At 41.9% G+C, this 72089-nt stretch overlaps 1 protein-coding gene across 1 annotated transcript; it reads right to left on the bottom strand.

Moving 5' to 3' along the window:
• Positions 1-43414: 43414 nt before the first annotated feature.
• On the bottom strand, positions 43415-64830 carry INSIG1 (insulin induced gene 1). The gene is made up of 6 exons (XM_086941479.1): positions 64553-64830; positions 60856-61225; positions 56683-56807; positions 50081-50247; positions 46893-46992; positions 43415-45282 (listed from the first exon to the last, which is right to left on the bottom strand). Exons 2-6 carry the CDS (start codon positions 61187-61189, stop codon positions 45253-45255), a joined length of 756 nt encoding a protein of 251 aa, XP_086797605.1. The 5' UTR covers positions 61190-61225; positions 64553-64830; the 3' UTR covers positions 43415-45252.
• Between the last annotated feature and the right edge of the window lie 7259 nt (positions 64831-72089).

Below are 72089 nucleotides of genomic sequence, written 5' to 3'. Positions count from 1 at the left end.
CCTGTCCTTGGACAAACTTCATGAGCACATTATGCACGACTTATCCAACAGTAACTTCAGACAAAATTGTCGACGTGGTAAAACTTTCCACTTCTCGTGTGTGCAAGGCTCTTCTCAGGACAGGTTTCAAAAACGCCATCTTTTGTAGGCCTAAAAGCCTCTCACGGAAACTAGTATTCAAACAACCATAAAACAGTAATTAATTACAGAATTGAGACCCATTCTGCTACCCACCCCTCTTCTAATTATTAACCGGGTTAATTATGTTACCTAGCCAAAGCACAAATAGCAGCATTTATATTAACCTTCTTCTTTTAGGCCATAAGGATCCTCCACAAGCTTTTGCCACAGAAAAGACATGACAAAACATGTTGCACACGAATATAGCACATGCCATTAATTTAAACAGCCGCATTTAATACTGACAAAGACAATAGACAAGGTTAGTTTATCATTTTTCCACACACTTGCGAATGCAACATAGAAGCACATTAGTCCCACATGTAATGTCTGCAATTTTAAACTAAGTCGGTTAAATATTTTAACACATGCTATTAGTACTGTTACATTTATTATGGAAGTTTAACTTTGCGAGTTTGAACGAAATTTCATTCAACATCTCGCTCCATCAGCTCCCTCATCTGGTGATTTCATAATCACCAAACCACACTCAAACATTTCAGCAAAAATGTTATCTTTATTGACCATGTTTTGAACATTGACTGTATTAGTATTTCTAAACCTTTGATTCAGCAGTTTGTCTACAACTCTCATATTGAGCTCTATGAAACTCTTCCAGGTCTAATTCCTTCTCTCGTTCTTCTCTGAGCATATAAATTCTTTTCTTTTCCCTCACATATTTCTTTCTCTTGTGTATCATGCAACTAATTTTTAGCAAAAGTGTCACTATAACTATAACTATTACAGGATAAAGTATTTTACCAATGATTGAACTACCAATCTCATGAAACCAGTTTCTGATTGATGCAAATCTTTTCAAACGTTCCGAAAAATTATCTTCTTCTAGGGGTTCTATCTCTGAGTGTATTTCTGTAATATTTCTGATAAATATCTCTATGTTCTGGCTCTTATCTGGAATATATGTACAGCAATGCTGGACATGTAAAATTCCACAAACTCCTCCCTCTTTTGCAAGCAGAATGTCTAGAGCAAGACGGTTCTGCATAACCATTGAGAGCATAGCAATGAGCTCAGTATCAACTAATTGAAATCCACTTGCAGTATCTGTTGACAATCTGTCCACAATTGCAGACACTTTTCTGATTTTATTTGCATTTAGGATTATTCCCATCATAGGTATAATTGCACCAAATATATCTCCCAGTATTTCTGAAAAACTTTCCCTCTTGTACCTATTCAGGTGTTTGCCAATTTCAAATGAGCCTTTTGAATTTCTATCTATGTGAAAAATCTTTGGAAAAACTAAACCAATATAACATGTCCCATACCAGTGGTCAGGAAGACTGAAGTAAGGTTTATTCCCACAAACAGAAAAAATCCAGAAAAAATTGGATCTTTTCCTCCTTTAAATCCCCACCCTCCTAAGATACGATAGGTATCTTCACATTGACCAGCACCCACGAAATAGTTATCAAATTGAGTGTTATTTCTCCTTATGCACAATTTTCCACTAACAGGCATATCTATGTGTGTAGCGACATTTTCATTTCTGACATTAAGCTTTTCATCCTCACTCTGCCAAAACTTAGATTTGGTTTATTTCAGCATCTCGTTTCTTTTATAAATCGCTCTTCTCTCTTCAACCATGTTTAAGAGAGACTTTTCTTCCGTTCTCAATTTGCATGTTAAATTGTTTCTAAAAGCGTACTCGTATGTAAGTTCATTAGTCACTATGAAAAATTCCCTCATCTGTTTAGCATGTTTTAGTTTATTTAAGCTATTGTCAATCTATAAATTTGCAAAGATCTCATCATAATCAGAGTAATAATACTCTAGGTGTCCAGTTTTATAAAATAAACTAGCTATCACACTACAAGTAATGCCATAAGTAAGAGGAAGCATATTATACGTCACCCCTTCCGAAACAGAAGAAGGTAGTTTCACACAGATGTAGCAGTCTTTCACATTCATTACCTTAATGTATTCAGATAAAAGTCTAGAAAAGGTATTACTAGAAAAATCACCATCAGATCTATCTTGGTGGATCTCTGGCTTGTGTTCAATGACTCTATTAGTCTTACCCACTACATCATGAATAACTTGTTTGGCCTCAACTTTACTAGTCATATTAGCTTTGTACATTTCTTTGTCAATTCCAAAAGGGAAAATGACAGCTAAAATTAACCAAACCAAAATTATTAGAATCACACAAATAGAAGACATTTTGCAACATCTTCTTAGAATAGAGCATCTCGAATTATTGTTAGAATTAGGCATCTCTTACTTGAAACAAGAGGCTTTCAGAAAAAACAAAAACAAAAATTTAAAAATCACTAAATATACACCCTTATTTACTTTTTTTTGTTAAATTAAAGAATCCTCTAACAGCTTTTCTTCGACCTTACGTCTTACATCAATGTGTTTTCCAGCTAACACAATTTCATCGACCTTGTGTCACCTAGCACATTTTCTTCGACCTTATGTCACCTACAACTTTTAACCTTATATGAAAACAAATTCAATCAATGTCACTTGTGTCATCTATATCTTCCTAGCTACTACTGCTCACTTCCACCACTGGTGGAATGATAATGTACGTCCACTCAGGCGACTTATACTTCTGATTAGGTTTTAACACTCTTTTTGCTCTACTGCTAATCACTTCTATTGTCTTTCCTGTTTGATTTTTCTTTTCTAAATCACTGTTCTGAATTGAAATTTCATCAACCTGTTCTTTTGATTTATTCACTAATTTGAATTTCAGGCCCTCATTCTCATTTGGCCAATTATCTCCTTTTCTTGAGAGTTTCTTCTTTGGCTCAGTTTGATTGCACTCAACTCTCCAGGCTCTTTTTCTTAATTTTCTCACATTGGATTCATCATCACTTTCATCTGATTCACTCTCTCTGATATTAGCTTTAGATTCAGGCACTTCTTTACTCGGCAGCTTCACTCTGTTAGGAACATCATCCTTATAGCTGGTACTTGGTAATTTGTCTTCTTCTTCTTAAATTACTTCCAATCCACCAGTTTCAAAATTTTCGTTCCTTCTTTCAGAGCTTCCAATCCGCTTTTCAATACTCTCCTGATCTTGATTCACTTCTTGATCAGACTCTTTTTCTGCTTCTTTTTCTAGCAGGTCTTCTTCATTCTCAGAGTCTACTATCACAATTTCTAGATCTTTTTCATTCAATGCCTCATTCGCATTTGAATCTTCCAGATGTCGGCTTTCTTGTCGATCTTCAGGATCTGGATTTCTTTCAGGTTCTTCTTCAGAATCAGAATCAGTTGTTGTATCAACTTCTTTGTCAGGATTCTCAGGTGGTGGTACTCGAATGGTGTGACTAGCATGTATCCATCTTTTCAGACCTCTACACTTTACTGCATTTGTTGTGACAAGAATCACCTGTCTTGCTCTCTGCCACCTTGGTAGCAGACAATTTCTCCTTCGATGAACTTTTGTCCTCACCCAATCTCCTGGAAAAAGATCATGAGCCTGTTCTTTTTCTCCTGTAAGAACTTCAGTTCCTACCTGATGGAACACAGAAGTCACTACGTCAGACACATTTTTACAATAGTCCATAATTGCACTATCATTAATACTTAGTACTTTATCAACTGGAACAAATGCTTGTCTCATTACTCTGCCCATGAGAATCTCATGTGGGCTTAGACCTGTTTTTCTATCTGGAGTACTTCTCAAACACATCAAAACAAGTGGAAGTGCATCAGTCCACTTCATCCCTGTAGCCAAGCACATTTTTGCAAGCCTATTCTTGATTGTACCATTGACTTGCTCAACAACATCGGATGCTTCTGGTCTGTAAGCACAGTGCAGCTTTTGTTTTATATCGAGTGCTTCACAAATCTTTTTTTATTTAAACATTTTATTTTTCAGAACCAGATAAAACAGGTACAAACAAAAAAAAGTCGTCAAAATATGATAATATTGTACAATAAACAATTACTTCCATGTTTGATTTGTTTTCATTCTCATATAGAGAGGCAGAGTGAAATAAAAGTGAAGAAAACAATAAAAAAAAGAAAAGAAATGAAAAGAAAAAGGGCAATGAATAGACATATAAAACGACATATTAGAGTAAGTCATTATCATATCTCTCACACTGTGCTAAGCCTCCTCCTCCAATTAGTGATGGGTTGCCAGATCGCCATACCACGCATAGCAGATCTTAGCACTCTGATGGCATAGATAGCACTTTCCTGATTGAAGACCCCGAGAAGACGTGCTAACCACATTTGAAAACTCGGTGGATCTGAGTCTTTCCGCCGTGCTGCTAGTATTACCCTGAGGACTGCCAAGCTTATAAAAAGCATGTCCTCTTCTTCCTTGCTCAGGTTTAGTGTATTATCAGTGCCTAGCAGATTTAGAGAAGGGGAGTCGGGTATTTTATGGCCAAACACTTCCTCCCAGAATTCACAGATCATTTTTTTATTAAGTGTTAATTGGTCACATTCACAGAACATGTGAATAAGCGTTGCAGGGCCTTTAAGACATCTGGGGCAGTGATTGTTCTCTCTTTTGCCCCAGGCCTATAATTTGGCCGGAGTATAGTATAGATTATAGATGGTTTTATAGGTCTGGGCTTTTAAACTAGCTGACATAAGTAGTCGTGATGATAGGCAGAGACTCATGTCAATATCTACATTCGGATTGTCAAGTCTCTCTGCCCACACAATTTCTGTATGTTCTAGATCATCTTGTACCTTATCCAGTAGTTGGCCATAGATTGTACCTATTCTTGCTGTTCTTTTAGCGATGGTATCAATAATTTCAATTTTCTCCGAGTTAATATTAGGGTTCTTATGTTTGAGCATAGTATGAATCTGCAAATATTTAAAGTAGTGCCCATTTGGAAGATGACATTTTTGTTGTAGATCTGTAAAGGTATAAGCCTCATTCGCACCCAGAAGGTCGCCAACTGAGGTAATTCCAACAGAATGCCATTTCTTTGCGATAACATCGCTCCCTAGTTCGGGAAGAAGATTAGAATGCCATAGGGGAGAATACCTATTAAGCTTTGGGATGTGCATATACTTCGTAATCCTTAAACAGATTGTCCAGGCACTCGTGATAACTTTGAATTTATTTTTCTTGTAATAGCTTCTCTCTACTTGTCTCAGAAAAAGACCTTTAGCTTTTTCCCCCAGGGATACCTCGTATATAGATGGAATAGGTGCATCCTCCATAGTCTCTGAGCTAGGATTCTCATAAAGAAGGGGGGCCATCTGTTGGAGAAATGAAGCCCTGGGATATAGCAGAATGTTTGGAACTGCTAGTCCACCTTTGTTCTGTGGTAGTGACAAAAGCTTCAAGGATCTTCTGGTTTTGCCCTGTTGCCACATAAATTTGGACATAAGAGAGTCTAGAATTTTGAGGACCTTTTCTTCAGGCATCAATGGAATAGCCCGAAAAAGATAAAGCACCCTTGGCAAGATATTCATTTTTAAAAAGTTTCCTCTACCAATAATTGACAGCTGTAAACTATTAAGCCGATCTAGGTCTTTCTTTACAGTGTTTAGTAATGGCTCATAATTGAGTTGAGAGATTCGTGTAACATCGGGGCTTATGCTAACACCTAGGTATGTAGCATTATTAGTTTTCCTGTGATCATTACAAATAATGTTATCCGTACATAGGATGATTGTTTTTTCTTTATTCAGAGAATATCCAGAGCAGCGTCCAAAGGCTTGTGTGCTTCACAAATCATCTGTAACAATCTGTTTTCAAAATGTGTGCCGCGATCAGTTTCGACCGTCACTGGAAATCCATACCTAGGTATGATTTCTCTCAAAAGCAATTTTGCCACAGTAACTGAATCATTATGGCGAGTTGGAAACGCTTCCACCCATCTTGAAAACAGACAGATTATCACTAAGACTTATCTTAATCTGTTATGTGGAGGCATATCAATAAAATCCATCTGTAACCTGGTAAAAGGACCACCCTCCCGTCCTATGGTTCCCACGCTTACAACTGTCTTTCTGTTTGGATTGATCTGCTGGCAGATCAAGCATCCTTGGCAAAAGGACTCTGCAATTATCCTGAATTTTGGATTATACCATGTTTGTCTGAACAACCTAATCATCGAATCTCTGCCTAAATGTACTGGACCATGATACATTCTGGCCATGTCAGCAATCATGCAGTTTGGCATTACTGGTCTGTCATCTTTGTAAACCCAAATGTCATCGTCTTCTCGCTGACTGCAACCTGCTTTTAACCATGTGTCTTTTTCCTCATCATCTGCCTCATCTTGTAAATCTTTCACTCCTTGCCATGTCTCAACTGCAGATGTTAGCATAAGTGAGTTCAAAACATGTTCATTGTTTTTTTCCCGATTAATGGACATATTGTTTTTTGCGCAAAACTTGGTGATTTCATCAGCATATGCATTTCCCTTGGTCATATAATCATTTCCTTTTTGGTGTACTGTACATTTCACCACAGCAATTTTCTCTGGCAGCTGGATGCCATCAATCAGCCTTTTGATCAATTTTGCATTTCTGATAGGGGTTCCCGCAGAAGTTAAATAACGTCTTTGAGACCAGAGCTGGCCATAGTCATGGACTACGCCATATCCATACCGACTATCAGTCACTATGGTCATTTTCAATCCGGTTGCTTTTTCACATGCACGAATCAAAGCAATTAATTCTGCTATTTGAGCTGAACAAATTCCTTTAAGACAAGAGGCTTCAACCACATCTGCAACTGTACAAACAGAATATGCTGCACTCAGAACACCTTGATCCGTTCTCAAGCATGAGCCATCAACAAAATAAACAAAATCTGATTCAGGCAACGGAACATCTTTAATGTCCTGCCTAGGTTTGGTGCAGTATTCTAAAACATCCAGGCATTCATGATCAATGTCATCCGCATTTCTAATTTCTGTCACAATACCATCAGGCAACAATGTGGAAGGATTTAAATTCACACATCTCGCAATAGACACGTTATCTGATCCCAGAATAACGTTTTCATATTTTGTCAATCTGTTACTCGTTAAATGCTGTGTCTTACTTCTGGTAAGAAGAATCTCAACTGAATGGGGGGCATATACTTTTACAGGAAACCCATTATCCCTTCACGTTGTTCCAGACTCACACTTGTTGCAGCCACTGCTTTTAAGCAACCTGGCAATGCTTTTGCAACAGGGTCAAGAACTGCTGAGAAATAAGCTATAGGCTTTCTCAGTTTTCCATGTCTCTGAATCAAAACTGATAATGCACATACTTCCCTTTCACTGCAATACTGCTCAAATTCCTTTTCATAATCCGGCATTCCCAATGCTGGTGCTTCACACAAACTTCTTTTTAACTGCTCAAAAGCTTCTAACTCAGTTTCTGTTAAGGTAATCGGGTCTTTTATGTCTGCTTTTGTTAGTCTCTGTAATGGTTTTGCAATCACTGAAAATCCACTAATCCATTGACGACAATAACCTACCATTCCTTAAAACATTCTGACCTGTCTCTGTGTTTTTGGAGGTTGCATTGCTTGGATCATTTTTATTCTTTCAATTGTCACTTGTCTAATTCCTTTTGCAATCCTGTGACCAAGATATTTTACTTCCTGTTTACAAAACTGTAATTTTGCAGGTGACACTTTATGTCCCTCATCTGCCAAATGATTCAAAAGAGTAATGGTATCTGTCACACAGTTGTCTCGTGATTTTGCAGCAGCAAGGAGATCGTCAATATATTGCACTAATATCGATTTACCAGGCAAATCTAGATTTTCCAAGGATTTCTTTAGCAGCTGATTAAAAATAGATGGACTTTCAGTATACCCTTGAGGGATACGACACCATGCTAGAATACGCTTTTGAAATCTGAACGCAAAAATTTGTTGGCTTTCTGGATGCAATGGAAGAGTAAAGAATGCATTACAAAGATCTATAACTGTATACCATTCTGCATCATGCGGAATCTGATAAAGAATTACCGCTGGCTTTGGTACGACTGGGCAACATGGAACAACTATTTGATTAACCTTTCTCAGGTCCTGAACAATCCTGAAAGTTCCGTTTGGCTTTTTGATTCCCATAATCGGTGAATTACATGGACTGCTTTCAATTTCTTTTAGAACACCTTGCTTTATGAATTTTTCAATTACAGGTATGACACCTTCAATAACTTCTGCTTTCATTTTATACTGAGGAATGTTTGGATAATTTGCTCCTCGTCTCACTGTTATTTTAACTGGGTCTACATGTTTCATTAAACCCATTTCATCTCCAGATAAATCCCAAATTTTATTATCGACTGTCTCTTTTAATTCTTCAGGTAAATCATTTTTGTCAAAAACAGGAAAACATTTACTTTCTTCTGCTTCAAGCATTAACATTGATAATTTATAAAGGCCATCCTCTTCTGGAGTTTGAAGCTCAATACCATCAGGTGAGCAATATATTTTGCAGTTCATCTTACAAAGGATGTCTCTTCCTAACAAGTTTACAGGACTGCTATCACAGACTACAAATCTATGTTTCTCTTTAAATTTGCCAATATCAACTTTAACTGGTTCTATTAAATCTGTTTTAATTTGTTGATTAGCTACGCCAACTACTTGGATGGTGTCACCATAGAGAGGCAGGTTTTCTATTTCCACTGTTCTAACAGTAGAATGGGTAGCACCTGTGTCCACTAGAAAAGTGATTTCTACATCATTCACTTTACCATTAACAAATGGACCAGACTGATCTACCTCAAGAGTGGCTCCAAGCACACACTCTTCCTCCTCTCTCGGGCACCGTCATAAGTAATCCTCAGATTCGCTTTCATAATTTTCTTTCAACCAATATTGTTGAGAAACATTCGACACATTCACTCTTGGCGATCTATTTACCTGTTCACCTCCGCAGAATCCTGTTTCTGAATTGTATCTCTGCACATTAACACAATTTGGAAGTGGCGGTTGTGGAATCTGACTCTGCTGATTCACTAACTGTCGCTGTAGCTGTTGCTGCTGATTTATTTCATTCAACTGTCGCTATAGCTGTTGCTGCTAATTTATCTCATTCTGCATCTGTGGATTTAATTATGTATTTTTAAAATTTCTGGGAGGATTCTAACACTCACGCTTCCAGTGTCCAATTTCGCCGCAATTAAAACATGGGAGTCTCTGCTTTAATTCTTCAATATTACCCGTTAAGTTTGGCTTATTAAAATTACCCTTAAATTTCCCTTGATTCTGGTAAACATTTTTGTTTTCCAAAGTTGCAATTTGTTGTTCAGCTACTTTCACCTGTGCCCACATTGCTTTTTCTTTCAGCTTCTTTTGTTTAGCATCTATCTCATCACTGCAGTATTTTGCTTTTCTCAGGATGTCATCAACTGTGAGTGATTGCCAACCAACAATTCCTGATCTAATCATCTCACTAATTTCAGGCCATATACAAATCTGTACATAAAATAGCTCATATCCTTCTCACTCAATTTCTCGTAACCACTGTATTGTTTAAATACCAGCAGTAGTCTTTCATAGAATGAATGTACTGATTCTTTTGGTTCCTGATTTGATCTGTCAATTTTAACCCAATCTACTTCTTTTGGGGGAATCTTGTTTTTCAACCACACAATCACTTTATCATACAGATTTATAACATTAGGTGAAGGTGCACCTGTTACTTTATCTCGGGCAGGTTCTTCTTTGGGCCAATCTATAGAAATTTTACATTCTGTCCAAAGATCTGAAGGGACAACAATGTCAAAGAATCCATCAATATCAATCCACAGAACTTTTGAGACCTTAACAAATCTCTCTACCTGTCGATACCATTCCACAGGTTTCTCTCTCAGTCTGGGAAAATCATTTGTAAACAGCAAAATGTCCTGTCTTGTCCATGGAACATGAACATACCCTCAGCCAGCTATTTCTCTCATAGGAAACTCAGTTGCAATTTCCCCTCTTTCTCTTTTGTCTTCCCCTCTTTTCTTTGTCCATTTCACTCTCCATTTTCTTAATTCACCTAATCTTTTTAGAAACACTATTAATTCTTTTATATGAATTATCCTTCCTGTGGTGTTCATGTTTTCAATATATTTTTTAGAGAAATCCACTCTGTAATGTTTCTGCAAATTTTTCTATTTCTAATTCAGCAGCCATTTCTTCTAACGGATCATATTTGGTTTTCGTTTTCCATTGTATTCTTTTGCAAATGAACAACAATTCATCATCTTGATATAGCTTTAAACTGTCAGGTCCAATTGTGCCAATAATCAATTCCTCTAAGTCCGCCTTCAATTTTGCAACATCAAGTAATTTAAATTCTGGTGGCTGTGGAGTCTGTGTTAAATCTATTTTATTTATGCTCTTTTCTGGAGTTCCAAAATCAGATCCTGCAACAGTTGGAGATTGATCATTTGAAAAACTTTGATTAAAAGTTAAGTCTGGCATCTTTTTCTCTCGAAAAATTTCTGATAAATCTGAATAAAATTTTTCAGCTACTTTCTAAATTTCTGCGTTTAAAGGGACAGTCAGAGCTGAATGTCTAATTTCTTTTCGATCAACAACTGGAACAACAGGTCCAATTGTTACTGGTACCGTTACTGCTTCCATGCCTTTAGTTAACTGTTGTATTAATTCATCCTTTGATCTTAAATATTCTGAAATATCTGGTATATCTTTAGGTCTTTCTGTTCTTTTTACATTTCTTGGGATTTCATTTCTCTGAACTGGAGTTTCAGCATAATTTCTACTTTCTCCAGATGTACTAGAATTAGTTCTTGTTTCTACTCTTTCAGGAAATTTAGCATTATTCTGATTTAATCTAAGTGGAGACTCATCATTAATTTCTCTAGGAGGAGCACTTGGAGAAGTTCCTTGAGGAATTCTCGGGATTGACCATGAACAGACTAGTTGATAAGGTTGCGGTCGTTTTGATTTTGTAATGTAAATCTCTTCTAAAACTGGATCTTCTAATTCACTATCTTCACCAATATTATTTTCTTTGCAGAATTATTTTGACCTGTTTCTTCACTAAATCTTGCTGGGTACAAACCATCACACATATTTGCTCGTCTCCAACGACGCATTCTATCTTCATGGGTTTCTTGATTAATGTCTAATCTAGTGCCTCTTGTTATACCTATGTTTTCTCGTTCTAATTCAAACATCTCATCCTCTCATTCAGCTAAAGCCTCAAATTGTGGAGGTTTACGTTTTGGTACAAGAGTCATCATTTTTTTTCTCAAGTTTTTCAACACTTTAATGTTAAATGACCCATCTTCTGGCCATGCCAATACACCATCTTTTGCGGTATATTCCATCCAATTTTCCATCCAAAGGCAAGTATGATAACCATATTCACCTTCCATATAAGCTGCAGGTGTTTTGTACTTATGAAGTAATTTTCCACCTTGCGTTTCAATTTTCTTGTCACTTTTGAAAATATTTTTTAATTTCTGAAACCATGAAGGCTTTTTTTCCTCATACATGTAATAATAACTCATGTTTTTAAACTATTCTGCTTACTTCAAAAAGATCGTAAATATTTTCTTGTTGTTCCGCTACTTTAGCCAATCCGTGCGCGAAACTCACCAACAAGCCTATCAGGTTAAGTCACGTCACTATTCTATTCAGCCAATAGAATTACTGAATGAGCCAATCAGGTACAAGCCTGCTACGTCACATGAGCCAATCAGTGCGCGAATACTGTGACGTATGCTAGCCAATCACAGCGCGAACCCTGTGACGTATGCTGCCGCTGCAGCTTCACTGTCTCCGCTCCACTCCTTGAACTGACCCCTCCCTTACAAAATATTTTCACAGTGCCATATTTTACAAAACTTTCAATGAAATTCGGTTAGCAACTTCACATAAACAAACCATTTGTCTGTTTCGCTAAAATAAAGAGATAGCTTTCTCAATCATTCAAGTATCCTTTGCGCGAAATAGACAACGCTATTTTCACAGAATATTTAAATTCGTTGATAAAACAAGTAGTCTTGTTCTTCCCTTCTAGCACATACAATCATATGGAAAGATTCCCTAACCATTCATACATGAAATTTTGGTAGGACTTTAACCTGCCAATAAAATCCTCACTTGCCAGTAAGAATAGACAACGCTTCCTTACCCTTCACTCAAGCTTGGATAAATTCTACTACTCTTTTCACAGTGAGTTTTAAAACAGAACAGTTGTCCCTATACCCAAAAGCTACAATTTCATTAATAATCCTCACTATACATTCTTCCTAACAAACCTAAGATCCCTAAACTTGTGCTGTACGTCCACAACACTAGTGATATAGGACAATACCACTATTTGGAAACAGAACAAATGCACTGTGTAACCTCACTTGTCACTTAACTTTTGCCAGCAAACCAGGAATTTTCACACTGCTGGGAAAAACCTTTCGACTACATGTAACAACTGAACAAACTTAACAAGTTTTATACATATATGCTATGTAATTATCATGTAACATGTCAGTTACCATAGTAACCATCCTCTGCTACCAAGTAATTGATCCAGCGCTCCTAATGAAAAACTGTCTCAAATACACTACTCATCTCCACAATACTTACCATTAATCATGAATCACTACTAAGGCCCATAAACTAAAGAGACAATTTTGAGCGACTGAATCATGTGACCTAATTAAAACACTCTATTCATAAACTATTTACAAAATTATATATAACTGCAGTTTATCATTTCTTACCATGGTTTTAAATCATATGACATTTAATTAAGTCACTAAGGCGAATGGATCAACTAATGATAACTAGACCATGAATAAGCAAGACCAGCTTGGCATTTCAAAAATCTAATTTTATTAGCTTATTTTATTCAAGGAAAGAACGTTTTTATTCAGAAATCATTATTTTATTAGCAGCTTGAAAGCATCATTCAAGGAAAGGCTTATTTGTCTGACATTTTAAAGATAAATCAATTAGCATGAATTAAAGCAAAATATAAGTTTCCATCCCTAAATTCTATTTCCCTGTCTAAAACTCTCTTCACCTAAAAGTATATTTAATAAAGACTGCTGTCCTTACGTGCGCCAAATGTCCAACAGCACGTCAATCAGGAATCGGGAAGCAAGAGCCCCCTCCTGCCTGTAGGGCCAGATTTTATACCTTTCTAACTAGCTAATCTTCTCAAAAATGTTCTATTTCGTTGCCATCAGAGTTCCCGTTGGCTGACTTATGTCAGACCATTCCATGTCATCACCGTTTTCAAACCAAGAACGGGCTCTTCTTTAGCTCTATTGTTCGTGCCATTTCGCTTCCTCGAAAATGTTTCAAAATAAGTTCATTTGAGTTACAATTCATAACTTCCTTGCTTTAGCAATCCTGCCGCTTCCAGTCCTTGGACAAACTTCATGAGCACATTATGCACGACTTATCCAACAGTAATTTCTGACAAAATTGTCGACGTGGTAAAACTTTCCACTTCTCGTGTGTGCAAGGCTCTTCTCAGGACAGGTTTCAAAAACGCCATCTTTTGTAGGCCTAAAAGCCTCTCACGGAAACTAGTATTCAAACAAACATAAAACAGTAATTAATTACAGAATTGAGACCCATTCTGCTACCCACCCCTCTTCTAATTATTAACCGGGTTAATTATGTTACCTAGCCAAAGCACAAATAGCAGCATTTATATTAACCTTCTTCTTTAAGGCCATAAGGATCCTCCACGAGCTTTTGCCACAGCAAAGACATGACAAAACATGTTGCACACGAATATAGCACATGCCATTAATTTAAACAGCCGCATTTAATACTGACAAAGACAATAGACAAGGTTAGTTTATTATTTTTCCACACACTTGCGAATGCAACATAGAAGCACATTAGTCCCACATGTAATGTCTGCAATTTTAAACTAAGTTGGTTAATTATTTCAACACATGCTATTAGTACTGTTACATTTATTATGGAAGTTTAACTTTGCGAGTTTGAACGAAATTTCATTCAACATCTCGCTCCATCACTGGCCTGTCGGGTTTCGCCAGTTAGGCCAACACCAATGGAAGACACCTTCCAGGAGATACACACACCACGGAAAGAGGAGGGAGAGAGGGAGCACTACTGCAGTGTAATTGTCTCTGTTAGCCACTCAAGGGCTGTGGTCCAGGTCAGTGCAGATGGAAGAACGCAGCTCCTCCCCCTTTGCAAGCAATCCTTATGTCTGCCACCCCGGCAGACGTGCCACAGGAGGTCAACAGGGTACCAGTGCACCTCGTACCCCCACCGTAGGAAAAACAAGATGTCCGGTGAATACTTGCAGTCTTCTCTCTCAAGGGGGCTGCCAGGTGAAGCAAGCGCCATAACTGAGCCACAATGCATTGTCCCAAATCACCAGGCACACAATACCTGCCAAAAACAGTGGGGAGGCCGATGTGCTCAACCCCGACCCTCGAGGGGGGGGCGGGAACACTCCCCGATATACAGGAGTTCAAGCCGTTCACCGCAGCCGCAGTATTAGCCATGTGATAGCACCGGAGGCCTGCAGGTCGCACAATATATAGGCTGGAAAGCCCACAGAGGTGGATGAGGGCAAGTAATATCAATACGGGAACTTCTAGGCAGGCCCCCATGGGCTGAGCTCCCAGCCACCGTGGTGTTTGCTTACGCGGGTGGCCACCGGCCCTCGTGACACGCTCCCAGTCCGGCCTGCAAGTCGTGTGAGTCGCGGGGGCAGAGAACTCACCCGAGGCAGAGGCACCGGTGACCTGGCGTTGTTCGGTCCCCACTGCAGGGACGGAGACCCAGGGTGTGTACCTCAGCCGCATTGTCTTCGTCTTCAAGCGGCCAGAGGTCTCCGAGGCGCACTCCGAGTCCCCAGCCGCAGCAGTCTGGGTCCTGCCAGCGATCTTCGCCGGGACACAATCGATCAAGACAGTAGTTGGTACAACGGTAAAAGACGCTGCAGGGGTCAGTTGAGCTCCGTTTCAGCCTTGTTGGTTGGGGGCAAATCTGTTTAAGTCGGATATTTTGGGAGTGGTGTGACGAAGCTAAGCTACCGTTCGGCCATTTCCCTCTGCAGTTGGCCACGCCCCCTCTGAGTGTTTTTGATGACTACTTTTCATCAGGTACCACGATATCAATTTTTTACTAAAGATGTGATAAGATTGCTATCAGCACAGTTGAAAATCCCCCTAGTTTATATTGAATTTTAGGGCACTTTAATGCAATAATTGCAACAAAACAATAACCAGGAAAGTGACCTAAGGTGGATAATATCCTATTACTACCCCACTTTCTCTTCAAATCTACAACTCATATTCTGATAAAAAGGATGATTATGAGAAAGGGCACAATATCCAAATCGGACTAGTGGCAACGGTTAATTAACTTGAGACATTCCTGCCATTCATACATGACCACAAGGATCAACAAAATGAACAATCAACTACGTTTTATGTACTGTGCTTGTGAAGTTGAAAAAAACATAGTTTTGCCTATTTGTGACTATTTCAATGTTTGTTTAGCTCTACATTTGACTATATTTGAAATGTGAATACCAACCTGGAGCAGACCAATTTTTCCTTCCAAATTGCAGTTCTGTGAAAATCAGCTATAGCAGCTATGCTGATGTTATTATCTTGCTAAACAATCCTGTGAATTACTAGAAATGAGCCCTTCATATTACATACACACAAGAGGATGGAAATACTCAATCTGTCCAAAAAAAAGTCACGTCTTGGCAAAACATACAAACATTGCCTTTTTCTACATAGAATTAAGCGTAAAAAAATACAAAAATATAAATATCTCGGCTCAAGAGTTGACTGTCTTCTTTCGTAGCTTTAGGATTTTCCCTCCAAAAAGGACCAAAACTTTAGTAATGTTAAACCTTTATTCTGATTTAATATGAAATGCTGTAATTCACACAGTTTCCACTTCTAAACGTATATAACGCCAAAGTTACCATTCGAATCGTAACATAGAACGTTGCTGCCTGGTTTTAAAATATTAAATGTTGTATTGATGTAACTGATGTGTTTGAAGCAGGGGTGTACGACAGGCCCTTGCAGTCCCAAAGTCAATGAGCATATGTGAGGTATGGGAAACTCCGGGCCACCCATCACATTCTGCAGGGAGACTCCATCACTTTGTGTTACGCCTCTGGTCTTGAGGATATTCCACCTTCACAAGACAGTACCAATATAGGCTATCACACTGAAATGTAATATTGTATCAGTGTGTTCAGCACTGTTTGACACGTTGTTGTATCAATCTTAGCAGAGCAGGAGAGAATGCATTAGCTAATACTATATTTCAGGAGTTCAAGAGCACAATATTTCAGAACAAGTTTTTCTTTCTTTGTGCAGTAGTTGGCTTCTTTTTGAACGTGAGTACTTATTAGACAGGCATGACAATTTAGCCAGTTTTTTTAATGTTTTAAGATGTGAGTTAAATATAGAGGCTCATACAGCTGGACATGCAGGAAAGGGAAGTGATCTCAAATACCTTGAGAAAGTGAGCTGCCTGACTGCTAATGGCTTGACAAAGTTCACAGCGGATTTAGAAACACATTTGAGACCAGCAACGTCAAGTGTAAACTGTTCATTCTGTTGAAATCGGATTTGGTCTTAAATAGCAAGTGGGCCAGGTTGGCATGCACAATATTATCCATGTTAGCAGAAATTTCCACCCCTAGATATTTTGCCTTTTCTGTGACCCTACTATCGACCAGATCTGCCCGAGGGCTTTCAACGATCATTGTCTTGTCCCTAGTCAGAAAGTAGCCTGAAACAACACCAAATCATTTGGCCTCTCTTTCCAACTCCTTCATTGCATCCGCAGGATTAGTTGTTGTTATGGCAAGGTCATCTGCGTATGCCAAGATCTTTTACTCTCCCCCCCGAGGTTTGAACTGCCCGAATGTCGTTGTTCTCCACAATTATCCTGATAAAAGTGTCTATATATAATGCAAATAATAGTGGAGAAAAAGGACACCCTTTCCGCGACCCACGTGTAATTATTATTGAATCCGACGAGGCGCCCATCACAATGATTCTAGCCTCAGGGTTTTGATACATGCAGCCTATTGCAATAATATAATTTCTACCCAGTCCCTGCCTTTCCATGATAGCCCAGAGAAAGGGCCAGGAGACCCTATCGAAAGCGCTCTCTGTATCAAGAAAAATGGCTGCGATAGGGTCTCCTGACACTCCCGCAAGGTCAAACAACGTGATTATCCTTCTAATGGAATCTGTAGTCCCCCTGCCTGGTACAAATCCATGCTGGAACGGAGAGACTAGCTTCCCTATGACTGCAGATAACCTGTTTGCCAGAATTTTTTAATATAACTTTACATTGCTATTAAGCAGGGCTATTGTCCGGTAAGATCCCAGTTCAGCAATAGGCTTACCTTTTTGGGGGAATGCAATAATATTAGCCCCTTTTCAAGAATCTGGCGTAGCCTGATCCCGTTGAGAGCTTCGGAAAACTTCCAACATCAAACCCAGAATCTGTTTTTAAATTTTTTATAAAATTCCCCTGGAATTAAATCTGGACCTGGGGCTTTGCCTGAGGGGGAAAGATCTATGGCTATTGACAGTTCTTCCAGAGTGATCGGCTCATCTAGTCTCTCTCTTTCTTCTACAGAGAGCTGGCCCAGGGCCACCCCCGATAAGTAATCCTGTATTTCCCGGCTCCCATCCTGAATGTCTTCGGTATACAGATTTTGGTAAAATTTCTGAAAAGCTGTGATAATAGCCTTCGTCTCAGTCACCAGACCCACACCCGGATCCCTAATTTCTCTTATCCTGGCGTGCACTGTTTTCTCCCTGGTGTGTGTTGCTAAAAGCTGCCCTACTCTCTCACAGCTCTCATAAACACGGGTTTTTCACGCCACGTATTTACCAGCTGCTTTTTTAGATGAGATTTGGGTGATTGCGGATCTGGCAAATTTTTAGCTGGCTAGCCTCTGAATCTCCTCCAGCTGCTAGTACCTCTATCTATTGCGCCTCTGGCGCACCTAGATCCTCATATAATGCTTGCATCAGGCTTTTCTCTTGTCTCTGTGACTCCCACCCACACCTGTTTGATTCTCCTCTCACCCCTGCTTTAAATGTGTCCCACACGTTACTTAGGTTGGTGCTTCCATAATTCACCTCAATAAATCTGGGAATCCACTCGCCAATCTGCCAGATGTACTCAGTATCGCTTAAGAAAGCCCTATTGAAGGACCAGCGTGACTGCAAGAGAGGGGGCTGAATATCCAGCTCAATTGCCCGGGGGTTGTGATCTGACATAACCTTAGGGAATAAGTCAATAGTACTTTTTGAGGCAAGCTCCTGCGAGACTAAATAATAATCCAGCCTAGCGTATACCATGTGTGGAGTGGAAAAATGCGTATATCCTAAATTGGCCCCCCTTTTCAAGGCCCATACATCCTCTAACGCATGCAGTGCCTGCAGTTGAGACAATGAATTATACACTTTGGGCTTCCTTCGCTGATAGGGAGTTTCCCCAGTAGCCACTTGGCTATTCAAATTAATATTTAGATCTCCACAAAAGATCAGAGGTAAAGTCCAGCCTACGAATTCAGTTCTGAGCCAGTCAAACAGAGCTTGATCATCCAGCACAGATCCATATACTGAGCAGAGGGTAAACATGTTCTGCCAGATTCATGAAAACCAAATTCTGTGAATTCTAAATTGCGATTAATACCGAATCGCAATTTAGAATTCGCATAATGGGATTCATGTAAATCTGCGATAAAATTTAGCGATTCGCATTCGGCCGCAAAAGCCAATAGCGATTACTCCGAAATCGCAAAAAAATCGCTAAATCGGTCAATTTCCGTGTTGAAATTGCGATCTCGCTATTAGCGAGATCGCAAATTGCGATCTCGCGAATAGCAAGATCGCAAAAACGGAAAGTCGCATTTCGAGCACAGTTTTGACATCACAACCAGGAAGCAGGCAGTTCCCTCCCTCATTGAGAACACTGAGGCAGAATTGGAAGCAGCACTACTCAGAGCTCCACTCCAACTACCTCCAGTTTATGCATTTGGATACTGCAGACTGCAGCTATGTCACAGGAAGTAGCAGCAGGGCCCAGTGACACAGGGAGAAAGCGCAAAATCAAGTTCTCTGAACAGGAGCTGGAGCATCTCATCGATGGAGTCTGTAAAGACCATGAAAAACTTTTTGGCAAGGACTCCAGGAGGGTGCCTGAGACCGAGAAACGGCGACTGTGGCTGCGCATCCGCGCCAAAGTGAACTCTGTTGGAGTCACACAGAGACACATTGATGACCTCAAAAAGAGGTGGTACGACCTCCGAGGTCGTGCCAAGGAGAGGGTGGCTGAGAGGCTGGTTGAGCGCCTGCAACTGGAGGGGGAGAGCCTACAGTCCCTCCCAACACCCCATTGGAGGATCGTCTTGATGACACGTTGCAGCCTGAGGCATGTGTGGGGGTAACCCGTCTGGACTCATCCCGACTCACCCAAGACAGCCAAAGAAAGTGCCATGCGACTGCGACCCTGTCCCCTAACAATGGCCATGACCCTATAGCCACTCATAATAAACCCCAGTCATGCAGCCCATGCACATCAGAACATCCCTATTGCATTGTGGGACATGTAGTCTGACCACAATGTACACAAAGTCCAATGCAACCAGACATGTCCTAATGTACGCAATGCAACAGCCAGTCAGGGAATGGTAGCCAGCATGCATGTAGCAACCTCACAAGTCAAAGATACATGTAATTAATCAACGTCCACTTTCCATCACAGGTGGCGCAGATAACACCAGCAGCGACAGTGAGGGGCTGCAAATTGATGATACACAGGAGCCTGAGGGTGAGGAAGATACATCCACATAACCAGCTCCATCTGGCCAAGCACCAGTGCCAGCATGCGTACCACCACCTGCAACGCCAGCTTCATCAGGCACACCACCATTGCCATGATAAAAACGTGGACCCACCTCCAGGTAGACCAATAGTATCAGGGATCGGGTCAGTTCTGGAACCCTTATCCACTTTTTGTGACCATTACTTGAAACCACTAGTACAGAACTCCAGAACCTACTTAAAAGATACGAAGAGCTTACTCAAATTACTGAACGATACCACTCTACCAGAAGACTCAGTAATATTAGTAACAATGGACATAGAGAGTCTGTACACTAGTATCCCGCAGGAAGACACACTACGGGTACTAGGGGAAGCATTGGACAAAGAAAATTGGGAATACACCACCCCCAAAGAATTTATCCTGAAATGTGCACGAATGGCACTCAAAGAAAATTATTTTGAGTATAAGGGCCAATTGTATCTACAATGCACAGGGACCTCTATGGGGAGTACCTTCGCTCCTAGCGTAGCGGGGTTGTATGTTTATGATTTCGAAACAAAACATATCCTACCATCGACCAACCCCTTTGCCTCCTCCATAGGACTTTGGAGGAGGTATATTGATGATATTCTTTTACTATGGACAGGTACGGAAGCCAGTCTTTTGCAGTTCCTAGAGTGGGTCAACACTCTGGATCCCTTCTTGAGGTTTACTAATAACTTCAGTAGGGAATCGGTCATTTTCCTGGATGTGGTAATTAAAATAGAGGGCACCTCTCTCACTACTGTGACTCACCACAAACCAACAGCGAAAAACAACCTCCTCGACTTCAGGAGTTTCCATCCAAGACCTTTAAGGGAAAACTTGCCCTACGGCCAATTCCTACGGCTGAGAAGGAATTGTAGTAATATTAACGACTACAAGGAACAGGCCAAGGAGCTAACAGACAAACTTACACAAAGAGGTTACCCCAAAGGGGTACTGAATAAAGGCCAAACCAGAGCACGAAATCAACCCCGAGAGGCATTACTAGAGGACAATGTAAGGACAACCACGGAAACACCACTTACGTGTGTAACCACTTACAGCACCCTTTCAGACACTGTGAAAAAATCCATTAACAAAAATTGGAGAACTATCAGCAGCAATTTCAGTAACTGGGAAAAACCCCTTTTTTCGTTTAAGAAAGGGAGGAGTATTAAAGATGCTTTGGTGCATACCAGACCACTCACAGCCCCCAGTGCAAACACAGCAATCAGGTCAATCACTGATGCTTGGCACCTACCCCCAGTTACAGGCCATTTTCCATGCACAGACTGCAGCGTCTGTCATCTGACCAGTCATTCGAAAGAACTCAACTTGGAACCAGGAAAAGTGTGGACACAAAAATCCCACACAAACTGCAACTCAACAAACGTGATCTACTTGATTACCTGCCCCTGCGCGAAACGTTACGTGGGGATGACCACCAGGAAAGTTAAAACACGCATCGGGGAACACCGCAGCAACATACGATGCAAAAAAATCACTACTAAACTGAGCGAGCACTTCCTGCAAGCAAATCATACTCCGAATGATATGACCTGGACAGTGATCGAACAGGTCAACTGTGTAAAAAACAAAGAAAACATATTGTTTGAAAAAGAACAGCGCTGGGTCTATCGACTCAGCACACATATTAACGGACTAAATGACCAAATTCCGTGGACCAGCGTCCTCAAATACTAAAAGTATCCTTAGTCCTCTTATGCCTTTGCACATTATATGAAAATTCCACAATCATACGTGTTGAGTGATTCATTGAAACCAACGCAACTACCAAGATTCATTCATTAACATGTTCCCATGTTAACTTCCTGTATCAGTTTTCCTGATCAGGGTTCCCATACTTATGCTGTTCATTTATGTACCCCAACCTTGCTGAGCAATATATGCTGGATATAGCGCTTTCCTGCATAATGCCACCCACTCCACTATCCAGGCTTGCGTGTCATTATAGCTTGTGTTTCAAGCCTCGTTATCATCACAGGCTATTTCTCACGCTATCACGTGAGCACCTAGTCAACTTCCCGGGGCAGAATATACAAGGGCGGACCCCGCCCATCCCAGGAGCTAGGCTTGCGTCTCAATGCAAGCCTCGCTCTCACGCCCTCTCGCGAGACCACGCGAACATTTCTCTCCGTCTCGCATAGGCTTAACAGCTTTGAGTTCCAAGCCTCGCTTTCATCCAAGGCGCCCGATTGGCCCGCGCGCAGCCACCGCCCCATAAACACCTCTTTCGCCCGTCGCAATGGATCCACGAGATCCAGCGAGGGTACAGCTAGGTGCCGAGCGGGTGCTGAGCGTTGCGGGCGTAAGAGACTTTACCTTGGAGACTTCATTCTAACCAGATAAGTTGTATGAATGGGACTCTGCCATTTCTAAAAACCTCCTTTGTGTGTCTCTCTCCCCCTTATTTACAGGGTGTGCCATTGTCGCTCCCACCCCCCTCCTGTGTTCTATGGGGCGTGGATCTATTTTCTTACAAGTGAGGACATTTTTCCTATATCTTGTATTTAGTGTTGTGTGCTTGGGTAATTTACATACCACGGCCATCAGTGTCACGGCGCGTCGCACCGGAACACTGCTCCAACGTAGTTTTCCATCGGGGTTCATTCCCTGACACCCCACCATAGGTAGTAGGTTATTTCCTGTACTTCCTCACAAATAGACTCAGACGTGACAAGTCTGCCTGTTTAGCCACTGTTGCTATACTGCACATATGCAACAGTCCGCGCTGAATAGATTTAATCAGCGTTAGTTGAGGCCCCTCCACTCCGGATTTCGGCATGACCTCAACGACGCAACCCAGGCATACCGGCCACGGCCCTTGATAGGTATGCAAGCACGTGTCATGCCACAAAGTCACTCTTTATGGCCACTGTACATATGCACAAATCATTGATCTAATATCTATGTGTCTATGTTTGTTTTTGTCTGTTTGTCATTTTCCTTCCTACAGACTCCTAGGTTCCTCGCAAAAGAGGTAAAACCCCACTACTTATGAGTTTGTTTCTCTTTCTTTTGCACCATTTTTACACATAGTGCTATTTTTAACTTTCACGACCATTGGCAGGGCGAGCCTTAGCGCGCCCCTCCTGTCATTGGCACACTCGCTTACCGGTCCTGATGAAAGCCCAGTAAAGTAACACATAAAACGGGCAGAAACATGTTGACCTTCTCCACAGGGTAAACACCAGTATAAAGTAATTGGCTAGTTTCCCTTCACATATCTTGTTTTAACATGTCAGGTTGACCAGCGAATAAAGTTTTTTTTGGTACAACCTCTGACATTTTTAAACCTCAGTATTTTTTTCACACTTCATCTTCACACAAAAACCTGCTCCGCAGTCTCCTGGCATCGCAGCACACCAGGGAGGTATTCAATCTCTCCCGGTGGACCCGATGATGAAGCATGTCACCACTAGGGTGAGTGAGGGTTTCCTGACAAAACAGTGTATTTTTTCTTGAATATTGGTCCTACCACCGGACCACTTACAACTGGCCTCAGACTTCACGTGCGACACCCACTTCCTTTATATACTTTACTTTTATGGTCACTCTTCCTTTGATTACCTGTACACCACCATTGCCAGCTGCAAGACCCATGCCAGTGGCACCGTCAACATCAGGTGCTGCAAGACCAGCGACACAACGCACACCCACTGTGCCCACCCAGCCCAGCAGGCAGGTCAGAGAGCGGCGCCAGAGTACACCACAGACTGGCAGGAGGGGGATGACTGTGCGTGTGCCAAGGCTCTCAATAGATCGCTGCATGCTGCGCGTGCACCAATTACAGGCACGACACCTAGCAGCTATACATCTGCAGCTGCACAACACAGGCAGGAATGTTGCCAATCTGTCCGACCGGATGGACCGGATGACCACAGCTGTGGAGGCAAACACTGCGGCCATGGTCAGCCAGCGTAACCTCACCCGCCGCCGCCACCGCCAGCTCCTCACACGCCTCTCGGCGTACAAGTGCTCAAATTACGTAATTGGAAACGCCACCTCCCAGCTGTCCCGTAGGTCTCTGGCAATGCAACTCCAGATGGTACAATGCTGTCAGGGCGTGGCACGGGCACTCGAGCAGGTAGCCACTGCTGTCCAGGCTCTGCAGCCAACTGGCCAAGGCCACGCAGGAGGGGATGACACAAGCGAGGGGACATCGAGTCACAGCAGCCTGTATTCGTCACAGGTCAGTGTTCCACGCCGCAGCAGCAGGCCCACTGCGGCATCACGTGCTCTGCCGGAGGAAGAGCTCGAGAGGCGACTGGGAGCTTCGCGCCAGAGGCGCCAATGACATTAATGTACATAGGGCAGGGACATGCTGCTGACATAAGCATGTCCACTACAAAATATTGAGTAGTATGGCGCAATACTCCTCATATGTTACTGTTTGAAATAATGCCATATTATTGTGCAACCAACAATAATATTTATTCAATAATAGTACATCAGACTCATGTCATTATTTCCATTCTCAAGCATGAGTGAAGTGTTGGGTGAGGGGAATGGGTGCACTCGAAACAGTTCATTGTGATTTGGTTGCGCCGTCTGTGTCCTTCAGCAGGATTTTCCCTGCGTGCATGACGTGCATGTGCAGATGGGCGGTGGTCCCCTTCCGACTCACTGGCAGATATCTCTACAGGTATCCGGCGCTTGGTAGCAATGTTGTGTAGTATTGCACACACAGCCACAATGCGGCAGCAGACCTCAGGCTCGTATTTTATGGCCCTACCAGTCTTGTGAAGTATGCGGAATCTGCTCTTCAGAAGGCCAAATGTCCTCTCAATGCAATTTCTTGTGCATATGTGTGCTACATTGTAACGCCGTTGCTGTGGTGTTGCAGGGTTGAGGTATGGGGTGAGGTGGTACTCACGGAGAGCGTAGCCATTGTCACCTGAATGAGAGGAGCAGAGGGTGAGTGCCTGTGCTGCGCAGCTACATCATCACAGTGTAACATTGTGGGGCAAGTTTACTTACCGATTAGGTGTCCTTCACCAAAGTCTCCCCTGGCCAGTCGTGTGTGGAGGCCGCTGTGCCGGAATATGAAGGAGTCATGTGTGCTCCCCGGGTACTGTGCCATTATGTCCGTGATGTATGTCTTAGCATTGCACACCATCTGGATGTTGAGGGAGTGGTAGGACTTGCGGTTGCGGTACATGTATTCCGTTTGTGCTGGTGGGCAGATGTGGATGTGGGTACAGTCAATGCATCCTATCACATGTGGGAATTGAGCAACATTGTAAAATTGATGCTTGGTCTCATCCAAGTCCTGTTGGCTGGTGGGGAATGAGATGTGGTGGTGTAGCTGGGTCAACATTGCATCTAGGAAACTCCTTAGGCAGCGGGACATGGTGGGCTGGGATATCCCCCCTGCAACTGCAACTATCCCCTGAAAGCTTCCGGAGGCCAGAAGGTTCAGGCTGCACAAGACCTGGACATGTGTGGGCACGGCATTTGTCCTCCTTGTTGGGTGCTGCATCAGGGGGTCTAGGTCCTGGATTAGCTTGATGATCATTGGCCTATTCAGGCGGTACTTAGCGTATATTTGCTCTCTGGTTTGGCCGAGAAGGGTGACCCGCTGGTGGAATATCCGCTCCTGGATCCTACGTCTGTTCCGTGCTGCTCACTGTAGCCTTCGCCGCCTGACCACCATGTAGAGTCCTGGCATTGTGAGAGTCCTGATGCTGCAGCTGCATCTCCTTAAGTGTGTTTGGTCAGGCCTGCACCTGTTGCTAATTAGGAAATGTTTTTTTAACAACAAAAAAAAATTCCTTACTGGTTGCCACCTGGTTTGGGTTCTCCTTAAATTGTGCGTTGCAAAATGCGATTTTTGGGTTTTTCGCAATTTGCGATTTTTCATGAATTGTGATTGCGATTTATTTGCGATATCGCAGTGTTATTCGCAGAATCCATGGTTTCTCGCGTTACAGATTCGCTAATGGGCTTCTTCCAGGATTCTGCGAATATAATTGCGATATCGCAAAAAACTATTAGACAATTCGCAATTTTTGGATTTCAACTGTCTTGAATTCCTTTTCATCAAATTGCGATCGCAATTGCTTTTTCGCAGCTATTGCGATCGCAATTTTGCTTCATGAATCTAGCTGTTAATTTTCAATACACCCTTGAACAATCGCCCATCTGTCAAAGCTGTCAGCCAGGCATCGAGGAAAACTAAGAAAGCTGCTCGTCCCATTCCGAGCCACAATAGCCACCCCTTTGTGCGAGTTTCTTGTGTTGTATTAGCTACAATATGGTACCCGGACATCTCCAGAAGCCTTTTCCTGCTTCCCTCAATATGATTTTCCTAGAGGCAAAGAACATCAGCTCTTAAAAATTGAACATCCACGCCAACCCGCCTCCTCTTTTGGGAATCATTTAAGCCACAAATATTAACCAAGGCTATTCTGATTTTCTTCATTACAAAATAAGAATAAGGTCAAAAGCATACAACTCAGCCTGATGTAGAGTTGTACAACCCAATAAACCATGAACATACTGCTTCTCCCATAAATCTGAACCCCCACCCTCCCCCCCAACCCAGCCCTCCCCCTCCCTTCAAAAGGGCAAAATAGGTCCAAGGAACCTTGTGATGCCTACTGCATGTGATTGCGCCCCTAGCCTCTCCCGACCACGACCCCACACCAAACCCCAAAAAAGAAGAAAAATAAGACCAACATTAAGTGATGCTGCCTGTCTCCAGCTTAGCCCTCATTTCCTAACTTCCCTGCTTGTAAGCTTATTCAAGTACTCCTGGGCCTGGATTTCAGAAGTGAACACTCTGGTCTTGCCTTTACATATAACTTTTAACAAAAATACTTCACACCCCAGTTGCTGAAAGGGAGAGATAAGAGAGCGAAGTCTCCATCTCCTCTCTGCGTCCAGTTCCAGTGGGCCAACTCCAGGAAGGCCTCTCGGAGAAGCTTAAAAACAAACCCATGAATATCATCGCCTTCCTCTTACTCCGCAATTCCTAGTAAGCGCAGGTTGTTTTGTCGTTGTCTATTTTCAAAATTCTCCAGCTTCCAGAGGACGTAAGTCATTCTGCTCTAGTTAGTCGTAGACTGTTTGTCAGAGTTTTCCACACTCGCCTCCAATTGAACTATGCGCCCCTCGAGCGCGGTGGTGCGTTCATTAATCTCTGAGCAAGCTTTATTAACTTTGCAGACAGCGCCCTGAAGTTTCCTGGTTGCCACGTGGGCCCTCTTGTGCTCCTGTCGGACCTCCGTCTGTATTTGTTTTAATGTGGCATAAATCAGTTCCATAGATGGTTGGCCCCCTTTCAGCTCCTGTAGCGCTATCAGTATCATTTGTGGCAGCCTGCCCTGATGGGGATTCTGTCTCTTGTACTCCTTCTAGATGTGAAGCGGAGTAATCCCATGTCAGCTGACTAGACTGGCTACCGTCAGTAGTAAAGCCTTGATCTTTACCCAAGTCTCTTGAGCTTTTCTTTTTGCTGCAAAAGGGGATGCGCCTCTGTATGTCAGGCTTCAGAAAAGGGCTTCCGCTGTCTGAGGAATTCCCATCTAAGCTGTTTTTCCAGCTATCCTCAGAGATGTCAGATTCATCGGTCATTGAGTAAAAGTTATCAGTCTCTGGGGTCGCTGCCACAGCCACAGCCACAGCCACAGCCCCTTCCCCTTGAACCTGACCAGGTAAGTCATGTATTTCTTTTGCCGGGGTACGTGGAGGCCTGTTACCCTCAGCCCCTGAATGTGCCCCGACCTCCACTGGAAGCACCTCCATGTCTTGACCTTTTAGCACATTGATTGTATTCGGAGGCGCACTAGTGAAAATGTTAGCCATTTCAGTAGCGAGGCCATTAATCTCATCAACCCCTGCAATCGCGCTTTCAGGCCTCACCGGACTGTTTACTACACTCTTTTGCTCTTCCTTGCCCTCATTCGGCTTCTTTCTCCCACCAGTATATTTGACCATTTTAACATTTAAATTGGTCGCGCTTTTACCTTTACTTTGGGGGAATCTTATGTCCACCGGTGCTATCGAGAAAGAAGCAAGATTAGATCCTTTACCGGCAAACATCACCGGCACAGTTGGTCCCTTAGTGTGAGCTTCTCTCTCCGGCTTCTGCTCGCCGGCTCCGCTCGCTGCCATCCTTCCTCCCTGTGAGCCTTCCTTGAGCAGGACAGGCTGTAGAGCCTCCGTTTTGGAGTCCAGGGATGTGCATTCAACGGCACGACGTGTCATGGATGCCGGCCCGGTTCCTCTGGTCTCGTTTGTGTCTTTCCCCACCGGCTTCCCCATTGGAGGCATTCCAGGAGAGATGTAAAATACGCCGTGACAACTTGCAGAGTCGTCCGCCTCCGAATTTCAACACAAAGTATCGCCGCTCCACGCATCTGTCAGCGGCTGCAACAAAGGGAAAGGCTCTCCGCGCTCTCAGTGCTCATGTTGTGCGGGTCAGCGCCGCTGAGAAAAGGCTCGCATGCATCAGCAACAGCCCGATACAAAGCTACTCCAGCAGAGTAAGTGAAGCTTTTTACATTGAGGCTCCCAGTGCAATTTTAACGGCGTTTAGGCAGTCATCTTGAGATCGTGGAAGGGAGGCAGCTACCCGCAAGAATCACGCAGCCGCCATCTTGCCCCTTCCTACTAATTTGATTCCTTATGCCATTACAGCAGTGATGGAAACTGTCATCCATACTGTGGTTTCTAGTCGGTTAGAGACACATTTTTGCAGCTGTTTGTTCTACTTGTAGTACCTGTGGGTGCAGCTGTTGTGGGCGTCATTGAGATTTATTTTTGCTGCTGTAGTTCCTGCTGTGGCTGAAAGTATTGTAGTTGCTGCTGCAGTAGCAGTTCTTGATGCTGCTGCCCTTGCTGTGGGTACAGCTCTGATCATTGCTCTGTTCCCCATCACTTGGGCAGTTTGATCATTCCCACTATCCGTACTGCCATTACAGCTGTAGTTCTTGCTGTTGTTGCTACTTTGGTGCTGGCTGATGTGACAGCTATAGTGGCTACTCTGGTAACAGATGTTGCTGTGGTGATTGTTGATGTTGTGGCAGTTGTGGCTGAAACTGTGGTTGTAACAGCTATCCCTAAATTGCTGGCAACCAGTGTTGCTGCTCTTTGTTCCTGCTTTGGTGTTTGTTGTGTTCGCTGTTCTGCTTGCTGTCTTTACAGCAGGGGTTACTGCTGTAGTCACTGATGCATTGGCATCTATTGTTATCCTAGCAATGATTGAAGCTGAGGTTGTTGCTGTGGTAACTGCTGTTGCAGCAACTGTGGTTGTTGCTGTTCTGACCGCTGTTGTTGCTGCTGTGATCTCTGATGTCGTGGCAGACGTACTTGTTGCTGTAGTCCCTGCTGTTGATGCATAAGGACGTAACAGAGACAGCTGGGGCAGAGTTGGTATCGGGGAAAATCCGAAGTGGAATTACACAGAGAGAATATGTTTTTATTCCCCCTACCAATGTTAAAAAACAGTGCAAATTAACACTGTATACAAGTATACAATTTAACACTGACTATATATTCAAAAAATTTTCTATAATGTGAGATTTAGCGGATATCTAAAGCTACCTCTTAATAGGTCGCAAAGCAATAGTAAGGGAAAGCCCAAAAAGAAGAAGGGAGGCTTCCTCAGGGAGGGTAACGGAAATGTACACAAAAAAGCAAAAAAACAAAACAAAAAGAGAAAACAGGTGGGGAGCAAATTAGAGGAAAAAACAGAAAAAATGTCCTCACCGATGAAAAAAGGAGGAGTCTACAGTGCCTGTAAACATTAACACAATCATGAGTTCCCCAAAGGTAACATAGGAAGAGGAAGACAAACACCAAATTATTTAGTATACTCTCTTGGAAAGTCAATGGCCTCAGAACCAAAAGTAGAGGAAGGAGGATCCTTGAATATCTGAAGACAACAGATAGTGAGGTCATCATATTGCAGGAGATGCACCTTTTAAAATCAGAGTGGGATCAAATAATGAAAAATCTGAGCTGGGTTGATGCCTATGTATGCACTAACCAAGACTGTAATATTAAGGGCATAGCAATAATTTTAAAAAAACGCTCAAAGTCAAGATAGAATACACAGAAGTGGACAACAAAGGTAGATGGGCAATAACTAGGGTAAGAATATTAATAATCTGTATACTGTAGCAGGCTATTACGGTCCAAACACAGACGACCCAACCCCCCTTCAAAAGCTCTACACACAGCTGCTATCAGCAACCTCCCCAATAGTATTAGGGGGTGATTATAACATTATCCTAGATCCTAAAGTAGACAGATCCCCTCCAGGAAGACAAGCAAATCTACCAAAAATGAGGGAGTGGCTAGGACACTACAAAAGATTTGGATCTGGTGGATATGTGGAAAGAGAAAGGTGACAAAAGACAGGCCTTCACTTTTCATAATAAAACATTAGGACACAAATCAAGAATTGATTACTTCTTAATAAATAGAAGTCTACTAAAAAATGTCTTGAGAATAGAGCACCTGCCGGCTCACCTGTCCGATCATTCAGCAGTCCAACTTACAATACAAACGACAAAAAACAACTCACAAATTAGATGGACTGTTGATCGTTCTATATTACTAGATCCACAAATAATACAAGAACTCAGGACAGAGACAGATAACTTTTTTGAGAATAATGAACTTGGGACCTCGAAACAAATCACCTGGGACACTTACAAGGCAGTAATCAGAGGTAAGTTGCTAAGCATGGGGGAATACAGATCAAAAATTATAAAGCAAGAAATAAGAGACTTGGAAAACGCTATAAAACAACTTGATATACAAACAGCAGCAGAGCATATAACAACTAATGAAGAAGAACTAGAGAAGGAAAGGCAAAAACAAAAAGAAACTCTTACAGACATCCTGGAGAATAAAGTGGGGAAGAAATGGGAAGCCAGTAAACTATCTAACCATGAATATTGAGAAGGAGGCGGCAAAATGCTGGCGTGGAAAATAAAGACTGACCAAACCAGAAACAAAGTATCCAGCACCCAGCAACATAATCAAACAGAACCAAGCTCAGAAGACACAATAATAATGCAGGAATTCACAAATTTCTTTTCCAATCTATACACTGAGGATACCAATCCATCTGAGGAACAGCTGGAAGAATACATAGATGACCAATTCCTTCCATCATTATCGGAAGAAGAAAAAGAAGAACTAAATGCAGAAATCACAAATGAAGAGATAGGAGATGTGATAAGAGGTCTAAAAAGAGGGAAAGCAGCAGGCCCGGATGCCTTACCGAATGAGCTTTATATCAATTTAAGGGAAACCTTGGTTCTACCAATAACAGAGTTATTAAATACAATCTACAGAGGACCCGATAAAATCCCTGACTCCTGGAACGATGCAACTATTAGTATCATCCTAAAGCCAGGGAAAAATCTGGTGATCTGTGAATCATATCAACCTATATCACTACTCAACTGTGATTACAAAATATTCATGCAGATTATGGCAAAAAGGCTAGGTAGAGCAATGGCAAACCTGATCAATACAGACCAGAAGGGCTTTGTGAATGGCAGACAAATATAAGAAATAACACACAAACTCTTTGGGGCAATAGATATAGCCATTTCTGAAAAAAACACCATTAACCATAACCACTTTCGATGCTGCCAAAGCTTTTGACAGAGTCAATTGGACATTCTTGAGCAGGGTCATCGGCAAATATAATCTGGGGGAGAGCTTCCTTCGTATGGTGGAGGAACTATACAAAAAACTGAGAGCTAAGATCTTAATCAACGGGAACCTCACTGAAAATATAGCAATCAAAAGAGGAACAAGACATGATGTCCTTTATAGCCGCTACTTTTTAATCTTTACATGGAACCCCTAGCAAGCAATCTCAGAAATTATAGTTCAATATCGCCCTTTAAACACCATGGATGGAATAAAAAAGTTGCACTATACGCGGACGACTTGATGGGGTTTACAAATCATTTCCAAGACTCTATTGTAGCAATAGAATAAACTCTAATCAACTTTGGGAAAGTGTCAGGGTATCAGACCAACCATGCAAAAACTGAGGTTATGAGCTGGAATACACAATTCAAAAACCCCTATATCAAAAACAAGATAAAATACTTGGGGATTAACCTGGTTGAAGATCTGGATAAAGTGCCCCATATAAATCTTAACAGAATCGCTGGAAAAACTAGAAAACTACTCAAAGTATGGGGAGGTCTGCCACTAAGCTTCTTGGGAAGATCCAATATAATAAAAATGTCCATCCTGCCTAAATTCACCTACCTGTTCAATACTATACCTCTAGAATTCAAGAGGGAAGCTTTACAGAAACTTCAGGGGGAATTAACAAGTTTCATTTGGTCATCCAAAGGAACAAGAATAGCTTGGAGTAAATTAAGGAGAAAAAAAAGAACAAGGAGGGATAACTAGTCCTGACTTATACGAATATTACAGAGCTTTCCACTTCAAAAACATGAGACCATTTCTGAAAATCTGCCAATACTACCCTGACTTTTTACAAACAATGACAGGAAGAACAGACCACTTTCTATATAAATTCGGCCACCCGAAATTTTTTAAAAAGATAAAACTAAAGATTCTTATTACTGCAGCAAAACTATGGTACCAAATAAGAAGCACTCTGAACATACCATACTATAGTACTTTGGCCCCCATATGGGAATCCCCGGGCACACCAGACTGCCTCAAGGATTGCATGGCCACCCTGCTGAAAGCAGCAGATATTAAAGAATGGGGCCAACTGATGACGGAGAACACCATAAACACCTAGGATCAACTGACCACAATCACTAGCGCTTCGTTATCCAAATTCAAATATTACCAACTTACTAGCTGGGCAAAATTGCTTACAGAAAAGAAAAAGGGAAACGAAGAATAAGAGAGAGATGACGAAGGATTCGCCCACAAAAAAAGAGATATCTCGATGGTACTGGGCACTAATAACAGCGGGGAAAGAGAATTCCTGATTCCAGAAATGATCTGGAGGAAAGACCTGCCAGCTCTGCACCTAAAAAACATATGGCGAATATCTATGGAGAAATGCTGGTCTACTGTAAAACCGGCCGCCTTAAAAAGAAACCACCAATTTACTATTCACAGGCCCTATTGGACCCCAAAAAGACTGTCCAAGTTCAAGTGAGCCAGAATTAAGAACTGCCCTAAATGTGGAATGGAGAAGGCAAATGATATACACATGTTCCGGCAGTGCCCCCACCTCGACACTTTATTTAAGTATTATTTAAAAAAATGTAAAGCCATTGTTATTTGTAATATCAATACATCTAAGTCACGTAAATACAACACATATTGCACAACAAATGCTATTGGTATCACATTGCGAAAGTTATAGCTATTGGCATTGTAAATGACAAAGCTATTAATTTCGCTATCTTCAAAACCAACACATAAATAAAAAATGTGTCATTTACAATACCAATAGCTCAAACTTTCCTAATGCGAGACCTATTGCATTGCAAATGCTTGTTACACCTTAGGTTCACGAAATCGCAAATAAACTTTAGAATGGGAAATGGGTGCGTCAAAACAAACTGTGGATGAATTATTGACCCTTCTGAACAATCCCGTGGGAACTCAGGATGAGAATGATACGAAGAGAACTATTCGACGACTTGGAAACCCCTGGACCGCGATGCTTTACGTGTTCACACGAGGGACCCAAGAGGGGATTCTGGGGTAGAGTGATTTGCACCTGATATTGAATGGATGCTTAACTACATGTCGTAATGGTTCATGTATTATATTGTCTTTCTAAGTCTGTTACTACTGTAAATGTAGATCATAAAAGTTGAAATAAAACGTTTTTTTAAAGCATTCCGTACAAAGGACCTCCTGGAATCTATCTAGTCAAACTCCTGTTTTTATGAGAGGTATCCCAAATAAGTTAATATGGTTGGATACCAACAGACACACGGGCACTCTCCAGTTTTCAGGGTGAATCTAAATTGAATATCTGAATGGGTGCTACAAGGAAAGAGGTGTGGATCTAACACCTACTACGTTCCACCAAGGTAGAAACTATATCAAATCAAAGTCTATCCGAGCACTCTAAATTGTATATTGGTTCAAATCCTGTTGGAGTTCAATTAAATAACCTCAATTCAATCAATTGGCAGGTGTCACTGTCCAAATCCGTAATTCACAAATCCAAATTCTTGAGTTCAAAGTTGATCTGTCTTTATTTTCAGTTTTCTTCATACATCATGGATTCTCTGTACATCAGCCAACACGTGTTTCGTCGTGTAGCTATCTAACACTTTGACTTCCTCAGGGCTGCAAATAAAACAGTACCCATGAGTCGATATAATCCCCAAATATCCCTCAATTAGGAGCGTAAAGTGGTACATACACACCATAGTGAAAAATTGTGTATAGCCATAAGATGTTGGGCTATATAGAGAAAAGTTAGAAAGATAGTAAACCACATCCCATTCACATCACACCAATTGTGGGTGGAATCAGTGATAACTTCATGCCAGAAGAGCTATAAAAGAACAGCATATCCTATTCGTGCACTACAAATATAATCAGAAATCACCTATAAGTATTAGATCTGGCTCCCAATTGTTATCATCTCAGTATCGATCCTCTATTAAATTCTAACACAATAATCAACAAAAAACAATTACATATTCGTATCTGAATATGTTAATCCTCACATTCAATCTGTGTCTATAATAAAGTTAAAAAGAATAGTAATCCCAGACAGTAGACACTGCCACCATGCAGTGGCTCTCGGTCTAAATAAACAACAAATCCATATTAAAATGGAAACTCAAACTCATTTTCAAGTACAATTCGCAACCACTATTTTAGTCGCAAACCTATTCATGTACACTAGTATTACTACTCTACTCATCCTCTCCTCTGTTACTGCTGGACGTACATATACGGCCACATGCATCAACCTATTTAGGAAGTGCAAACAGTGCGAATCGGTAAATTCGGCCGTTTGCGATTCCTAAATAAGTTTTTGGGATGAATCATGCATTTTTGTGAAATTCGCAATTTTTTGCGATTTCCAAAAATGCGATAGCTTTTAAGGAATTGCAAATTTGCGATTCCTTAAAAGCAATGCATGATTGTGTTTCAAATTGCGAATTCGCAATTAGGGGGTGCAAATTACCACGAGGGTGAACCTTGTGGTAATTTGCGAAAATGTATTAAAATGCTCAAAATTGCATTTTAAAACACTGTCATGTTACAGACACACATGTCCTTAGGACATGTGTGTGTGAAACATGCACTTCAAAATACATTTCAGGGGTGCAGGGGGTGGGTCCTTTGGACCCCCCCTCCTGCACCCATGGAATGCATTAACATTTTGCGAATCGCTAATTGAAATTCGCAAAATGTCAATGCCTTCCCATTGATTCCTATGGGCCTTTTGGCCCATAGGAATCAATGGGAATTGCGAAATCGCAAATTAGAATTCGCATAATATTTGCGATTTGGTAAAAATTGAGATTTTTACCGAATCGCAAATATTATGCGATTTAAATCATGCATCCCATTTTGCGATTCCTTAGTTGCGATTCCCTAAAAATCGCAAATAAGGAATCGCAAAACCTTACAATAATGCATGTGGCCGATAATCACTATATATAAATTTTTAACACAAACCGCGTCTTACAGAAGATTCCCACAGCACATATTCATGCACAACCCAGACATTACCTATATCCGGTTCAACTATCTTCAACAAAATCTACTCACCCTGTTATCATGCAATTTTGGGTACGGAGGTGTACTATCTTCGTTTCAATTCCCTCTAGCTTTTAAATTCTAGGAAAACAGAATAGTATACAAATACATATTTGTCTCATTGTCCCTTTCATTTGATTCGTATTCAACTATAATATCAAAAAAAGTTACTACACAGTTAACTCACCCCAGTTTTAATGTAATCCCGAGCACCGGATTTTCGTTTCTTCTACCTCATAGCATATCAGCTAAAATTAAAAAACGGGGATATAAGATATCAACTTATTTTTGTCGGGTGTGTGTAAAAATCTAACAAGCCCATATCGTGCTCTTACCTCCAATCTCACAATAAATCACTCAAAGTATCATTTGGCGTTGATGTAGAATATAATAATGTTACAGAACATTAGATTTTGCTAGATAACAGACACGTTGACCCCCTGAAATGTTAATATGAATATGAATCTCTTACTGTTATGTACTTAGCCCATTTAATGAGTTCCTTGAATAGAACTGTGAGATAGAATAGGTAAACTATGAGGTAACCTTTGGGTAAAGATGGGCCAAGATCTTGATTTGTGGTCTACATGCGATCTGAATCCCCACTTAATCACTGTTCTTTATTCATTAATTATTTGGACTTAATACATTTCTAACTGTAATTTCTTTTATACCTTTTCTTGAACTATATTTTCTGAGATCAGAACTTAACATCACACCATTTTATTGGGAGATCTAACAGAGGATAGAAGACCAATATATTTTGAGAACGGTCAAATAATTTTTAATATTTGTTCTGAATAGCGTAAAGTGATTGGCTTAATGGCGTATATGGATGATAGTGTTTGAGAATTGAAAACGCGTTGAATTTTGCTCCATAATAATAATAACGAATATTTTGTAATAAGCATGCAACAGAGGATTCTGAATGAATGAGGTAACCACTCTGTAATGGCGTCGATAATAACGTAGGACTATAGGGTAGTGTATTAGAGACGTGACAATTGGGAACGTTTTGATGGAAGCGTAATTTATCCGTACTTGATGAAACCGTATTAACGCATGATCTAGTCTCAACTTTACTGGTTGATGTAATTCAACGCTACCTGTCGATGAATTAAACAACACTACCACGATGCAGTGGGACTCCACTATAAGATAATTAAACAACAGGGGGTGGCGATGGACAGAGTTTCTGAATTAAGCAGAATACTCTCACCCAGTCAAGAGATCAGGGCTTAATCCAACACCGTTTTTTAGCTCACTGCACCATCCCAGCTCAGAACCTGGCTATATGCCGGCTTGCTTTAATCCTGATGGTGCAATGAGCAAGGGACTCACGTCTGAGTATACCCTTCCACGCTTATGGTGGACAAAATAATTAAACAACAGGGGGTGGTGATATCCGTACTTGATGAAACCGTATTAACACATGATCTAGTCTCAACTTTACTGATTGATGTAGTTCGACGCTACCAGTCGGATGAATTAAACGACACTACCACGATGCAGTGGGACTCCACTATAAGATGGCACCGACATATAATGAGTATAAATAGACGTTCAAAGATGGCGGCCGTGCGGAACGCCAAATGATACTTTGAGTGATTTATTGTGAGATTGGAGGTAAGAGCACGATATGGGATTGTTAGATTTTTACACACACCCAACAAAAATAAGTTGATGTCTTATATATCCCCGTTTTTTAATTTTAGCTGATATGCTATGAGGTAGAAGAAACGAAAATCCGGTACTCGGGATTATGTTAAAACTGGGGTGAGTTAACTGTGTAATAACTTTTCTTGATATTATAGTTGATTACGAATCAAATGAAAGGGACAATGAGACAAATATGTATTTGTATACTATTCTGTTTTCCTAGAATTTAAAAGCTAGAGGGAATTGAAACGAAGATAGTACACCTCCGTACCTGAAATTGCATGATAACGGGGTGAGTAGATTTTGTTGAAGATAGTTGAAACCGATATAGGTAATGTCTGGGTTGTGCATGAATATGTGCCGTGGGAATCTTCTGTAAGACGCGGTTTGTGTTAAAAATGTATATATAGTGATTATATGTACGTCCAGCGGTAACAGAGAGGATGAGTAGAGTAGTAATACTAGTGTACATGAATAGGTTTGTGACTAAAATAGTGGTTGCGAATTGTATTTGAAAAGGAGTTTGAGTTTCCATTTTAAGATGGATTTGTTGTTTATTTAGACCGAGAGCCACTGCATGGTGGCAGTGTCTACTGTCTGGGATTACTATTCTTTTTAACTATATTATAAACACAGATTGAATGTGAGGATTAATATATTCAGATACGAATATGTAATTGTTTTTTGGTGATTATGGTTTTAGAATTGAATAGAGGATCGATACTGAGATGATAACAATTGGGAGCCAGATCTAATACTTATAGGTGATTTCTGATTATATTTTTAGTGCACGAATAAGATATGCTGTTCTTTTATAGATCTTCTGGCATGAAGTTATCACTGATTCCACGCACAATTGGTGTGATGTGAATGGGATGTGGTTTACTATCATTCTAACTTTTCTCTATATAGCCCAACATCTTATGGCTATACACATTTTTTCACTATGGCGTGTATGTACCACTTTACACTCCTAATTGAGGGAAATTTGGGGATTATATCGACTCATGGGTACTGTTTTATTTGCAGCCCTGAGGAAGTCAAAGTGTTAGATAGCTACACAACGAAGCACGTGTTGGCTAATGTACAGAGAGTCCATGATGTATGAAGAAAACTGAAAATAAAGACAGATCAACTTTGAACTCAAGAATTTTTATTTGTGAATTACGGATTTGGACAGTGACACCTGCCAATTGATTGTATTGAGGTTATTTAATTGAACTCCAACAGGATTTGAACCAATATACAATTTAGAGTGCTCAGAGAGACTTTGATTAGGTCTCCCAAATAGTTTTTTTTTACAAAATGTTCTGCTTACTAGCTCTCACCAACCTCCAACAAACGTTTTCTCTACCCCTCTCACAGCTGTAGTTCTCTCGTTCTGTCTTGTATACCTGCGCAACATCATTGTTTTAAACCTGGACAGGCTTTACAAAGCTTCCAGCAAGAGCTGTTTTGAATGAAAATGTGTCAAGTATGTTTTTAAAAGACGTGTTACAGAAGACGTGGCAGACATTCAAGTTGACCAGCTTGGAAATGGTTTCTTCTGGAGCCAGGTGGGTTTTTGGGCAAATAATGCACTGATCTGAAGAATATTCTAGGTGCATCTTGGAACTGGTCATTGGCCTCTAATTAACTGGTTTCACCAGGTCTTGATTAACCAGCCTGCATTTCTCGGTTCTATTTTCCCACAGGACCAATTGGGTGCAATATTTAAATACCAGTGGCGGCACTAGAAACCATTTGCAACTGGTCAACTGGAATTTTCAGGGCGATACCGGGCTTATACATATTACGTGTATCCAAATGTAATGCACCTATTCAGCTGGCCACGCCTGCCGCCGAAGAGGTGCTACGTTGTGTGTGGGTGAAATGTCTCCGGTGCAGGTTTTAGCGCCACACACCAATCCCCGTGGTGTAACCATGCTCACCGGGCAGCTATTTACTAGAGAGCCCCAGGGGGGAGGAGGGATCCAGTCGCTATGCGGACTCTCAGGCCAAGTCTAATTGTCCTAGATGAGGTCTTTAACAACGAGGCCAGGGTGCATGGGGTCACTAGCCACAAACATATTTAAAAGCAGGAGGCGCGCGGTCAGAGGCGGGGAGAGGGGAAGAGATGTTCTGGAAAAGGCTAAGAGTCACCTAATATGAACCAATAGCCTTCAAAAATCTTTATTCTCCGACGTCCCAAAATTGAAAAAATTATATTCGAAAACCACGGTGCAGAGGGAAGTTTACAAAGCATGCATTCAACATTGATAATTTACAGCCAGGGTGCATTCAATACCCTAGATAGCAAAAAGAGACACTACAAACGTAAATAACGTAACGTTCTATGTTGATCTACGCAAGGAAGTTGGAGGGTCACTTAGTTAAAACTTTTTTTGCCGTTTTATTTAGCACAAGCTCGACCTGAAGGTACTGTAGCGCATTACCTGAGCACCAGTTACATTACACCAAGACATCCATTTATTTTATATTCTCGTGGAATAAGTGGTTTACCAAGAATCCCAGAATGTTGAGCAGACGAGAGACTGGACCTAGTTCCACGAGCTCCAAAGTGGACACCTCTACGTTACACCACACCCGACCCTCTCTCATTTTAAACCCTGAGAATGTAGTAATTTCGGTAAGTATAGGAAGAAGATTCCGAAAAAGTAGTAAACACACGCGTATTTAGTATCACTGATGTTTTTGGGCAGTTTGTATGTGCCTGTCTGCAAATCATGTTGACGCATAATCCTTTATATACACGCTCCAGGAAGGATTAATATGCGTTTAAGGACCCGGAATGTAATTTAATAGTTCGTTTTTTTTTCCATCTTCGCAAGGAGAAATCTGTCCCGAGTCTGACACTAAATCAAAAGAGCATTCCATATAGTTAACCCAATAGTAAAGGGAGATGTAGTAGGCACAATATACAGAAGGGGTGGGTTGGCACAGGAAAGAATCCTTGTTTTACAACGAGGAGGCTACCTAGGTCCCAACTTGGTTTGAACTCGCCATTTCCTACCTGACAGCAAAGCCTTTATTTCCTTTCTGCCAGCTTTGCCGTTTTGAGCAGCTGCGGAGATGGAGAGCGTGCAGGGAGCTCCAGCTGTTCTCCCGCTCATTGGGATCCCTGCGAGGGGGCTGGATACTCAGACCAGCGGCAGACGATCCACGGGGAAAACACGCCCAACCGCTTAAGAAACAAGTTCAAAACAATCCAATCCCCCAAAAAGACACGCATTGGCCGTGCGGCAGTAAAGCTGTGCGGCCGTGAAAGCGATCATCTGCATAAAAAATAAAAAGCGCGCGGCAGCAGGCGGAGGGAGCCTGCACGATTCCCTTGCGGGAGTGTGCGACCATATGGCGGCGCGCGCTCCTGCAAGGAAATCGCCAAGATGTGCACGAGTTGCATTGCACGCAATGCAACGCATGCACGTTGTTGCCCCCAAAGCTGTGGCGATGGCTACAGGTCTCTCTCCTATGCAGCGCATGCGCGCTGCGTAGGCAGACCTAAAAAGGACTACCAGGTGGTCTGGTATTGTGCTGACAGCAGATTATGTACGGCAAATGTGTTGGGAACTCAACCATGTCTTCTACACTGAACATTTCAATACATTTTAAACTCCATTTACACTGACAAAACCAATGCATTTAAAAAGTTAATGATTTTGGATAATAGATGAAATATCTTATCTAATAGATTTTTTCTAAAAGCGACAGATTAATAATGTAACATTTGGTCACTGTATATTTACTAATTGTATATGTGTAAATATTGTTTGTATGAACCAAAATAAACCATGTATGATACTTTTATCCCTTTACGAATAACAGATGTCAAAATTATTCTTGACACCTACAGGTCTTCAGCAAAAACAGTCACATTTTGAGGTATGCAGGAATTAAGTAAAACCATTTATAAAATAAAATTATTTCCAGAAACAAGACTCTGAGAAGAAGCAAACAGTGGCTTGTTAGCATACAGAAGCTAAATTGTACGTTTTCAACTATCTAGGTATTCATTTTTGCACTAATCAGGTATAGACCACAGCCTTAGGAAAGGTGACATTTAATGAAGTAAAGATTGGTAACTTTTTCTAGTATTCGCAAACAGAAACGGTTGCATTAAAAGTGAACCTACTATGAGAAAAATCACATTCATCATTCTATAGTTCGGAGTGTGTACCATTTCATGAGTGAAGCATCTTCTATAATTCAAGGCATTCTTTGGAAACTAAGTCAGGCAGTTTTCTTTTTGACTGCCATCGCAACAGTATTTTAAGCTTGTGTCTGCTGGTGGAAATGCAAACAGTTTATACTGCAAAAGATGCCTCAACAGTATTATAGACCCTATTGCCTGTAGCTGGTGCTGTCGAAGGTTGGAGTGCCAAAAACAACGCTGTATAGTCTTGATTCCACCTCAAGCCTCTTTCATCCATCACCAGCACTTTTTGCTTCTTTATTACACACTTGCAGGTCTTTTTTCATCCGTTTGTCACTGTTTTTCATCTTTCTCTTCCTTCTTTTTTTTGTGTTGGTTCTTGCTCTTGATTGAAAAATCTGAAGAAAAATAAGTGGCAGTTTTCAAAAATGAGTGCCCGTACGGCTCATCTGCAACTACTGTTTCCAATTATAATAATAAGGACATTTGTAAAGCACCTGACTACTATATTCAGAATTAAAAACCATAGTAGCCCAGACAGATACCTGCTTCAGATTGTCTAAACAGCCAGGTCTTGAGATATTTTTCGAAAGACCAGTCCAGAGCATTCCTGTCTCAAATCAACATGGAGGAAGTTCTCAGTTTGACGGTCATGAAACTGAATGAGCGGCCTCCAATGCTCGCTCTTTCCACCCTTGGGGCCACAGTGAGCACTGCTTCTGTGGACCTTAGAAATCGGCTAGGTTGATAGGGCTTGATCAAAGGGTGAAGATATCGAGGGCCTTTCAAATTCAAGATTTTGCGGCAAAAGCATGAAGCTTAAAAGGATACTCTTTTTCTGATTGGAGCCAGTTATGATTGGCATGGTCTGGGCCCAAGGAAGAGAATCTAGGGATGTTCGGCGGCACCCGTGCTATTGCATTCTGCACCCTTTGGAGCATCCTTAAACTGCCTTGAATTGCCCAAAGGTATAGCACATAATAGTAATTAAGTCTGGAGATCATTAGGGCCGGGCAGCTTCAATTCAGGGAGAGGGCCCAAGATCTTCGGTAACATGTTTAGGATACCAAAGCAGACCCCAGCAAGGCTGGCTGTTAAAAGAGAGATTTTTATTGAAACCATATCCCAAGATTTTTGACTTTCTGCTTGGGAGTAGATATTGGCCCTAGAGTGTCAGGCCACCAGGAGGTGGACCAGATAGATGACTGTTTCCCCAGAACCAAGATCTAATTTTTTTCAGAATTCAGCTTGAGACAGCAGTGTTCATCCATTCCACTAATCCAAGCAGACAGGATCTAAAGTTAGCCGCAGAACTTTCTTCATCCTGTGCCAAGGTGATGATTAGCCGATTGTCATCAGCATATCATTTTAATGCCATGACTCTCAATCACATCAGCAAGTGGGCACATATACAAATTAAATACAGTTGGACTCAGAGCTTTGCCCTGCAGCATCCCCTGCGGCAGTGAAAAGACCTTGGATGACCACAGCTGTTGGGGCATTTGAAAGGTGCGGTTTTTAAGGAAGCACACCAACCATCTCAGTGCTAGGTATCCAACGCCGTACTACTAGAGCTGCTCCAGAAGGAGGCTATGAGATATGGTGTCAAAGGTTGCGCTTAGGCCCAGCATTACCAGCACACTAGGTTAAGCACCGTTAACTAGGTTTAGAAACCAATTTTTAAAATAATACTTGCATGTCTGTGATAATTATCAATACATTCGACTTGCAGATAGATTCTAGGATTTATCATCTTTAAGTTTTGGCAATTACAATTTGTGGAAGGATTATGGTGTCACCGTTATGCATAAATGAATGAAAAGAGCTCTGGTGTGTCAATAATTAAAGGGAAGGCATACATTTGACATTACACACATAGTTAAGTGTTCCTAATGTGTGAATAAACACAAGAGAACGAGTTCTGCTGTAACTTTTTAATTAACGTAAAAAATGTAAAACTCAAAACACGATTCAAAATATCGATGTGAATGCATGACTCAACGTAAATATTCAACCCCATATAATGCAAATCTATTTCCAAACATGCATGTGGAGGGTCTACTTTGGCTCTAGTGTTTGTAACAAGTGTTGGCAACAGTGATATTCTGACTTGCATTTTTGGGTTCTGTATTTCCAAAACTAACAAACTTTAATACTGCGAGAAATGCAATTTTTGACACAAAATACATATTATCCTTCTAGAATTATCTGGCTCATATTGGATTTCATAAAAGCACATTTGCGAAAGTGGTATTTTAACTAATCCTGCTTTATATATTCATAAGTTTAAAGTGATTTTTATGAAGAAAGATTTCACAGTCGAAAAACATAACCAGTTTTAAAATTAAGAGATTCCAGGATTCGAAATAGTGTGCCAAAAATGTTTAATGTTTTTTCCTCGCAAAAGAGAAAAGAAATAACAGAGGCAGCTGGAAAGCCAAATTGTCTCTGATATTACATAATACATACTTGCTGGCAAGATCTGCAACCAAAATAATCCGTTCATTTAATAATACAAAATGCAAATTCAGAAAGATACAACTGCACCCACACCACAAAAAATGGAGTATTTCTAAATGCAATATTTCAAATCAGAGATACAGAAACATCATAGCAAACAAAATTATTGCTAAATTGTTCCTTCATGCGGCATTGAACAAAAATCAAAACCCTTCTCTAACATCCGAAAGCAAAAAAATATATATATATATGTAAGGAGTAAGCAAGGCTCAGATCTTTCTTCCTAATACATTGCACTTGGAGGTTTAAGACCCAATGCTTGCTTCTTAGGTCCAAGGTTATCTATACTAAACTGAATGTATACACTTGGAGCACAATATAATATTTAGAAACAACATGTTTAATGCAGTGACATATGCACTCTCATTTATACAAGGCAATCACAGATTGCAAAATTTAAACAGGACTGTGAAAAATTAAGTAAGTAAATGGTGATGCTCCCCACCCACTTCCACATACAAAGTTAAGATAATACTTAACGCCTGTGTAACAGAACACGAGAAGAAAATTAGTTACAGTTCCAAAAAAATGTATATTGCCTAAAACTACAATGTGGAGTACTGTAAACTCAGGACTTAGGTATCATGAAAATATTAATGTGCTCTAAATTTTGATAGCCTATTTTAAAATACAGGTTAAACTAGAATAGCATTTTTTAAAACTACATTATTTTACACAGTAAAGGAGACATGGTAGAGTGATATTCGCAGTTCCTGTATTCTATTGTCACAGTTTCAAACCAGTACACTCTTATTTTTTAACAGCCCTGTTGTAACTTTTTGCTGAACACATTCCTTCTGAACCATACTTCGCTCTTGTTTCAGACATCATCAATATGCTTCCTATGAGCACCTATACAAAAGTGACTGTGCAATTACATATATGTTTCAAGGCTTTGACATATGGCAGCTGTTCGGTTACTTGCATCAGAATCTAATACTTGGAAGGATGCAAGTGCCCCAGTGCACCATACACGGTACGGTGTGAGATCCTAAAACTTCTGCGGCTCAATACAAATGTTTCTGCAATGAATTCCAAAGATAAGATGTACTGAAGCAGTTAACCTGGTTTGGCTATCTTAAGATGGATTCATGTTTCATCTCCATGTGCAGCTCAACAGTGAGGTGATCCTATATGAAGATTTCAAAAATAATTCCTCCATCAAAACGATCAAAGACGTCATCCTCTTAGTCTTGCTTTGACAACACACCAGGAATCCTCTTTGCATGAGAACCATTCAGTCTTGATGCATTTTTTCAGGTAGACCCTACAATGACAGTAAAGAAGAAGAAAATAAGCTATGCATATGGGAAGTATGGCATGCGTAATTGTCTTTCTCTCTCAAGACTTGTAAGCCATTCATTTTTTTTTCTGCAAGTGCCAAATCACCTAATTTAAGAAAGATGCACGTGTATGATCAAATGTGAATGAAGTCTGCACTTCTTCACATTATGATGCATTTTTAGAGTAGTTGGGGGAGCCTTGTATGCCTAGTGACAAGCATGTAACAACATGTGTCTGGTGTGCTGTCTTAACATGAGGATACGAATTTTGAACTAACAAAGTTATTTGAGTCCCGTGTGGTATGTATATAGACAAAAACATAAGTGGACTTGTAGGTCACCAACTATTGCTCATGTAAATGTAGCTGCACTTCAAAAGGCAAAGTGCGAAGGGAGGTGCATTGTTTGATTTGCACTACAATTCCCCCCACCCCCCGTCTGTATGGTCAAAAAAACTCAGTGTTCGAACAAGCTCTGGCTGGGCTACTTGAGTTGTATAAAGAGGCGACACGCTAAACAGTGTATTAAAAACAATTCTGTCCCATAGATCGTAGTATAAGGCAAATTTCATGCACCCTCAAAAAGGGCTGAGAAAAAACACTTGAGAAAAAACGTGCCAAAGTGCACGTTTTCTTAAATAAAATTGCTTTTATAGGGAAACCCCTCCACTGCCGGACTACAGCCTTACTGAAATTATAGATGAGTATTAAGTTATTTAAATACCTCATGTAATATGCTTGCCTTTAACAACTTAAGTGGAAATGCTTCAGGAGCAATTATGGAATTGAAACTATTTAAAACAGCCTGCATCAGTGAGATGTTTTGTCAAGTGAACACTTCTTGTAAACTTAGTCCTAGCTTGTGCTAAGTTAGTGCACATGAACAGTGCTGGTTTGAGGCGGTGAGTAAGATACACCCACGGCGGCCATCAGAAAATAGCCAAGCTATGTAATCAGTTAGCCTGCATCACAACTGGGATGGTCCGATTTGCCTAACTAGGGGAAGGTTTGACACAAGCGTGGATCTCAATTGTAGTTCTTAGAGGCTCCATTAGTTCATCAAACTGCAGTCTCATATGAAACCTAGCATCCAGCTCTTTCATATCATTTTACACTACACCAGCTAATATTGTCAACAATGAGATAGGCTTTCTACCTGAATACAGAGTATCTGAAAGAAGAGTGCCATCTTATTTATCCAGAACCAAGAAGGTAAAATATTGATCCATTTGGAAAATTTTCAAGAAATTACACCGACTAGAGTTTTATCAACTGGGAAGGGAAGCCAAGAATCATAAAAGAGATACTTCAACTTCCATTTTAACTCATGGGAATTTGAAAATCAAGTGCTAGGTCCCCTTTTGATAATTAAGTGCTAAAATATTAGCACTAATAATATTGTTAAATACAAGCAGAACCGCATTGGTCCACTCTTAAGCCAAAAAGGATTCAATAAATGTAATGGTTTGTGTGATGCTGCAGCCTCCTTATACTAAAAATTTGAGGCTGTCACTTTTTAGAGCTTTTGGGGAGCAGTTACCACAATCGCATTCCCCTCTACCCCCACCGCCCCAGATATTGCAACACATATTTACCATGGCCAGCTGCCGTCCTATATTTCCTACTGTAACACCTCCTGAAAAAAATATACAAGGTAGCCAGGATCGGATGTAGAGAAAATCTGGTGACGTGTACCTGTAAAAATAAAACATAAAAATAATTAAAAACAAATACTGAAAAACAATTAAAAGAATCTATAAGCCACATTAGTATCTTCAAGATGCGATTCTAAATAATCATTATTCGTCAAACACAAATGGAAATACGACTATGGCTCCCAATGTTAAAGATATAAATACTTTGGGGGGGAAATAAAGCTAGGTCTAACACCCCACCATTTCCACCCCACTAAATTCCCAGAATGAACAGATAAATAGATTTAAAAAATACCACTGCTGAGTATGGGGAGCGACCATGAGTCACAATAGGTGAATAGTAATGAATAGCATATTACACTCTGTAAATCTGCATACAAAGTTTATGCCATGGTATTTTCCAGGTGTATTTAATTGTTTTAGCCAGAGGTTTCCAAAGGGTATTTAACAAAAACCATGGCATAGGGATTTAAAGTTGTGCAGGCAGTTAAAAATCGCATTAAAGAGACCTCATGAAAGTTCAATGAGTTATTTCCCTGTCTAACAATAATTGTTACATGTAATCTCTGAGAGAGTAAAAAGAGGATTATTCTCATTCCAATTTTGCCCTACTCACGTAATAAACTCTAAATTATTTGTTGCACTGTAGTAATCAATGTAAATGTGCATTTATTAGTACAGTTGTAAATAACATGTTATTGGGCCACATTTATTTTCAAATTCCACAGCATAAGTAGATATACCACATGTGTGGGTGGTTTTATTATACCGAATAGAGGTAGAGAACCCCACATTTCACAGACACCACTGAAATACGGAAAATATTCATGGCTCACTGTGAAATATGAGTTCCAGCCTTATGGTTGATTGATTAGTCAACAATCTATTCCTGAAAGGTAAAGAAACTCGGAACATTCCTATCGGCACCAATTGTTCGCTGCACCTTGCAAAGTACAGCTTTAACCATCTTTCCCTTCAACATATAGAATGTGTTTTTTTGTTTTAAGAAAGTGGTTCTTTCTCCTCTTTTGCCTACAGAAAATCAACCATCTGTCTAATGTTTCACTTACTGTTCTCAATAAACATTTTCCCATTTGAAAAAGTACCCTTTTCGAGCAAACACCTTCAAAATAAACATGAAATATAAAAATTACATGTGGGGTAACTTGTGATATGGTCAAATGTTGCCATCTTTGGGTTCTGGTGATCCTTTTCAATCAAAATAACAGACTAACATGTTCACTAATTCCGTATTCCACTATACTAATTCCCCACTAACCCTTTATTTGTTCCAGAGTAGCATGCTACTCACCAACAAAGCGTTTCAACACCTCATCAGGGTTACAAGCGCTATATAAAGGCAAAGCTTTTTTCCTTTTCTACCCCTTCCCAACCCTCTCAATCCAAATAACTGACTAACATATCCACCACTCAAATAATTTCATATTTCACTATACTAATTTTCAACACTAATCCTTTATGGGTTCTGGAGTAGCCTGGAACTCACCAGAAAAGCACTTTAACACCCCATCAGGGGTAACAGTCCCTATATGAAGGCAAAACTTTCTTTCCCTTCTATCTATCCACTATCCTTCTCACTCCAAATAACTGACTAATATCCACCACTCAAATTACTTTCATATTTCACCATTCTAATTCACCACTAATCTTTTATGTGTTTCCGGAGAAGCGTGCTACTCGCGAAGAAAAGTGCTTCAACACCCCATCAGGGGTTAAAAGCGCTATATAAATACAAACCTTCTTTCCTCTTCTATCCTTCTGCTATCCTTCCAAATCCAAATACCTGACTAACATATCCACCACTTAAAATGTACTTGCATATTTCACTATACTAATTCAAAACTAATCCTCTATGGGTCCCGGAGTAGCGTGCTACACGCCGAAAAAGCGTGACGCCTCGTCAGGGGTAGTAAGCACTATACAAATGCAATTACAAAATAATACAATATCTGCAAACCATTCTGCTTTCAGCCTCATGCTTCATGCCCTTAGAACCCTCGATGACAACATAGGACCTTATTACACAGTTACACATTACACACCTTCTACAAATATAAAGCATTGAACACATGCTCCTCCACCATGCAAAAGACACTTCCTAACATTTCACAGTGCAGAGAATTGTAAACCTAACTTCAGTAATATGTCCACATCAAGTGTGCATATAACTGCCTCAAATCAACTAACCAGAGCAAAAACTACTGTCAGTGGTTTAAGGCGGTATGTTAACTCTAAATAAATGCAGTTACTTGTGACACTTAACCAGAGTTACCACGTTATCAGAATCACGGTCACTATCAGCTTTAGGTCAACATCACTCTGGACCCTGGGGATAAGAAGTTTTACTTATCACATTAGCTGCATGGGCATTGCAAGTCCCAGCAAGCAGGGACGTGTTGAATAAACATTCTAATAAATAAAAACATGTACAAAAGACTAGCTAATGGTGGCTCTGGTCGTGTTGCCAATACCACTGCTAACTAAACCGAAACACATACCGACAGGTTGCTGAAGTTAAAAAAAAGTAGCATCTCCCATCTGGCTATAGCTGAAATATGCACATGTGAAGATTAACCAGAAATGAACTTAAGAGGAGAAAATGTGCATAGAAAACACGAGCATTTCTTTCCAAATGTGTAAATTGCTTGGAAAGACAATTTCACAGTAAAGGAAACCTGTGGATTCAACAAGTTTGCATTCTCTAGTTTTTGGATCAAGATGCATTTATGGTACAAGGTACATCTGGGGCTTACTGAAGTCCTCTTGCCTGCATTATTACCACTGTGTACTCAAAAGTAAAAAGTCACACATGAAGTCTTAGATATGGGTAAGAGGGAGAATCTATATCATATGATTCAACATATTGAAAGAGGAGAAAGGCAAAGGATGACGAAAGAAGAACAAGGTAACCTTTTAAGGTTAAGTGTGAATGAAAGAAAGCGCATCAGCACCTAGAATTGTAAAGGAAACGTCATAGCATTTAGCATTTCAAGCAAAGTTACACATTTTAGTTAACAATGGATCAGGAATTTAGAAGATTCATGAACCAGAATTGTTAAACTATTCTCCTACCACCCCTCCCAAAAAAATTGCAAATGGGTACTTACTGGTAAACTCCGTTGTATACCAAAAACTGAGTAATCAGTGTGGCAAGAAAGGCAATTGTAATTCCAAGCCCGAGACCACTTCTTGAACGATCAAATGTCCACCAAAGGCCCAAGGAGAGTGCTGCTAAAGTTAGGGACAGTTGCACATTATTTGCAAAATCCAGTTTCTGATTATTAAACCATTAAGGAAACAATTTAGTTTTTTTAAATGGCAAACAGTGATTAAGATCAATTTATGACACAAATCTTTCTGGCTGCATGGCATACCTTGACAAACTTTGTTGCAAGAAGGGACGAGGGTAGGGAGTGTCAGGGCACAACATGTGGGTACAAGCGAGTAGATGGCGTCCACCCACTATTTTCATATAGTTAATGCCGTTCACCCTACAAATAACTTGGGTCACACTGAAACATGCTGAGCTTGTCCCGGTGTAATTTTCAGTCACTGGAGCACGTCCAGGAGCACCTGCACATTGTCTGCTTTCCATTTCCAGCAGCAACGTGCAGGAAGGAAGTAGGCTTTTTTATTTTCACCCCTAGCTGGACCAAAGATAAAAGGCCAGAAGTCAAGGAGCCATCAGGCGTCTTTGGTTCGAATATGATCCTGGCTGTTCCCAGTCTGGAGCCTCACACTTAAATGTAAATGCAACGGATGGGTTACAAAGGCACAGTTTGTTATCTCATCACAGGTACTTAAGAGAGCCATGCTTTTGACTTTGTTCAGTCCCTGTATATATGAGAGATGCATGCACTGTAAGAATGTCAGATCTGTTGGTCTGCCCCAGTATTTACACAAATAACAATTTTAAAAACGCTGTTGTATTTATTTTATAGCACTACGAATCCCAATGCAGAGTGTCAGAGTGCTTTACGCGACATACACTTTATGTATGGACAATAAATCATGTAAGTGTGTAAATCAATGTCAAACATGTGTTACATAAGAGAGTGAGGGTTACAAGGTGTGGGAGTCTGATGCCCTTCATTGCTCACTGTGCTATATTAGAAGGTTTACAATATCTGAACTGCAATTAACCAAAGGATCTCTGTGTTAAAAGCAGTAGCCCACTTTTACCTATCTACATAAAATAAAAATCAGTTATCTGCATGTTAATTGATATGCTTTGCAGGACGCGTCAACCTTCTATACTACTTTGATTCTAATCTGGGACTAGACAAAACACAGATCTCTCCAGCAAATGTGTTAACCACAAGAGTTATCTTACCATTATTACTACTCCCTGAGATTTACTTGGCACACTAAGATCTCTGCAACAGGTGCCTTAACCCCTAAAATATTTTAAAAGGCAGACTTTGCAACCACTTAAGCAGAATAGATCTACTGCCATGTTCCTTTTTGTTGCCAATTTCTTTGTGGCAGAGTTAAAATAAAAAAAACTGCATTCGTTGAGGCCCCGATTTTGTGACCGTTTGCACCACTTTTCTTTGGCACAACCTCAACAAAACTCTCATTTGTTAAGACTGGTAATGCACTTAAATATACTCATGATAGACCTGCTAAACATATGTCTGAGGTCTTAATATGTGATGTCATGTCATGCGCTGTGATGTCACGCACCATGTGACTTGCATATTGCCTAACTTGGTTAGTCCCCCCCGCCCCTTTCTTTTTAGGACTTTTGCCCTGAGGAGAGTCAAATGAAAATGTACTTAAGAGAAAGCATTTTTAACACTATAAACTTAAATACTGCATGTCTATTTTTTTTAAATAGTGTATTGAGAAGTAAAATTCAATACATTCTCCAATTTAGACTTATTCAATAAGTCCTGGAGAAATATATTCCTTAATCTAAATTGGTATAATTAATGGTGGTTTTGGACACCACTTCACTTGCATCTTCAATGGAGTGCCTCATGCCACAGAATATGGTCCTGTAAATCCCGATTATTGCTGCTAGTTCTGGTACAAATCTTTTTTATCAATCTGGACATTGTGACTGAGGTGATGTGAGATTAATGTTGCCTGTTTTTGATCATGACCCATAAAGTTATTCACATTTGAACAGAAACACATTTGTCAACTTTAAATCAATTTTCTTTTCTTGTATTTAACTACATAAATCGTTTTACAGTCTGCCAATAAAGTAATGTACAAGTCTGACTTAGTGTTAACAATGCAATCTTATTAGAATTGAACAAAAAAAAAAAAAAAAAAAAAAAAGAAGGATGGTGGTCCCTTGCAGTACTACTACTGAAACAGATCCCATTTTCTTGACTTCCACCTTCACTCTTGGTAATGTTACATCGCCCCATATTCACACTTAACGAAAAGTGACAACGGACTTGACTATGCACAGAAGACCATTGCAACTTCTAAGCAATATTATCATGTTACTTAACTCAGCAATATTATCATGTAACTTATCTCCTTGTATTCAAGCACCAAACATGGTTTTGCATATCTCTTTCAATGAAGAGAGACATTTGTGCATGCTGTCAAACTCTCAATCTGTGCAAAAGGAGGCCACACACACCTTATGGACTAAAAACCTGTGAGCCTATCACATGAAAAATAAAGTGAGAGGACTAAAGTTTTCCTTTGAGTGTCAACTAGACTTTCTAATTCATTCAGTACTGTTTATAAAGATACAGTCCCACACGTATTCTTTTCTTCCTGTATGATTATTTATGTAGGACACCCTCTGTCTATATAGCCACAATTACATGTCTGATTTGTTTGTTCTGCGATCTAGTATGAATATATTAAGATACTTTGATTTTATAGCATGTACTTTAGCATTTCGAATAAATGCTGAGGCCAGTGTACCGTCTTACAATCAATATTTAAACACTGTGTCATAGAACATTTATTAGCTACTCTTAATAACTATGTTGCCAATTATTGCAGAAAGAGGGACCAACTGTTGAACCATGCTCACTGTCAACATACGCTTATTGCCTTAATACTCCTTCTTGAAGACAAGTGAACGTTTTACGGGGAAACACAAATCTCACCTCCTACCGGAATACAACTCCATTTTGGCTACATGAACAGTGTGCATTAAATATGATCAGAAAAGGAAAGTGTTATCAGACATTCAGATTACAATGATATGAAATTGAATCCTGAATTCACCTGCCAACTTTATATGGCTCCAAAATAAGTACCCCAAGGCAAAGTGAAGGTAGCACACAACATTAAGAGTTATTTTTAACTTGCTAAAGGACGTTTACTGAGAGAGATACACAAAGCATATACAACAATCTGAGTAAAATGTGTACTACAATTATACTTGTTATATACAGCAGCTTTGAGTTGGGAAGACAAAACATGTAAAAGCTAGCACTGGTCCAACTTCCCCAGTGTTGGAAAAACTGTGTGGGTCTACTACCAACCAGAAAGGAGGAACAGATCTCCTATGTTTACGAAATTCTCCACCAACCAGGCACTGCAGTAGAAAGGTTCTATTTGCATGCAGCACTTTCAAACACATCCACAAAATAAAATGTAAAACAGTGGTGCGAAACATGCAGGTGCTCCCTGTACCCTTTGCTGCTAAATACCAAGCATTGGCAAAGCCAACAGGTCTCGCAATTTGGACCTTATAAGTGGTTAGGCATGCAACAGTCGGTGTTGTTGCACCAAAGATATTTACTAAATACTTATAAGGTCCAAAAAGCGAGACCAATGTGCTATGCCCTTGTTTGTTTTTGTTGCTGTTATGTTTAAGTTTCCAGATCTACAATAGCTGGACATGGTTTTTGTTAACAGTTCTTTGCAACAAATGAACTTGTTTTCATTGCTCTGAATGTTGTTTCCATTCTGGTTGTCGGAATAAGTCATTCCCGGGGGTGTGGGGGCTGCCTAGATGTGCCGAACTTTGCAAATAAGAAAAAGCAAGGTGCGGGCGCAATTTACAAGTGTGGAGTGAATGATCCCCAGGCAGCATGACTCACTCACACAGGAGTTCATGCACTGCAAACTCAGCATGGTTTAAGGAAACTCGACCCCCTCCCTCCCAGGCATCGAACACAGATTTACCAAGAAACTCTGAGAAGAGCCTGCCTGTTGCACTGACGGCTGGCGGTGTGTGTGCCTGGTGGAGTCGTGCACTGGCAGCTGGTGTGTGTGCCCGGTGGAAGTGTGCACTGACGGCTGGTGGTGTGTGCCCGGTGGAAGCATGCACGGATGGCTGGTGGTGTGTGCCCAGTGGAAGCGTGCACCGACGGCTGGTAGTGGGTGACGGCTGGTGGTGTGTGTGCCTGGTGAAAGTGTGCACTGACGGCTGGTGGTGTGTGCCTGGTGAAAGTGTGCACTGACGGCTGGTGGTGTGTGTGCCTGGTGGAAGCGTTCAATGATGGCTGGTGGTGTGTGTGCCTGGTGGAAGCGTGCACTGACGGCTGGTGGTGTGTGTGCCTGGTGGAAGCGTGCACCGACGGCTGGTGGTGTGCGTACCTGGTGGAAGCCCGCACTGACGGCTGGTGGTGTGTGTACCTGGTGGAAGTGTGCACTGACGGCTGGTGGTGTATGTGCGCCTGGTGGAAGCGTGCACTGACGGCTGGTGGTGTGTGTGCGCCTGGTGGAAGCGTGCACCGACGGCTGGTGGTGTGTGCCATTGGTGGAAGTGTGCACGGACGGCTGGTGGTGTGTGTGCCTGGTGGAAGCGTGCACTGACGGCTGGTGGTGTGTATGCCTGGTGAAAGTGTGCACTGACGGCTGGTGGTGTGTGTGCCTGGTGGAAGCGTGCACTGACGGCTGGTGGTGTGTGTGTGCCTGTTGGAAGCGTGCACTGACGGCTGGTGGTGTGTGTGCCTGGTGGAAGCGTGCACTGACGGCTGGTGGTGTGTGTGCCTGGTGGAAGCGTGCACTGACAGCTGGTGGTGTGTGTGCCTGTTGGAAGCGTGCAATATCGGCTAGTGGTGTGTGTGCCTGGTGTAAGCGTGCACTGACGGCTGGTGGTGTGTGTGCCTGGTGGAAGCGTGCACTGACGGCTGGTGGAGTGTGTGCCTGGTGGAAGCGTGCACTAACGGCTGGTGGTGTGTGTGCCTGGTGGAAGCGTGCACTGACAGCTGGTGGTGTGTGTGTGCCTGGTGGAAGCGTGCAATATCGGCTGGTGAAAGTGTGCACTGACGGCTGGTGGTGTGTGTGCCTGGTAGAAGCAGGATCATTCACAGTGTTAGAAAACACAAATGAAACTGACAAAGAGGGGGGGGGGGAGGAAGGAGGTGTGCGAGCAGAGGAGCATGATTCACAGCTAGAAGACACAAATGAAGCTGACCAGGAGGGAGTGGGGGGGGGGGGTGGGGGGGGGGGGAGTGCAAGCAGAGGAGCCTGATTACAGCAATAAAAACAGATGGCAGCTGTGCACGTGCACATGCTCGTGAACGCAAGCTGTAGGCCAGCAAAAGCCTTTGGTGGCACTTTAAAAACCCACTTACTAAATGTCTCGAAGAGACAGCGATGCACTGTGTCAGGCGAGACCTAAAAATGGCCAGTAATGCACAAAACAAATCACTAGGACTCGATATGACAATCCTCAAGCATTGAGCACATTATCTCAAAATAGGGATTTTTTTCAATATTCCCAAAAATCAAACCTTAAAAGGAAGGTTCTAGGCATATCCAGGAAAATGGAAAACACATTGCGGAGTTTGCTCAGACCGGTTATATCCACAAATATATGAACATGCTCAACAATCTTTATTACGTTTTTGCATATGCCCTATACAAATCAAGCAGAGATCTTCTTTTGTAATTGTACTGCACCCCATCTCTCCCTCTGTTTTGGTTAACTGTAGTGAAATGTTATTGAAATTTTTATGGTGGTATCATTATTTCGAGTTATTAGTACATTCTCCTTCTGGGTGTTCTTCCATGTGGATGTTGGATTGCCTTCAAACAACTGAGTTTATCTTGTGGAGTTTGCTTGTATTCGATTAGCAGAGGTAATTCATGTTTTGTTTAATAGTGACTTAAGTAGATTAGTATGGAAATAGTAAAGTGAGCTTGATATTGTAATATCTTTGATAAGTCTAATGTGCATAGGTAGGTGTACCAAGGGACTTTTTAAGCTTTTTTCTTTGGAGTTGTTGAATGTCCCTTGCTTGGTGAGAAAAGTAATTTTTATACATGCTTCACAATCCATGTAGGAAATTATGATGCCCTTCTGCTTGCATACAGGTACAGTATATTTATTCTGATTCAGCAAGTGGATTTACCTTATACATTGCTGTGGTGCGTTACAGCCCTGTTGGTTTGATAGCGATTTGCCAACTATATAGTTTTGGTGCTACACTGCGAATGGAGAGGAGAGGGTTCGGCCTATTGTGGCTATTCAGTCTGAGGATGGCCATTTGCAGCTGTATCTGGAACTACGATGTGTAGTGATATTGCGCTGTGGATGGTCCTGTGCCTACTCTGACTTACCTGGTATTTGTATCTGACTCTATTTCAAAGTTTCAATACCAAGAATGCTTTGATTGTTCAAAGATTACTTGGTGATGGATATGCCAAACACCATGTTTAACATTCCCTAACAAAATTTTCATTTGTAAGATTCATGAACGCACACTCTTAGAGAGTAAACTGGATCATTACAATGTGTGATGTACTTGTAAACAGACAGTTAGCTGAAGGATACAGCACTTGCATGGTTAATTCCAACGAAGACGGCAATGCATCGCATAACACTCGCCCATTCTCTCTTAAATTTGTGTGGCTCTCCAAGTCGGCTATCAATGCATGGATACAGCAGGCCAACAACAGCTGCAAAAGAAAGAAAAAGACAATACATTTTAAGATTGGAGTTAAGATTTGTTGTAGATTTTCACATACGGGAAAAAAAATGCACCTCAACCTTGTGAAAAGTCATTATAAACATTTGGGGCCTGATTAGGAGTCTCGCGGTGTGGGAGCGGTGCGGCATGTCACCCCGCTCCCAGACCGTCAAACTCTACCGGCGACCCCCCCACCAGATTCCAAGTTGTAATCCGGGCGGGCGGCCTGTGGCGGCTGGCCCACGGCGCTGCCTTTCAAAGGTTCATAGGAGAGCCTTTCAAAGACAGAGCTGTGGGACCGCTACAGTGCATTACAGCACGGCATGTACTGTAAAGTTAATGCAATGCTGGAACAGGGGGTGCATGCACAGAGGGGAGAAAACGATGGGCCTTCCTGCATGCATCTCTAGTCCTTGAGGCAACAGGGGGAACTGTAGGGCCCCCTTTGTTTCCTCACATCCATACTTTTCATGGCAGGCTCACAGCCATGAAAAGTGTAGCAGTGAAGAAACTCGTAAAATGCTTGCCGGTGTCGCAGGGGCACCGCCAGCATATTGTGAGCCTCTGACTATCGTTCCATCGCAAGAGATCACAGATCCCTGTAGTTTGTGCTGTCCTATGACGGTCCGACCGTCATTATCGTAATAAGGCGTTGGAACCACCGGTGTGGCGGTTGCCGTAACACCTCCATGGGTTTGGCGGTCCATTAGACGGCCAAACTCATAATCAGGCCCTCAGAATGTGGCGCTGACACCAACCATACACAAATTACTTGGAAATTCTCATGTGACATGGTATGTTTTAAAACTATAACATTTTTGTTTTTCTAACACTATGATTTGTACTAATCATAAGAATATTTCCTGTGGGAATACAAAGGAAACAAAGCTCTTCTGCTTCGGTTCCTGACAGGTTTTCTATTGAAATTGAATAAGTGAAATGAAGGCTCCTTTCTACTGCCTCCTGGCAGCCATCTTAGAGTCATGCTCGTATCTGAGAGCTGACAACATTTGTTGTTTAAAGTTTAATGCAGTAAAAACGAAATAATGGATGATGTGTTAACACTATCATCGTGTGACTTAAAACAAGGAATGCAAAGGGATTTTACTGTTTTTTCTTAGTGCTTAGATGGCCGCCGGGCAGATTATTTCTTTAGCCTCTCATTTGCTGCTCACACAGTGAACATGCTCCTCGGCTCCCCTACCAAGGGCGGTAGCTCCTTTCCTCTGGCTCCAGGCCAATGTATCTTATCAGGGGACAAACAGCTTTGGTGTGACCCTACCACGTGCCTAGTGCCGGTGTTCAGGACACATGGTGCTACGACAGTCATTGGCAAATCCAATGGGTCTGCCTTGTAACTCACAATGCAATCCGGGCCTACTGGCTAATGTCCGTGCATGTTTTAAGTGCAGGCCAAGGTCTGTGGCATCTTACCACATTACCTGCTAGAAAAAGTTTAGAAAGTAGAGAGATCCAATGTAATGTTCTTCACAGAAATATATCGTGGAATATGGGGATTCTGTAACTCTGGATAACGTGTGATCCGAAATTGCTTACCAAAAGGTAGGGCTATTTATCAGGATTTTCTGTTAAGTAACACAGATTCAGTTTTCTTTATTACAACACCCTGTAAAATAGTTACGTTTGTTTACTTGTTTCATACTTTTCACTTTAAAACATGGTGTAAGGCAAACAGGACATAACCTCGAGAAGAGAATGGCAAAGGTGATACCCCAATACAAAAAAAGTTATGAGCATTCCTACACAACAGATCTTTATTATCACTACATTTTATAAAAGTACAACATACAAACACAGTTCTAAATGTATCGCTGCAGTGTCAACTACTACAAATGAAAACACAATAGACCAGATATATTACAGCAACTCCATTGTGAAATTCCACTTTTAGAATGAATTGTTCGCTAATTTAGTGATAATAGTCTTCACAAATCCAGATTACCCACACCTACAGCTCTACGTCTGTGGGTGGGTCACCACATGAAACGAAAATAATTAAATGAATTTTTTAATGCCATGACTCACGAAAGGCAGCCTAACTAAAGATAGTCTTTTTGGGCCTAAACTTCTCAATACGATGAACGGTAAGGGGATTCTGAAGAGGCACAGCCTAAAATCATGCACAGTGTACCAGGCGTCAGAGGTCACACTCCAGACTCATGGGCAACATTTTGTGATCCTACACAATTCCCTTTATCTTCCTGGGCTGCAGCCTCGTTATGTGCCAACACCGAGAGCTAAAACAAACTGGCAGAACACCAGCATCAGTACGAGTTGGAGAAACAGAGGACAATTACTGGAAACAAACTCAATGTTGAAATCACTACAAAATAACTATCTTTAAAAGCAAAAAAATATGCTCCCAGTGGACACTTTTTTGGCACTGGAGCTAGGCCTAAAAAGAGGATGATCCCTGAACACCACTGAGGCATTTTGTTTGTCAGAAGGGGAAAGAGGGCGACACCTACCACATGAGCAAGTCGACAAGTAGTAGAATAATAGCAAGAACTCTCTATTGCTAGAAGCATTAGACTTCCGGACACTTCGCACAGTTCGGAGTCATTGATAACATCAATTTCAATGTTGAAGGTTTCATTCATAAAGTAAAAAGCTTGGGCCGCACTGACTGATTAAGTCATGGCCCTCATTCTCAATTTAGAATATCTCAATAAATATAAATATCTTCCTAGAATCCTGGTTTTATTTTGTATTCCATTTTGCTTGTTGAAGCTCTATCAGCCATGCCTTACAATAGATGGCCAGGGTTTCAACTCGTTTTAGCAGGCTATATTATCCGCGGGTTCAAATTTTTACTTCATTAAAGTTGTGCCACTGATCAGAATTATAATAAATGTGTTTGTATTATTTTCTAGATTTCAATTTACGAAGAGAAAAAAAAACGAAGCAGCAGCAAAACGTTTGTAAGTTGTTTTTTCTAAATCTATACGGAAACCATACGATTAACATAAATAAAGGATGAGTTTATATATACAGGTCACTGACTGAGCAAGATCATCGCTTCACGGAAATGTACTTGAATTCAAAACGTGATTGAGGACAAAAGCTGCTGCAGACTCTGCTCCCAGTCTGGGCAAGACACACAGGCACATGATCACTTCCTTGTTTTTGAGTCTCAGGCACAGTGGTGTGTTCTCTCGGGCGACCAATAACCTGCCAGGCCCACAGCTCACCCGTTCCCCACAAGACCAATCGCACGGAGGCCTAGGCGTGACGTGTCAGGACCTGAATTATCTGCGGTTTGGCAGTGCTTCGGAGGCAGCTGCCCGAGGCGGGCATCCTGTTAACTACATACAAACCCAGCGCAGCTGTCCATGCTTCTCAGCATACAATGAATAGGGTCGTTTACTCAATACGTCACCTATATAAGAGCATTCTGAAGAGGCTACTAACTCAACAGCCGTTTGCTACAAGCAGATAACACAGAATAACCTTCGTCTGTTGCACGATCTAAATTAAAAAAAAAGACAGCCCGGTCACGAATTGGGCAGTCACCTATTGCATTAAGTGGCCTGCAGAGATGTCAAAATGTTTACGTGCCAAGCGAGAGTACTTCATTTTCTTGCCGTTCGGTACTTCTATGTCGTGGTTTACACTTGAAAAGACAAAACAGTAAGTACCAGAATGCAAAGTAAAAAAAAGTGTTTGGGTAACCTACTCACTTGTGAGGACAATTGGCTATTCATGATTTGAGGAAGAAATAACCCTTTCCGAAAAACAACGCATCATGTGTGCTCTGTGTTCTGACAATATTCATTTTCAAATAGTGTCCTAAAAAGACATGAGATTTAAGTCACCCTTGAGACAACACAGACGCAGCACATTAAGTCAAGTATTCTCAGCTATCAATCAACGTTATAAAGTTTTAAGATCTCAAATGGAGTGCCCCACTCTAAGAGGTTTCCATGAAGTATTATGGTGCACTATCCTCAGCCCTTCCAAAAGACGTAGTAGTAGTCTTAACAATGCCAATTAAACAAATTAGCTTAATAACTTACCAGCTGCTGTGCCGCAACAAGGTGGCACCCACCAGGCAGAAGAGAAAATTGTGGCGATAACTTCTTCTGGAAAGAGCGTGACATTCCTCTGAATTTGCAGGAGGTTCAACACCAGCGCCATGAAGGTGCCTACAACGAAGAGCACGAGACTCCGCTGCATCAGACTCTGGGCCTGGTTACTGCCAAGGGTTCCACAGGTCAGACTCAAAAAGGAATTCACCCAGGACATGACTTCTCCCACTTTAGAGGCCAGCCAGGCGGTGCTCTTCACACCGTCCTTTTGCCTCCCTCTCGTGCAAGAACAACTCCAACACTGACCTTCTAGTCTTGGCATTTGTTTACTACAAGAAAGCTGCAATGAAAAAAGATCCTAAAAGGGAACAAGAAATCAATGTTAATTCACAGTGCCAACCTTTGCCAACCTCAACTACAATATTTGACATACAGGAATGCAGTTTTAGAAAACCCATGAAAGCCTTCCATATTTATTAGAAAAAAGTTGTGACGTTTAATGCCTACAGACTGGAAGTGCTTTAAGCGAACTAAAATCCATAGAGCTCCTGCACTATTATTGGATTTGCCACCTCCAATCACATCTGATTCCTAGCACCCAATCAAAATCTATTAATCATGCTTTCCAAATAACCCGGAGTACACATTTATCTCAGAGTATTAATTTGTTGAAACAGCGCTGTTAATGAATGCCCATTATTTATACATCTCCCATCTCAGACTATGATTACTTGCCAAATAAACTTAAGGTTACTGGATTACTCCATGTCATCAAGGAACCAATGTCCAGACCTGGTCATTCCTTTCTCACCCCACTACGTTGAAGGAATTGTAGCCTTGGTTTCTATTTCGACCATAGCAATTCCAGTAACGTACCTGAAACCAAGGATTTGTAAAAGGAAAGTGCAAGAGCCCATCCTGATGACATGGAGTCAACTACTAACCTCATACAAAGCAATGATTACAAATCCACATAACAGACACAGGCCGAATTTAACCAAAGGCCTTACTGTAGGTCAGAAAAGGAACACAAAATCATTCACAGAATTATCATAACTCCATGCCAACACTCACTCGTATTTTCATAAAGTGTTTATATTGTAGGAACAGAATACAAAAAAAGATGCTGGTGTGTCTGAAATCATGAATGTTATTAAACATTTATTGAAACACACCATATGCCCAAAATCTTCAGAATAACGAATTGAGTACAAAAAATTTGATTGATAATCAACATCAGGGATCTTATCCTTTAAAATAGAAAACTACTTGTGTGAGACTAAGCACGCTTAACATGCTAAAGTACAGACTACAAGGCCTGTGGACCTAATAAACCCGAAAGACAAAAGGCTGAAAATGAAAACTGAGCAGTATATGGAATAGCAATGACTAAAGATATATTCGTTCATCAACATTCTGAAAAGTAGAAATAGTCAACATACACAATGCTCAGCTGTCCATAACCACGGCCAATCAATTTCCCTAATTAAGGGCCACTTGCACTGAGGAATTATACAGCATGTTTATGCAATTCTGAGCTTGCAACATAATCACGAATTGACAGCACGATCTGCCGAATCTGTTAAAAAAGATCTTGGCTTCCTAAAAAAATGTTTTACCAATACTGCATATTTAAATCACTGCTTCTTCTTTTACTTGTTTTATTCAGGGCCTAAGAGGGGAGATATTTGCCATATTATTAACAGTGTGCCTGAATAGTTGACTGAGGACATAGTAGGCTATAGACATGTCAGAAATCACAACCATACATTTTTAAAATATAATTTGGATAAGGTAAAAATGTTTTGTCGTTAAAGGTTTTGTTTCACTATTAGTGCCAATTCATATTTCCATGAAAGTGTCAAAAGCAGCAGTAATTTCAAGACAGCAATCAGACTGTGCAGGGGTGCCAAATATTGTACATATTTTTCTTTAAGTGCCTCCTCATGAAACACATGCAAAAACAACAATTGAGGGACGGAATGTTGCACAATGGCAAAACATTCACCTCGAGTCACAGATCTGGGTTTAATCCATCGTTATTTTGCTCACCACACCACCCCAGTTCAGACATGGCCATATGCAAATTAGTCTTGACCCTGTGCCGCATGGGAACAGTCCAGCCCGAACTGCCAATCCATGTCTTCCCTGGACCGGAATCAAGCATCCTAGGACCGGTTTCTGGCTATCAGCCGTCATCAACCAGGATAGCTTGATTCTAGTGGCATGGAGAGCACGGGACTCACGTCTGAGCATACCCGTCCAACTCGGGGTGACAAATGCAAAAACAACTATTGATAGACGGAATGTTGCACAAAGGCATGAAGCACTGTATGTTTAATATGAACTGTACAGTATGAGCGAATACTTGGGTGGAAAGGATGTTTCCCAAATCCTCTTGGTGTGTAGATGTAATAAATCTGCCTCAAATTGTTGGTTTTAAACAAAGCTGTGAAATGCAGGTTACAAATCGTAATAAGCATCTTCTTGGAAGAAGGATATAACCTGGTATTCTGTATAAACCAAAGCATTAACCATAGATCATTATGTTGGAAAGTATCATGGATAGCTCTCTTTCTTTTAAAAAAAAAAAAAACTCTTTTGAAGGACTGCCAGATATTTTGCATCAGTAGACGTGTTAAAATGACTTAGCATAGTGTAAGTCATAATCTCTCTCTAACTCCATACATTGCGTTTTCCTTGCCACTAATTAAAGAGGGGACTGCCTCCTGTACATATTTCAAAACTACTGAGACAGAAACATCCCTTAAAAAGAATCAGGAACAATAAACTACAAAGAAAACATATCCTAGTTACACAACATCTCGTGCACATAAAGATTTTCTGCACAAGTCAATGTTTAGAAGATGTAAGAAGGTTCAATAGTCGGTAAGGAAGTTAGATTTTAGACCATGAGTGTAAGAAAAAAAACTTTCTGCATAAGATGGTGCTCCAGAGCCAGATAATAATAGTATCTCAAATAACTGAGACAATGCAGGCCACCAAAAGTTAACAGAGCATTAAGGATGCCGGGACACTAGCAAAATAAACTGCTGTCTTGCTTGCAAAGTCAGCGATTAAGATTAATTTATTTATTGCACAATTGCTTAAAATCATTCCAATTACTTAATACATAGAAGATTTGTTGTGAAAAGATATTTGTTTATAAAAATAGACCGCTTTACTCAAATACTCATCAAACAATGTCAGTAGAAGTCAGCCAGAAGATACTAAAGTATACAATGGTATTCATAAAAGATTGCAAATTTAGTAGAAAATTGTACGCAGACCAGATTTGAAGCAGACTTTCAAGCACACTATGTCAACCGTACAGACGGCTGACCAAGCTACCTTACTGTGAGAATACCAGGCAAGGCCGAGAAACCAGTGGCAAAGGCTGTCAAGTCGCGCCAAAAGTACAGATGGCTGTCAGAAACATCCCAGTGGTGCACGAGGCTATTCAATGCCAATCATGCCGTGCATACGTTTGTCAAGCTGTGCCACAGCAACAGTGCAGATGATTACGCCTGCTATATCAGCACATTGGAAAGCGCTACATGCTGGCGATGCAGATGACAATACTTTAATGTGTAGATATGTCGTTTTTTTAATGTTTCCTTGGATATGCCGCCAAGGCAGATGGCATGGCAAACACAGAGGCTCCCTGCAAGCGCTGATGCCTTACCTGGTTCTGAAAGCACTGAAGTCACAGGTGGGAAGCTGAGAACAGACGAGAGCTACTGGATACAATTTGCTTTGTCGCTACAGTGCTTCCCTGCTTGTCGTTGCACAGATATTTAAATAGGCGGTGTCACTTTGGTGGCAGCCGTCAGGTACCTCCCCCTACGCGGGCCGCTTCCCTCACCCGATGCCCAGACACGGCTATGGGCAGAGGGGAGACGCCTGCTGGGGGAGGCAAGGGGGAATGCCTTCTCGTCTCCTATCGGAAGCACGCTGCCTGGTGTGAGACAAACCAGCCAATGGGAGGTGGGCAGCCCATATGACGTAAAGACACACCACACTGCAAAACAGAAACTGCTGGCTTCTGAACGCGGTACCTAGCTGAATGGCGTGACTGCGCAGGCGCTCCATCTGCTTCCATCAAGCTAACTACAGCATACTGGAAAGACAGTAATGGGCGCCATTAAGGGGGAGAAGTTCCATGTACCGCGCGGAATCGGAAACAAAAAATCAGCCTAATACTGCAACATTATATTTAAAACCAGGACATTTTGACATCACTTAAGTGAAAGATTAAAACGAAGAAAGTTTGCTTAGTATTATATTTTGTAAAAAAAAATGCTTTTTTCTTTGGTCAAAACAATCTTACTTTTTTCGTTATAAACAATACAAGCAAAGCATTTCGAAGACTTTATAAGACGCAAAACAACAACTATGTCTGTGTTAAATGGTCATTAGCACTTTCATTGCTGGGAGCAATGCCTTCACGCATCTCTTTACTTGTCCTCTTTCTATGCCCATGCACAGCTGGAGCACAGCGGGTCAGGCTGTGGGAGATCACACGACAGCTACAGCACTGCAGGATATGCAACTGGTGTGAAAAACGGAGGTTTGTTGTGGGTCAAAGTCCAGAAACAGGAAACTGGACATTCGGAACGGAGGTAGGGCTCCTTGTCGGTGCCCCATAAGTTCCTTTAGCTGAGTTCATCACGAGTGTGTGGTTATCTGCTCAACACCTCCAAGCATACAGGGTCATATGAGAACATTGACCTTTACCGTTTTCTTCTCTGTTAGCTAAAGATGGCTGGAAAATAATTGATCGCTCTCTCCCTCGCCTTACCCGTCAGTATACGACAGCCTGGCAGCATGATATTACGTGTCCATATAATTAACAATAAAACACAGGGCAAAGGCAGCAAAAGTTCAAGTCGCTCTAGGAAATACAATTAAATGTTGAACAAGTGGGGTAAGGTCTGAGGTTAAATTGATTCTTATTTCTGAACATGCGCTTCTGTATGAACATCTGGCTGCGTCCTGCAATCTTAAGTTTACATTTTCACCTGCCTTTATAAATTGTACATTCGCCAGTGCGTCGGGTTCAGGGTCTCATAAGATGCTCATGCACTGTAGGCTATGTGCCACAATTTGGTGCAGGGGCGCAACGAGACTCCAACTTCGTGGGAAATTGGGGGGGGGGAGAGTTTAAATAGATACATCAATAATGTCATCAACAAACATGGTTAATAAACCCTATACAATAAAGAGCCCTGCCATGTTATCTGACAGATCTGCATCAACCCTCCTCCACTACTAAAGCTAAGAGGCCCTGGGCACCGCCCCAAACGCACAGACCACGCACACAACCTGGGCTTCATCCTAGACTCCTCCCTCACGATGACCAAGCAAGTCAACGTCGTCTCTTCGTCTTGTTTCAACACCCTACGCATGCTCCGAAAAATCTTCCGATGGATCCCCACCGCAACCAGGAAGACGGTCACCCAGGCCCTCGTCACCAGCCGACTGGACTACGGAAACACCCTCTACGCCGGAACCACAGCCAAGCTCCAGAAAAGACTACAGCGCATTCAGAACGTCTCGGCAAGACTCATCTTGGACATCCCCCGCCACACCCACATCTCTGCCCATCTGAAGAATCTACTCTGGCTCCCAGTCAGCAAGAGGAGGATCACATTCCGACTCCTGACCCACGCACACAAGGCTCTCCACGACGCGGGCCCCATGTACCTCAACAACCGCATCACATTCTACACACCCACATGCCAGCTCTGCTCCGCCAGCCTCGCCCTTGCCACCGTCCCGCGTATTCGCAGAGCCAACGCCGGATGAAGATCCTTCTCCTACCAGGCAGCCAAGACATGGAACTCCCTCCCAACCACCTCCGGCTGACAGGACCATCTCACCTTCAGGAAGCAACTCAAGACCTGGCTGTTCGAGCAGTAGCGCCCCCCCCCCTCAGCGCCTCGAGACCCTAACGGGTGAGTAGCGCGCTCTACAAATTCCTTGATTGATTGATAGATCTCGGGGTTTGGTGCCAGACCCCGTACCTTAGCGTACATAGGTGGATGTTCTACATCTCAACTGACGCAGTGCTCATCTTAAGACCTTCACTTGTTGAGTCCATTCTTTTCCCTAGTTATGTAAAGAGTTTTGTGCATTCAGAACAGCAACTTAATTCTCCTATTATGTCTAGGTGCTGGTGTCTGACCAGAGAAAATAACATGGGGCAATTTTGTTTGACCTTGATTAAGATGTTCAGACTAAATTGCAGGAAAAGAATAGCATGCAACATGCAAAAAAATGTGCTGGTTCTGTGTGGAAATATAACGTGGCACGAAGCAAGCTTGATATTTAGTAACTTGGTCAAAACTAAAATGGTCTACAACGTGCAAAATCAGGCTAACATATGGAAAACGACAATGGGCTATGTGAGAAACCCAAAACTCTTTTACAAGATATTTGAGCATTGGTCTCCAAAGGAAAGTTTGAAAAATTGGAAGCATATAGTGCCGTTCAAGTACATAGTTATTGTTCTGATCCCGTTTAATTTACCTGCACACAATACTTTTAAGTTATTTGCATGCATAATATGATGTTAGTATAGTACATGGGTACTCACTAACTTTCTTTAGGGGGCCACATTTACAGTGTGGTTTGTGGCTGAGGGCCACACCGGTGGGGTCAGTGGGGGAGGAGGCGGAGCTAGAGCAAAAAAACTGGGACTATGAGGTTGAACAAAGGCCCCTGCAGCGGATGCATTCAACCACTGAGCCACCAGACCCGGCATGCACACCTCTCTCTACGCCCCTCTCTCTCCATCTGTCTCCCTCCCTGCCTCACTCTCTCTCTATCTCCGTCCCTCTCTGTCTCCCTCCCTCTCTGTCTACCACCCTCTCCCTCTCTCCTCTCTGTCTCACTGTCTCACTCCCTCTGTCTCCCTCCCTCTCTCTCTCTCTGTCTCCCCCCTCTCTCTCTCTGTCTCCCTTCCTCTGTCTACCTCCCTCTCTCTCGCCCTCTGTCTGGCTCCCTCCTCTCTCTGTCTCCCTGTGCCCGTCTCCCTCTGTCTCCCTCCTCCCGCTGTCTTCCTCCTCCCGCTTTCTCCCTAACTCTCGCTCACTCTCTCTCCCTCTCTCTCTGTCTCTTCTTCTCCCTCTCCGTCTATCTGTCTCTGCCTCTATCTGTCTCTGTCCCTGTCTCTGTTTGTCTCTATCTGTTCTTGCCTCTATCTCTGTCTGTCTCTGCCTCTATCTGTCTTTCTCCCCCTGTCTCTGTCTTTCCCCGTCTATCTGTCTCTGTCTGTCTCGCCTGTCTCTGTCTGTCTATGTCTGTCTCTGCCTCTATCGATCACTGCCTCTATCGATCTCTGCCTCTATTGATCTGTCTATCTCTGCCTCTACCTGTCTCTGCCTCTATTTGTCTCTCTCTCTCTCTCTCTCTATCTATCTGTCTCTGCCTCTATCTGTCTCTATCTCTATCTGCCTCTATCTCTGTCTGTCTCTGCCTTTATCTGTCCCTGCCTCTATCTGTCCCTGCCTCTGCCTGTCTTTATCTGTCTCTGCCCCATCTGTCTCTCATGGTCTCTCTGCCTCTCACCATCTCTCCCTGCCTCTATCAGTCTCTATCTGTCTCTCCCTGTCTCTATCTCTGTCTCAGCCTCTCTCTGTCTCTGCCTCTATCTGTCTCTGTCTGTCCCTAGCCGCCCCTGTCGCTGTCTGTCCCTGTCTCTATCTCTGTCTGTCCCTGTGTCTATCTGTCTCTCTATCTCTTTCTCTGTCTCTGTCTGTCTCTATCTCTATATGTCTCTGTCTCTTTCTCTATCTATGTCTCTGCCTCTATCTGTATCTGTCCCTTCCTCTATCTGTCCCTGCCTCTATCTGTCTCTGCCTCTATCTGTCTCTGCCTGCCTCTCACTGTGTCCCTCCTGTCTCTATCTGTCTCTCCCTGTCTCTATCTCTGCCTCTATCAGTCTCTCTCTGTCTCTATCAGTCTCTGCCACTATCTGTCTCTGTCTGTCCCTGCCACTATCTGTCTCTATCTGGCTCTGTCTCTAGCTGTCCCTATCTCTGGCTGTACCTTTCTCTTTCTGTCCCTGTCTCTATCTCTGTCTGTTTCTGTCTCTGTCTCTATCTGTCTCTGTCTGTCTCTATCTATCTCTGTCTCTGCCTCTATCTGTCTCTGCCTCTATCTGTCTCTGCCTCTATCTGTCCCTGCCTCTGTCTGTCTCTATCTATCTCTGTCTCTGCCTCTAGCAGTCTCTGCCTGCCTTCCCCTGCCCCTGTCTTTCTCTCCCTGTCTCTAGCTCTCTCTCTCTCTCTCTCTATCTGTCTCTCCCTGGATCTGGCTCTGTCTTTAGCAGTCCCTGTCTCTGTTTATCCCCTTCTTTTTCTGTCCCTGTCTCTATCTCTGTCTGTTCCTGCCTCTATCTCTGTCTGTCTCCGTGTCTATGTCTGTCTCTCTGCCTCTATCTGTCTCTGTGTCTCCATCTGTCTCTGTCCAAACAGGAAGCTTTCCAAAACACCCTTAAAAGTCAGCTGGGAAAGTGCTTACAGCTGACTTTTAAAGGGTCTTTTGGGAAGCTTTCTAAAGGTGCTGTGACGTCACAGAGGCCGACAGTAAACACAGAAGATGGCCGCAGGAGCATACATAGTGAATACCTATTTAATACATATTCACCACGTATGCTCCTGCGGTCATCTTCTGTATTTAATGCCGGCCGTGGAAACTGCAAGGCAAGGTCTGCGGGCCGCCAGTGAAGGGTGTTGGGCTGCTGGCAGCCCGCGGGCCGCACTATGAGTACCAGTGGAGATGACTCTCTTGCAGTCTGAGGACGCCGCCTCTTGTCCAAGTTCTCTAGCGCATATAATGTTGAATGCATATTCTTTGATACTTCATGACAGCTCTCACCAAATATTCTTAGTTTTGAAATGCGAGAGTAGTAATTTAGCCTGAAACCCAACCCATGTGTGATAATATTTACTTTAATAACATACATTAGTGATTGAAACTAAGCACACAAGTGTGATTATCAATGATATTCTCACATCACAAGTGCATGTCAAGTTGGGGTTGCCAAGGGTAAGAGCTGTTACTCTGTTTTTTATTTGGTACCCATCACATTGCACTTGGGAAACCTTCTCTCAGTGGCAGAATCAGAAAGTAATTAGAGCTCTAAAAGCCTTATTAATTTCCTTTAGACTGCAATCCAGACCCTGCATCGATACCCAGTCATTGAGCAGCAAAAGAGTAGCTGTTGTAGAACTAAACATGAGTCAAGAGATCGAACTGTGATGCGCTTGTAGACCATATTGCCATGATAACTGATATCCCGGAACACTGCCTCAGACTTAAGTCACCCAGTAATCTCCACAGGCCCGGCTCCAGGAATTTTTATTTGGGTAGGCCAAGGGTGCTTTCGGGTGGGCCACTGCCGGCCCAATTTGTCGCTTCTGGAGGTAGTCTACAAGACATAGATTACATCATATCTACTTGCAAAAAGTCACCAAGATACAAGGATTGCTTCTGTGTGTATACAGAGCATGTGGAGAGTTATTTATTGGCGCCCCACCACTAACCTCTATCTCTATAGATGCCTTCCTCCAACAGTGCACTCCATCTCTTTGTAGCCCCTCCCCCTCATGACCTCCTCCTCAGACTCCCTTACTACTACCCTCCACCAGTGCCCCTCATCTCTCGGTATTTCCCACCCTCCCCCAATGACCTCCTCCTCGGATTCCCGCACTGCTACCCTCCAACAGTGCCCTTCATCTCTCCAAAGCCCCTCCCCTCATGACTTCATCCTCGAATCCCCTCAGTACCACCCTCCAACTGCACCCTCCTCTCTCCAAAGGCCCTCCTCCTTATGACCCCCTCCTTGGATTCCCTCATTACCACCCTCCATCAGTGCCTCTCATCGCCCCATAGCCTCTCCCCCATTGACCTCCTCCGCTGATTCCCATATTGCCACCCTCCAACAGTGCTCCTCATCCCTCCGTAGCCCTTCCCCAATAATCTCCTTCTCGGATTCCCTCACTTCCACCCTTCAACAGTGACCCTCATTGGCCCAAAGCCCCTCCCCCTCATGACCTCCTCCTTGCATGCCCTCACTGCTACCCTCCAACAGTGCCCCTCACAATCTCTCCATAGCCCCTCCCCCTCATGACCTCCTCCTCAGTCTCCCTCACTACTACCCTCCACCAGTGCCCCTGATCTCTCCGTATCTCCCACCCTCCCCCATGACCTCCTCCTTAGATTCATTATTTGCCACCCTCCACCAGTGCCCCTCATCGCTCCATAGCCTCCTCCCCCCATGACCTCCTCCTCGGATTCCCTAATTGCCACCCTCCACCAGTGTCCCTCATCGCTCCATAGCCTCTCCCCCTCATCACCTCCTCCTCAGACTCCCTCACTACCACCCTCCAACAGTTCACTTCATCTCTCCAGGGCCACCCCATGACATACTGCTTGGATTCCCTCACTGCCACCCTCCACCAGTGTCCCTCATAGCTCCATAGCCTCTCCCCCTCATCACTTCCTCCTCAGATTTCCTCACTACCACCCTCCAACATTTCACTTCATCTCTCCGTAGCCCCCCAATGACATACTCCTTGGATTCCCTCACTGCCACCCTTCACCAGTGCCCTTCATAGCTCCATAGCCTCTCCCCTATTGACCTCCTCCTCGGATTCCCTAATTGCCACCCTCTACCCGTGCCCCTCATCGCTCCATGGCCTCTCCCCCTCATCACCTCCTCCTCAGACTTCCTCACTACCACCCTCCAACAGAGCACTTCCTCTTTCCGTAGCCCCCCATGACCTCCTCCTCAGATTTCCTAATTGTCACCCTCCAACAGTGCCCACCATCTCTCTGTAGCCCCTCTCTCATATTCAATTTCATTTGTTGTATAGCGCTACGTATAGTGTAGGGTGTCACAGTACTTACATCATGCAGAGACAATGAATCATACAAGTATGTAAATCAATCTATAGGTAATGCCACATAAGCCAATGAGGATTACAAGGTGTAGGTATCACATGTCATCCATACTGGTGGGCAGCATGTTTTAAGAGAGTTTGGTCTGGAGAAGCACAAACACAGGACTTAAAGCATACCCTAGTGGTTGCGGAGTTGGCGTTACAGATTAAAATGTATATCTGCCAAAACAAACTCTTTATAGCAACATTAGAGTAATGAAAGACAGGGTAAATTCTAACTATATTGCAACACCAAAAAAAATAAGTTCTAAT

The sequence above is a fragment of the Lissotriton vulgaris genome, chromosome 10, assembly GCF_964263255.1.
Source record: "Lissotriton vulgaris chromosome 10, aLisVul1.2, whole genome shotgun sequence".
NCBI classification, from domain to species: domain Eukaryota; kingdom Metazoa; phylum Chordata; class Amphibia; order Caudata; family Salamandridae; genus Lissotriton; species Lissotriton vulgaris.
This window is presented reverse-complemented; position numbering and strand designations above follow the sequence as displayed.

Coding starts and splice junctions, on each gene's coding strand:
- INSIG1 (XM_086941479.1), bottom strand. CDS start 61,189: ATGCCAAGACTAGAAGGTCAGTGTTGGAGTTGTTCTTGCACGAGAGGG. Junction 50,248..56,682: donor GAATTAACCATGCAAGTGCT/GTATCCTTCAGC, acceptor TTTAATAATCAG/AAACTGGATTTTGCAAATAA. Junction 46,993..50,080: donor GTATACAACGGAGTTTACCA/GTAAGTACCCAT, acceptor TTATTTTTACAG/GTACACGTCACCAGATTTTC.